Source organism: Mesoplodon densirostris, chromosome 3 (assembly GCF_025265405.1).
Source record: "Mesoplodon densirostris isolate mMesDen1 chromosome 3, mMesDen1 primary haplotype, whole genome shotgun sequence".
NCBI lineage: Eukaryota > Metazoa > Chordata > Mammalia > Artiodactyla > Ziphiidae > Mesoplodon > Mesoplodon densirostris.
In genome coordinates, this window is record NC_082663.1 from 4,086 (window position 1) to 75,819 (window position 71,734).

The window sequence follows — 71,734 nt, forward strand, 5'->3', positions numbered from 1 at the left end:
CTGATGGCTTTCAGCGTATCTTCTCTTCAGTCAAGAGAACTCATCTCTTGGTACTTTTCCCCTTTCTTTAAAGCTGAGGTTCATTCTCCCCTCCCTTGTGACCCTTTCCAGATTCTCATCCTGAACCCACTGCTTTCTTGGGTAGTTCACCTCCAACGGCTTTCCAGTCAGATACCTCAATTCCGTAAACAGCAGAGAGGAGGGTCCTGCTACAGGTTTGTGTCTTGTCTCACAAAGCCGCGGTCAGGCAGAATATTTTACTTTAATTCAGTGTTCAGGCTGCCAGAAAGCCTTACGCTACTGGTACTTATTGAACGGAACCCGAAAATGGGTGTCCGATCATTTCTGTAATTTCCAGGGCCTGGGGTAGGAGATAAGGTAAACGTGGATTAACCACCTGGGAGGTTCTTAACATCTGGAGAAAGAGTTTTACTTTCATCAGATACCGTTATAGAGATAAGTACTATTAAATTTCAAATAGCATTTTGATACCCGATAAACTTTCTGGAGAGTTACCTGTTAAGCCAGCGGAGGAGAGAGTTTTGAGTACTCAAGGGTGAACAGAGTCATTGGATAGAGCAGTGGCTCCTGAGTGAGGGTGATTTTGCCCTCACCCTTCCTCCAGGGCGTTTGACAATGGCTGGAGACAATTTTCTTTGTCACATCCGGGGTGTGGGGTTGGTGGTGCTGCAGGCATCTAGTGGGTAGAGGTCAGGATGCTACTACGTATCGTACAAGGCATAGGACAGCCGTCCCCACCACCCCAAAAGAATTATCTGGCCCCAAATGTCAATAGTGTGCTTCGGAGAAACCTTGGATAGAGGCTGAGGACTGAAGAGAGGCTGAGGTTGTCACGTGTACTCTCACCTCAGGTTGTCAGTCACATTTGCCAGACTCTTGTGTGGCCCTGCCCCTTTCGTAGAATCTGTAGCAGGCACACTGATGCCATTGCTTGTCATGGCCTTGGGATGAGAAAACCTTGGGGGCTCCTCAAAGTCATAAACACAGGAAGGAGTGATTTAGGAGGGTGACGTGGGAGAAGAGAGCTTTAGGCAGAACAAAATTGTCCTCATGTGTTTGGGAAATGTGCCAGATGGAAAAGAGATGAGGTGTGCCATGGGGTGTACCATTGCAGAAGGCAGACTGGGACTGATGCGTGACAGGGAGTCAGATTCTGAATTTGATATAGACTGCTGTAGCAACTAGAAGTGCCTAGACCTGTCTAGACAGTGCTGGGTTTTCTGTCACTGCAAAGTTCATGTATAGGCTGATGACCACTGATTGGTGATATGATAGAGGGGAGTTGATATAAAGGATGCTCTAAGATATTGTGATTCTACACTACTTTTACGATTCTTTCCCAGAACTCGGAGCTCCTCGTTCGTTAGCTGAAGTGCTCGTTGGATGTCTGCTCTGACGTGTTTCATCCATTTACGTGTGCCACTCATTTTTCAGGTACAAAACAAAGAATCGCTTTGCACAAAGCCAGAAGGGCTACACTGGAAGAATGATCAGAAAAGAATAATACATAGGTATGTATTTGCATTGACTTTCTCCACACATCTGAGACAGGGTAGCTGGTTAGTGGCTGCTTTCTCGTGCTCGAGCCCTTACAACGTGATCTCCTCAGAATGTCATAGGGATAGGAGCCTGTCTGAGCCTGTCTGTCTCTGCCCGTGGCCCCTAGTTTCTTCTTGTCTTTGCTTTAGGTACTGTGTAAGGCCCTTCTCTTTTCCTCCCGCTCACAGCAGACATTGAGTAACCTCTAGTTGTGACTGAGATGCATATTTCACAGTATAGTACTTTAGAAATGAGAAATGTTTACTTATTGTGGAAACAAATGTAGGCTCCTGGGAGTGTTCGTGTCACTTGGTAATGTTTTTCCCAGGGCGGCCGTGGTAACTGACGTTGCCTGGTTACTCCCTAAGTTTTGAAAAGAATGTCTCCTTGGATCTCAGGTGATAGTGGTACATCCCTTTCTTCATTTATTCATTCAGTATATATTTTCTGCGCACCATGTATGTGCCAGGTACTTTTCATATGGACAGTGAGCGAAACAGACAAAATTCCTGCCCTAGTGAAGTGTATATTCTGATTTAATTGGCTTGGGGTGAAGTCTGGCCATTGGTAGTTTTAAAAATCTCTCCAGATGAGTCTAATGCACAGTTGGGTTTGAGAGTCACAGTTATAAGTGAAGCACTTGGGGAATTGCAAAGGCATTGCAGAAATAAAAAGTGGCTATTGGTATTCCTTTGCTATTCCTGCCTTCTCCTGCCTGCATCCGGACTGTTGTACAAGTGCCGATCATTTTCTTTTCAGCCCTTTTCGCTGTTTGCCTAGACCCTTTATCCCTCTTTCTAACCTAACACCCTACCTCCTTCTGGTCTTTCAGCGTCCAGTCCATCATCTGTTTGGGATTTATCCTAAAGTTGGTGGGAAGCCATTGCAGGGTATAAACAGAGAAGTGGTGTTAGCAGAGATGCCTTTTTCAGACACCATACTGGCTATTGTAAGAGAATGGATAGGAGGGGGCAGGAGAAGATTTGGGGAGACTCATTAGGAGACTGGCTTTGTGCACAGTGGTGGCCTTGGAGATGGAGTAAAGCAGGCAGGTGAGAGTCATATTTGGAAGGTTAGTGATGGCTTGGAGGCGAATAGGAGTAAGTGATGAATTGGATGTGGGGAATGTGGGTTAAGGATGTGTAATTGGGTAAATGGAGGTGCTGCTTACTGAAATGGGAAAAATGTTCTCCCCACATATTGGCGTGATAAACACCTTCTCAGCCTTTAGAACTTGAATCAGAGATCCTTTCGTTGTTTTATTTTAATATATTTTATTTTATTTCATTTTTATTTGGGCTGCGGTGCCGGCTTTCAGGATCTCAGTTCCCCAACCAGGGATTGAACCCAGGCCCCCTGAACTGGAGGCACAGGGTCCTAACCAGAGGACCACCGGGGAATTCCCAGCAGAGATTTTTTCTTTGTTTATTTTAATATAAGTTTTAATTAATTTATTTATTAATTTTTGGTTGTGTTGGGTCTCCGTTGCCGCGCCAGGGCTTTCTGTCGTTGCAGCGAGGAGGGGCTACTCTTCGTTGCGGTGCACGGGCTTCTCACTGCAGGGGCTTCTCTTGTTGCGGAGCACGGGGTCTATGCGCGCGGGCTTCAGAAGTTGCGGCGCGTGGGCTGAGTAGTGGTGGCTCGTGGGCTTAGTTGCTCCGAGACGTGTGGGATCTTCCCTGACGAAGGAGCAAATCCGTATCCCCTGCATTGACAGGCGGATTGTTTTTTGTTTGTTTTGTTTTGTTTTAAACATATTTATTGGAGTATAATTGCTTTACAATGGTGTGTTAGTTTCTGCTGTATAACAAAGTGAATCAGCTCTATGCATACGTATATCCCCATATCCCCTCCCTCATGCATCTCGCTCCCACACTCCTGATCCCACCCCTCTAGGTGGTCGCAAGGCACTGAACTGATCTCCCTTTGCGACGCCGCTGCTTCCCACTACCTAGCTATTTTACATTTGGTATTGTATATATGTCAGTGCTACTCTATTACTTCATCGCAGCTTGCCCTTCCCCCTCCCCGTGTCCTCAAGTCCATTCTCTACGTCTGCGACTTTATTCCTTTCCTGCCCCTAGGTTCATCAGAACCATTTTATTTTTTTAGATTCCATACATATGTGTTAGCGTACGGTATTTGTGTTTCTTTCTGACTTACTTCACTCTGTATGACAGACTCTAGGTCTATCCGCCTCAGTACAAGCAACTCAATTTCGTTTCTTTTTAGGGCTGAGTAATATCCCATTGTATATATGTGCCACATCTTCTTATCTATTCGCCTGTCGATGGACACTTGGGTTGCTTCCATGTCCTGGCTATTGTAAATAGTGCTGGCTGGCGGATTCTGAGCCGCTGCGCCACCAGGGAAGTCCACAGAGATTATTTTTTGAGGGAGGCCCTCCTCAACCCCCATCAGTCTCTTCGCTGCTGAGCTGGACTCCCACAGCCTTACGTAAGTGCTCCGTCATAGCACCGTGCACACTTTTATTTTCACACATATTTGTAAGTTCCCTTTCTATAACCCTCTGTTCTATTGAACCTTACCCTCCTGCCTCATCTTTTTGTCTCTAGTGCCTAGCGGTGCCTGGCATATCTTAGGGGCTCAGTAAGTGTCCGTTGAATAAATAATTGGAGACACAGTACGAGGCTTAGGAAGGTTGATCAAGGCTTTGTCTTCTACACGTGGAGTAGGAGATGCCCTTAACACATCCGAGTGGGGATGTGTTTTGAGCAGTTGGTGGGAGGTTGGGATGCCTTTGGAGATGATCGTGGCCAATATTTTATACCATGGGAGTGAATACATTTGTGGGGCAGGATGTGTGAAATTAGCAGGGAAGAGGGCCCACGACTGAGGAGCAACCTCAACATGTGAGGGCAGGAGGTGAAACCAGGAAAAGAGACTGCAAAGCAGGGGTAGAGAGAAAAACTGGGACAGTGTGCGGTCGACGAACCCAGGGAGGAGAGAGATCAAGCAACAGGGGAGGCTCCACCATGCCATGTGCTGCTAGCAGAACAAGATTGAGGACTGGTCAGTGTCTCATAGATTGAGCCACTTCGAGGTAATTGGTGACTTTAATCAGAGCAGTTTGGGGAGAGTGGCAGAGGGGGAGGGCATGCCGGAGTGGGCTGAGTAGTACAAAGGTAGTACCTCTGAGAAGAGCATCCTTGGCAAGCTTGGTGGTTTTTAGAAGGGACCGGGTTTGCTTAGAATAAATAAATGAACAGTTATCTCTGGGCCACGGGATTTGGATTTTCTTCGTTTTACTCCTGTTGCTCTACCTTCAAAATATTTTTAGAATGTGACCACTTCTCGCCACCTCCCCTACTGTCTCTCCGCCCTGAGCCACCATCATCTCTGACATCGGTGACAGAAGAGCCTTCTGATGATCTGCCAGTGTCTACCGTGGCCCCCACAGCCTGTTTTTCATACAGCAGTCAGCGTGATCATGGGGAATGTGATCAGTCATGCCACTCCTCTCCTTAAAATCCTTCACTGGCTCCTATCGTGAAGTGCTAACACAGCCCGCAGAGCGTCCGACAAGGCCATTCGGGATCCGACCGCTGTGTCCTGCCTGCTCACTGCTCTCCATCCATTGTGTATCTGACTTCCGTTACCCTCTTCTCCTTTCTGTGCTGCAACCACAGTGGCCTCCTTCCTGTTCTTCCAACACACCAGACAAGCTCCTGCCCCAGGGTCTTTGCACCGGCCCTTTCCTCTCCTGTGCGCTTTTCCATTAGATACCAAGTTGGCTAACTCAAATCTCTGCTCAGATGTCACCTTCTCATTGAAGCTTATCTGGGCTTCTCTATTTAAAATTTTAACCTATGGGGATGAGGTCGGGGTGGGGTGGGGGAAATGGGTGAGGGTGGTCAGAGGATACAAACTCCCAGTTACAAGACAAATACGTTCTGGGATGTAATGTGCAGCATGGCAACTGTGGTTAACAATACTGTATTGTATCTTTTTTTCATTTTATTTATTTATTTATTAGTTTGTTTTGGCTGTGTTGGGTCTCCGTTGCTGCACGTGGGCTTTCTCTAGTTGCGGTGAGCGGGGGCTCCTCTTCGTTGCGGTGCACAGGCTTCTCATTGTGGTGGCTTCTCTTGTTGGGGGCCACCGGCTCTAGGCGCGTGGGCTTCAGTAGTTGCGGCACGTGAGCTCAGTCGTTGTGACAGCGGCCCAGGTCGCGCCAGCACCGGCCGCGGGGGGCCCCGCTGCCCACTCTGCCGCTCTTCCCGCCGCCGCTGTAGAGCCCGCAGGATGCGCACCACGGGCAGGGGCTCGTTGGGACCGCAGACCGTCAGGTCCCGGCGAGACGCCAGAAGCAACCGAGCCGGGAGCGACAACAGCCGCAGCCGCCGTGCGAGAGCCATACTCCCCTCGTTGCGGGAGAGGCGCACGACAGTGACGTCACAGGCGCGCCAAGGCCTCGCGGACGGTGGCCGGCGCGGCTCAGTAAGGCCCGCGGACTCGGCGAACTGTGTGGAAGGAGCGGGATGTGTAGAGCTCAGCAGCGGCGAGGTCTGTAGGTCCGAACCGGGGATGGTGACTCCAGACCCCCGCCAACCTTGGGGAAGGGTGCGCGGCGGCGGCAGGACCGGGGTCCGGCGATATGCGGCGATGGGGCCCTCGCATTACGAACCAGGAGGGCGGAGGGCTTCTGGCGATCCGATGTCCGATCCCTGCCGTGCTCTTTTGTCGCCCTCACAGCTCCTGTCATGGCTTGGCCAGTTCGGGTCTCCCCCTGCCACTTATGATGAGGGTGCGGCGATGTTCTCCCAGATGTGGTCCTCGTGTAAGGTCTTTGAATACAAGTATTTATTGAGAGTCTGAGTGAATGGTCAGGCCTGGGGGCCGAGACCAGGAGTCCGGAGTCGTAGGTCCAGGCTCACCCTTCCCTTAGAGCTCCCCAGAGAGCTGAGGGCCCCGAGGGCAAGCTGATGGCTTTCAGCGTATCTTCTCTTCAGTCAAGAGAACTCATCTCTTGGTACTTTTCCCCTTTCTTTAAAGCTGAGGTTCATTCTCCCCTCCCTTGTGACCCTTTCCAGATTCTCATCCTGAACCCACTGCTTTCTTGGGTAGTTCACCTCCAACGGCTTTCCAGTCAGATACCTCAATTCCGTAAACAGCAGAGAGGAGGGTCCTGCTACAGGTTTGTGTCTTGTCTCACAAAGCCGCGGTCAGGCAGAATATTTTACTTTAATTCAGTGTTCAGGCTGCCAGAAAGCCTTACGCTACTGGTACTTATTGAACGGAACCCGAAAATGGGTGTCCGATCATTTCTGTAATTTCCAGGGCCTGGGGTAGGAGATAAGGTAAACGTGGATTAACCACCTGGGAGGTTCTTAACATCTGGAGAAAGAGTTTTACTTTCATCAGATACCGTTATAGAGATAAGTACTATTAAATTTCAAATAGCATTTTGATACCCGATAAACTTTCTGGAGAGTTACCTGTTAAGCCAGCGGAGGAGAGAGTTTTGAGTACTCAAGGGTGAACAGAGTCATTGGATAGAGCAGTGGCTCCTGAGTGAGGGTGATTTTGCCCTCACCCTTCCTCCAGGGCGTTTGACAATGGCTGGAGACAATTTTCTTTGTCACATCCGGGGTGTGGGGTTGGTGGTGCTGCAGGCATCTAGTGGGTAGAGGTCAGGATGCTACTACGTATCGTACAAGGCATAGGACAGCCGTCCCCACCACCCCAAAAGAATTATCTGGCCCCAAATGTCAATAGTGTGCTTCGGAGAAACCTTGGATAGAGGCTGAGGACTGAAGAGAGGCTGAGGTTGTCACGTGTACTCTCACCTCAGGTTGTCAGTCACATTTGCCAGACTCTTGTGTGGCCCTGCCCCTTTCGTAGAATCTGTAGCAGGCACACTGATGCCATTGCTTGTCATGGCCTTGGGATGAGAAAACCTTGGGGGCTCCTCAAAGTCATAAACACAGGAAGGAGTGATTTAGGAGGGTGACGTGGGAGAAGAGAGCTTTAGGCAGAACAAAATTGTCCTCATGTGTTGGGGAAATGTGCCAGATGGAAAAGAGATGAGGTGTGCCATGGGGTGTACCATTGCAGAAGGCAGACTGGGACTGATGCGTGACAGGGAGTCAGATTCTGAATTTGATATAGACTGCTGTAGCAACTAGAAGTGCCTAGACCTGTCTAGACAGTGCTGGGTTTTCTGTCACTGCAAAGTTCATGTATAGGCTGATGACCACTGATTGGTGATATGATAGAGGGGAGTTGATATAAAGGATGCTCTAAGATATTGTGATTCTACACTACTTTTACGATTCTTTCCCAGAACTCGGAGCTCCTCGTTCGTTAGCTGAAGTGCTCGTTGGATGTCTGCTCTGACGTGTTTCATCCATTTACGTGTGCCACTCATTTTTCAGGTACAAAACAAAGAATCGCTTTGCACAAAGCCAGAAGGGCTACACTGGAAGAATGATCAGAAAAGAATAATACATAGGTATGTATTTGCATTGACTTTCTCCACACATCTGAGACAGGGTAGCTGGTTAGTGGCTGCTTTCTCGTGCTCGAGCCCTTACAACGTGATCTCCTCAGAATGTCATAGGGATAGGAGCCTGTCTGAGCCTGTCTGTCTCTGCCCGTGGCCCCTAGTTTCTTCTTGTCTTTGCTTTAGGTACTGTGTAAGGCCCTTCTCTTTTCCTCCCGCTCACAGCAGACATTGAGTAACCTCTAGTTGTGACTGAGATGCATATTTCACAGTATAGTACTTTAGAAATGAGAAATGTTTACTTATTGTGGAAACAAATGTAGGCTCCTGGGAGTGTTCGTGTCACTTGGTAATGTTTTTCCCAGGGCGGCCGTGGTAACTGACGTTGCCTGGTTACTCCCTAAGTTTTGAAAAGAATGTCTCCTTGGATCTCAGGTGATAGTGGTACATCCCTTTCTTCATTTATTCATTCAGTATATATTTTCTGCGCACCATGTATGTGCCAGGTACTTTTCATATGGACAGTGAGCGAAACAGACAAAATTCCTGCCCTAGTGAAGTGTATATTCTGATTTAATTGGCTTGGGGTGAGGTCTGGCCATTGGTAGTTTTAAAAATCTCTCCAGATGAGTCTAATGCACAGTTGGGTTTGAGAGTCACAGTTATAAGTGAAGCACTTGGGGAATTGCAAAGGCATTGCAGAAATAAAAAGTGGCTATTGGTATTCCTTTGCTATTCCTGCCTTCTCCTGCCTGCATCCGGACTGTTGTACAAGTGCCGATCATTTTCTTTTCAGCCCTTTTCGCTGTTTGCCTAGACCCTTTATCCCTCTTTCTAACCTAACACCCTACCTCCTTCTGGTCTTTCAGCGTCCAGTCCATCATCTGTTTGGGATTTATCCTAAAGTTGGTGGGAAGCCATTGCAGGGTATAAACAGAGAAGTGGTGTTAGCAGAGATGCCTTTTTCAGACACCATACTGGCTATTGTAAGAGAATGGATAGGAGGGGGCAGGAGAAGATTTGGGGAGACTCATTAGGAGACTGGCTTTGTGCACAGTGGTGGCCTTGGAGATGGAGTAAAGCAGGCAGGTGAGAGTCATATTTGGAAGGTTAGTGATGGCTTGGAGGCGAATAGGAGTAAGTGATGAATTGGATGTGGGGAATGTGGGTTAAGGATGTGTAATTGGGTAAATGGAGGTGCTGCTTACTGAAATGGGAAAAATGTTCTCCCCACATATTGGCGTGATAAACACCTTCTCAGCCTTTAGAACTTGAATCAGAGATCCTTTCGTTGTTTTATTTTAATATATTTTATTTTATTTCATTTTTATTTGGGCTGCGGTGCCGGCTTTCAGGATCTCAGTTCCCCAACCAGGGATTGAACCCAGGCCCCCTGAACTGGAGGCACAGGGTCCTAACCAGAGGACCACCGGGGAATTCCCAGCAGAGATTTTTTCTTTGTTTATTTTAATATAAGTTTTAATTAATTTATTTATTAATTTTTGGTTGTGTTGGGTCTCCGTTGCCGCGCCAGGGCTTTCTGTCGTTGCAGCGAGGAGGGGCTACTCTTCGTTGCGGTGCACGGGCTTCTCACTGCAGGGGCTTCTCTTGTTGCGGAGCACGGGGTCTATGCGCGCGGGCTTCAGAAGTTGCGGCGCGTGGGCTGAGTAGTGGTGGCTCGTGGGCTTAGTTGCTCCGAGACGTGTGGGATCTTCCCTGACGAAGGAGCAAATCCGTATCCCCTGCATTGACAGGCGGATTGTTTTTTGTTTGTTTTGTTTTGTTTTAAACATATTTATTGGAGTATAATTGCTTTACAATGGTGTGTTAGTTTCTGCTGTATAACAAAGTGAATCAGCTCTATGCATACGTATATCCCCATATCCCCTCCCTCATGCATCTCGCTCCCACACTCCTGATCCCACCCCTCTAGGTGGTCGCAAGGCACTGAACTGATCTCCCTTTGCGACGCCGCTGCTTCCCACTACCTAGCTATTTTACATTTGGTATTGTATATATGTCAGTGCTACTCTATTACTTCATCGCAGCTTGCCCTTCCCCCTCCCCGTGTCCTCAAGTCCATTCTCTACGTCTGCGACTTTATTCCTTTCCTGCCCCTAGGTTCATCAGAACCATTTTATTTTTTTAGATTCCATACATATGTGTTAGCGTACGGTATTTGTGTTTCTTTCTGACTTACTTCACTCTGTATGACAGACTCTAGGTCTATCCGCCTCAGTACAAGCAACTCAATTTCGTTTCTTTTTAGGGCTGAGTAATATCCCATTGTATATATGTGCCACATCTTCTTATCTATTCGCCTGTCGATGGACACTTGGGTTGCTTCCATGTCCTGGCTATTGTAAATAGTGCTGGCTGGCGGATTCTGAGCCGCTGCGCCACCAGGGAAGTCCACAGAGATTATTTTTTGAGGGAGGCCCTCCTCAACCCCCATCAGTCTCTTCGCTGCTGAGCTGGACTCCCACAGCCTTACGTAAGTGCTCCGTCATAGCACCGTGCACACTTTTATTTTCACACATATTTGTAAGTTCCCTTTCTATAACCCTCTGTTCTATTGAACCTTACCCTCCTGCCTCATCTTTTTGTCTCTAGTGCCTAGCGGTGCCTGGCATATCTTAGGGGCTCAGTAAGTGTCCGTTGAATAAATAATTGGAGACACAGTACGAGGCTTAGGAAGGTTGATCAAGGCTTTGTCTTCTACACGTGGAGTAGGAGATGCCCTTAACACATCCGAGTGGGGATGTGTTTTGAGCAGTTGGTGGGAGGTTGGGATGCCTTTGGAGATGATCGTGGCCAATATTTTATACCATGGGAGTGAATACATTTGTGGGGCAGGATGTGTGAAATTAGCAGGGAAGAGGGCCCACGACTGAGGAGCAACCTCAACATGTGAGGGCAGGAGGTGAAACCAGGAAAAGAGACTGCAAAGCAGGGGTAGAGAGAAAAACTGGGACAGTGTGCGGTCGACGAACCCAGGGAGGAGAGAGATCAAGCAACAGGGGAGGCTCCACCATGCCATGTGCTGCTAGCAGAACAAGATTGAGGACTGGTCAGTGTCTCATAGATTGAGCCACTTCGAGGTAATTGGTGACTTTAATCAGAGCAGTTTGGGGAGAGTGGCAGAGGGGGAGGGCATGCCGGAGTGGGCTGAGTAGTACAAAGGTAGTACCTCTGAGAAGAGCATCCTTGGCAAGCTTGGTGGTTTTTAGAAGGGACCGGGTTTGCTTAGAATAAATAAATGAACAGTTATCTCTGGGCCACGGGATTTGGATTTTCTTCGTTTTACTCCTGTTGCTCTACCTTCAAAATATTTTTAGAATGTGACCACTTCTCGCCACCTCCCCTACTGTCTCTCCGCCCTGAGCCACCATCATCTCTGACATCGGTGACAGAAGAGCCTTCTGATGATCTGCCAGTGTCTACCGTGGCCCCCACAGCCTGTTTTTCATACAGCAGTCAGCGTGATCATGGGGAATGTGATCAGTCATGCCACTCCTCTCCTTAAAATCCTTCACTGGCTCCTATCGTGAAGTGCTAACACAGCCCGCAGAGCGTCCGACAAGGCCATTCGGGATCCGACCGCTGTGTCCTGCCTGCTCACTGCTCTCCATCCATTGTGTATCTGACTTCCGTTACCCTCTTCTCCTTTCTGTGCTGCAACCACAGTGGCCTCCTTCCTGTTCTTCCAACACACCAGACAAGCTCCTGCCCCAGGGTCTTTGCACCGGCCCTTTCCTCTCCTGTGCGCTTTTCCATTAGATACCAAGTTGGCTAACTCAAATCTCTGCTCAGATGTCACCTTCTCATTGAAGCTTATCTGGGCTTCTCTATTTAAAATTTTAACCTATGGGGATGAGGTCGGGGTGGGGTGGGGGAAATGGGTGAGGGTGGTCAGAGGATACAAACTCCCAGTTACAAGACAAATACGTTCTGGGATGTAATGTGCAGCATGGCAACTGTGGTTAACAATACTGTATTGTATCTTTTTTTCATTTTATTTATTTATTTATTAGTTTGTTTTGGCTGTGTTGGGTCTCCGTTGCTGCACGTGGGCTTTCTCTAGTTGCGGTGAGCGGGGGCTCCTCTTCGTTGCGGTGCACAGGCTTCTCATTGTGGTGGCTTCTCTTGTTGGGGGCCACCGGCTCTAGGCGCGTGGGCTTCAGTAGTTGCGGCACGTGAGCTCAGTCGTTGTGACAGCGGCCCAGGTCGCGCCAGCACCGGCCGCGGGGGGCCCCGCTGCCCACTCTGCCGCTCTTCCCGCCGCCGCTGTAGAGCCCGCAGGATGCGCACCACGGGCAGGGGCTCGTTGGGACCGCAGACCGTCAGGTCCCGGCGAGACGCCAGAAGCAACCGAGCCGGGAGCGACAACAGCCGCAGCCGCCGTGCGAGAGCCATACTCCCCTCGTTGCGGGAGAGGCGCACGACAGTGACGTCACAGGCGCGCCAAGGCCTCGCGGACGGTGGCCGGCGCGGCTCAGTAAGGCCCGCGGACTCGGCGAACTGTGTGGAAGGAGCGGGATGTGTAGAGCTCAGCAGCGGCGAGGTCTGTAGGTCCGAACCGGGGATGGTGACTCCAGACCCCCGCCAACCTTGGGGAAGGGTGCGCGGCGGCGGCAGGACCGGGGTCCGGCGATATGCGGCGATGGGGCCCTCGCATTACGAACCAGGAGGGCGGAGGGCTTCTGGCGATCCGATGTCCGATCCCTGCCGTGCTCTTTTGTCGCCCTCACAGCTCCTGTCATGGCTTGGCCAGTTCGGGTCTCCCCCTGCCACTTATGATGAGGGTGCGGCGATGTTCTCCCAGATGTGGTCCTCGTGTAAGGTCTTTGAATACAAGTATTTATTGAGAGTCTGAGTGAATGGTCAGGCCTGGGGGCCGAGACCAGGAGTCCGGAGTCGTAGGTCCAGGCTCACCCTTCCCTTAGAGCTCCCCAGAGAGCTGAGGGCCCCGAGGGCAAGCTGATGGCTTTCAGCGTATCTTCTCTTCAGTCAAGAGAACTCATCTCTTGGTACTTTTCCCCTTTCTTTAAAGCTGAGGTTCATTCTCCCCTCCCTTGTGACCCTTTCCAGATTCTCATCCTGAACCCACTGCTTTCTTGGGTAGTTCACCTCCAACGGCTTTCCAGTCAGATACCTCAATTCCGTAAACAGCAGAGAGGAGGGTCCTGCTACAGGTTTGTGTCTTGTCTCACAAAGCCGCGGTCAGGCAGAATATTTTACTTTAATTCAGTGTTCAGGCTGCCAGAAAGCCTTACGCTACTGGTACTTATTGAACGGAACCCGAAAATGGGTGTCCGATCATTTCTGTAATTTCCAGGGCCTGGGGTAGGAGATAAGGTAAACGTGGATTAACCACCTGGGAGGTTCTTAACATCTGGAGAAAGAGTTTTACTTTCATCAGATACCGTTATAGAGATAAGTACTATTAAATTTCAAATAGCATTTTGATACCCGATAAACTTTCTGGAGAGTTACCTGTTAAGCCAGCGGAGGAGAGAGTTTTGAGTACTCAAGGGTGAACAGAGTCATTGGATAGAGCAGTGGCTCCTGAGTGAGGGTGATTTTGCCCTCACCCTTCCTCCAGGGCGTTTGACAATGGCTGGAGACAATTTTCTTTGTCACATCCGGGGTGTGGGGTTGGTGGTGCTGCAGGCATCTAGTGGGTAGAGGTCAGGATGCTACTACGTATCGTACAAGGCATAGGACAGCCGTCCCCACCACCCCAAAAGAATTATCTGGCCCCAAATGTCAATAGTGTGCTTCGGAGAAACCTTGGATAGAGGCTGAGGACTGAAGAGAGGCTGAGGTTGTCACGTGTACTCTCACCTCAGGTTGTCAGTCACATTTGCCAGACTCTTGTGTGGCCCTGCCCCTTTCGTAGAATCTGTAGCAGGCACACTGATGCCATTGCTTGTCATGGCCTTGGGATGAGAAAACCTTGGGGGCTCCTCAAAGTCATAAACACAGGAAGGAGTGATTTAGGAGGGTGACGTGGGAGAAGAGAGCTTTAGGCAGAACAAAATTGTCCTCATGTGTTGGGGAAATGTGCCAGATGGAAAAGAGATGAGGTGTGCCATGGGGTGTACCATTGCAGAAGGCAGACTGGGACTGATGCGTGACAGGGAGTCAGATTCTGAATTTGATATAGACTGCTGTAGCAACTAGAAGTGCCTAGACCTGTCTAGACAGTGCTGGGTTTTCTGTCACTGCAAAGTTCATGTATAGGCTGATGACCACTGATTGGTGATATGATAGAGGGGAGTTGATATAAAGGATGCTCTAAGATATTGTGATTCTACACTACTTTTACGATTCTTTCCCAGAACTCGGAGCTCCTCGTTCGTTAGCTGAAGAGCTCCTTGGATGTCTGCTCTGACGTGTTTCATCCATTTACGTGTGCCACTCATTTTTCAGGTACAAAACAAAGAATCGCTTTGCACAAAGCCAGAAGGGCTACACTGGAAGAATGATCAGAAAAGAATAATACATAGGTATGTATTTGCATTGACTTTCTCCACATATCTGAGACAGGGTAGCTGGTTAGTGGCTTCTTTCTCGTGCTCGAGCCCTTACAACGTGATCTCCTCAGAATGTCATAGGGATAGGAGCCTGTCTGAGCCTGTCTGTCTCTGCCCGTGGCCCTAGTTTCTTCTTGTCTTTGCTTTAGGTACTGCGTAAGGCCCTTCTCTTTTCCTCCCGCTCACAGCAGACATTGAGTAACCTCTAGTTGTGACTGAGATGCATATTTCACAGTATAGTACTTTAGAAATGAGAAATGTTTACTTATTGTGGAAACACATGTAGGCTCCTGGGAGTGTTCGTGTCACTTGGTAATGTTTTTCCCAGGTCGGCCGTGGTAACTGACGTTGCCTGGTTACTCCCTACGTTTTCCTTTCGATGCAGCAGGCCCACCGCTAGGCCTCTCACCGGAGAAGTCCAGAATCGGGAAGACACAGGCTGTATCAGTTGCACTGCGGCCTTATTCACAATAGCCAAGATGGTGAAGCAACCAAAATGTCTATCAACAGGTGAATGGATAAAGAAGAAGAGGTCCATGTACACAATGGAATATTCACCATGGAGAACAATGAATTACTGCTCTTTGAGGCACCACAGATGAGCCTAGAGATAATCATGGAACATGAGGTAAGTTGGAAATCAAAAGACCTATATCCTATGATATTACTTACAGGCGTTATCTAATAACTGACCCACAGGAAAATATTTCCACAGAGAAAGACACTCACAGATGTAGGAAAAAACTATACTTATCTAAAAGGAAAGGTGGGAGGAACGGATAAATTAAGATCAGTGTTACATATACCAATACATATTATATACATGTGTCACAAAGACCGATCATATAGCAAGGGAGGTCTACAGAACACTGTGTAATATTTTGCATGGGAAGAGGATATGTATATGAATAGACATATATAATGTACAAATGAGCCAGATTGTGTACAGCTAGGGCAAACAATATTTTAATCATTACCCCGATTACAAAAATTAAGACAACCAACAAGAAGTAATGAAACACCAACGTATGGGGGTTTCTCCTGGCACATTCCATTCTAATTTCCAATTTAGGAACACGACTTCCAGAAAGGCTCTCCTTCCCTACTACCCAGATTGGGGAATGGAGAAATGCTGCCTTCTTGTGGCCGTTTCACACAACAGCAGCTTTAAACCCACTGCTAATGGTCACTAACTATTCACCAAACGTGCAGTTCTGTAATGGCACCTGTCCACCAAAAAATTCCTGGGGTCGAAAACCGAATAAGAAATTCAAAAGAGGGCAACCTTCCAAGAAGACAATTTCAAGAGGTATATTGTATGCACACTTTTTTCTCCTTTTTTTTAAACAGAAACAAAAACGGCTTGGAAAAATGATGAATGTTAGGTATTTGTAAAGACACGCAAACCCAAATTACAAAAACCTATCAGCTCACAGCAGTCAGAATGGCCATTAACAAAATGCTGCAAGCAATAAATGCTGAAGCAATTGTGGAGAAGTGCGTACCCTCTGTTCTAAGGGGGACGTGGTAAGGGCCACTAATGAAAACACAATGGAGGTGCTTTGAAAAGGGAAACATTGCGCTACCAGGCAATCAGTCATACCCACTGCTGGACCTGTCACCTGAGAAAATGAGAATCAAAACCATAGACTGGCAGTTCTGCACTCCAGCAATACTTACCATAGCCAACACTTGGAAGCAACGAAAATGTCCATCAACAGTGGAGTGCACCAAGAAGCAGTGGTCCATGTACACAGTGGAATATTACTCCAATAAAAAGTATAAATTAAATTTAAAAACAAACATAAGTAAGGAGACGTAAGCATTTGGGGGTTTATCTGGGCACATTCCTCTCTAATTTATAACCGAGGAACACCAGTGGCAGGAAGGTCTGTTTCCCTAGTACCAGCGTGGGCAACTTAGAAAGGCTGCCACCCTCTGGCTGTTACCTGCAAAAGCAGCTTTAAAGCCTGTGCTAATGGTCACTTCATGTGAACAAGTACTGCAGGGCTGTAAATGAAACCTGCCCTCAAAATGTCTTGAGGGAGGTAATGGCCAAAAAATTTCAAAATGTGACACATACTTTAAGAAAACACTTTGAGGGCCTCCCTGGTGGCGCAGTGGTTGAGAGTCCGCCTGCCGATGCAGGGGATACGGGTTCGTGCCCTAGTCTGGGAGTATCCCATATGCCGCGGAGCGGCTGGGCCCGTGAGCCATGGCCTCTGGGCCTGCGCATCCGGAGCCTGTGCTCCGCAACGGGAGAGGCCACAACAGTGAGAGACCCGCATACCGCAAAAAAAATAAATAAATAAAAATAAATAAAAAGAAAACACTTTGAAGAGCTAAGCTGTAATCACAGTTTGAAAAATAAGAAGGACATGCCTTAAAGCTTAATGTCAAGGGATTATGAGAAACACGGAAATTCAACCACAAAGAGGTATCAGTTCACACTCCTCAGAATAACCTTCAGCACGAAACCCATAATCAATAAATGCTGGGGCTTCCCTGGTGGCGCAGTGGTTGAGAGTCCACCTACAATGCAGGGGACGCGGGTTCGTACTCCGTTCTGGGAAGATCCCACATGCCGCGGGTGCCTGTGCTCCGCAACGGGAGAGGCCACAACAGTGAGAGGCCCGTGTACCGCAAAACAAACAAACGAAAATAAATGAATGAATGAATGAATGAATGAATGAATGCATGCTGAAGGTGTTGTGGAGAAATGCATACCCTCAACTTTCAGTGGGATGTACCCTGGAAAGAGCCACTAATGAGAACAGAATGGAGATGCCTTTAAAAGGTAAACATTGAGCTACAATATAAACCAGCAGGCCCATTCCTGGACCTACAACCAAAGAAGACAGAATTGGAAAGGCACAGGAAGGCAAATGTGCACTGCACATATTACAATAGCCAAGATATGGAAGTAACCAAAAAGTCCAGCAACAGATGGGTGGACAAAGAAGAACTGCTACATGTAGAGATGGAATATTAGCTGGGGAAAAAATGAAACAATGCCATTTGCAGCACCATCGATGAGTCTAGAAGTAATCACCCGAGTTGTGGTAAGTGAGAAAGCGAAAGACACATATCCTATCATATCACTTATAGGTGTGAGCTAAAAGTTGATAACAATGAAGATATTTCCACAGAGAAAGGCAATTACAGATTCATTAAACCAACTTAGGGTCCACCATAAGGAAAGGTGTGAGGATTGGATACATTACATTATTGGGGTTAACAGATATACAAACGCATGTGAAATATATAATCACCAAAGACCTACGGCATACCAAGAGAAGACTACTCAACATTGTGTCATAACCTACATGGGAAAAGGATCTGAAGAAGACTAGATATATGTATATGTGTAAAACATCCCCATCTTGCACACCTAGAACAAAGAAAACATTGTAATCAAATTGGCTGTGATCAAAAATAATAATTAAGTTAAAAAACGAACAGGATGGAATGAGACGTAATCTTAAGGGGATTTTCCTGGCACTTTCCGTTCTAATTTACAACCTACAGCACAACTTCCATTATGGCTGTCTTGCCCTAGTAACCAGATTTGGTAAGGAGAAATGCTTCTGTCTTCTGGCCGTTTCACACAACAGCAGCTTTGAACCCAGCGCTAGTGGTCACTTAATTTTCAAAATAATTGCAGGCCTGTAATAGACACCTACCATCAAAGAAAAAAATCCTGGGGTCGTAAATCGACCAGAAAATTCAAAAGACGTCAACATTTCAAAAACAGAATCAAGAGGCATATTTTAAGCACATTTTGTGTTTTCTTCTTTTTTTTTCTTTAAAAAAGGAATGGGAATGCTCAATGTCAGCAATTAATAAAGATTGCAAATCCAATCTACAGAAACCTTTACCACACAGCCATCAGAATGATCACCAGGAGGATAGTGTACAAAGGTATAAATGCTGAAAAGGTTTTAGAGAACTATGTACCCTCTAGCCGCTGCGGGTGGATAAACTGGTAAGAGACAGTAGGGAGAAGAGAGTGGCGGTGCCTTTAAAGGTAAAAATTGAGCTGCCATGTGATCTGGTAGGTCCTCATGCGCCTACCACCTGAGCAGACCAGAATGAAAAAGGTACCGGCTGGCAATCCTGCACTGCAGGAACATTAACCATAGCCAAGACTTGGAAGAACCCAAAATGTCCATCAACAGAAAAATGTACAAGGAAGAAGTGGTCCATGTACACAATGGAATATTAGCCATGGAATAGAATAAAAGGGTGCCGTGTGCACCACCATAGAAGGACCTAATAAAGATCATCACCCAACTTGAAGTATGAAAAAAATGGAAAGACAGACATCCTATGACATCACTTATAGGTGTTAGCTAAAAATTGATACCCACGAACTTATTTCCAAGAGAAGGAAAAGCATGGATTAAGAAAATAAAGTACGTTTAACCTGATGGAAAGTTGTAAGGAATGGATGAATTAGGATATGGGGGTTAAGAGACATGTACTAATACATATGAAATGTTTAATCACAAAATACCTATGGAATACCAAGAAAGGTCTACTCAACACTCTGTAATAACCTACACAGGAAGGGCTCCAAAGATGAGTAGACAGATACATTGATATAATGAACCAGATTCTGTACACCTAGGAGAAACAAAATATTTTTTTATCGAATTTGCTCTGATAATTAATAAAAACTAAATTTAAAAACAATCAAGAAGAAAGGAGATATAAGCTCTTGGGGGTTTTCCCTGGCACATTCTACTCTAATTTGCAGCCTACTAACACGATTTCCTGGAAGGCTGTACTGCCCAAAAACGGAGTGGGAAATGTACAAATGCTGCCGGCTTGTGGACGTTTCCCACAAGCGCGGCTTTAAGCCCACAGCTAATGGTCGCTTAACATTCACAAGGACTCAGCGCTGTAAAGGACACCTGCCCTAAAAAAATTGTGCTGCGGAAGGGAATGGACAAAAAATTTCAGAACAGGCAAATGTTTCAAGAATATATTATGAAGACGTAAGTTTGACTCTCTTTAAAAAAAAAAAGGAAAATGAATAAACGCTCAACCTCAGGAATTATTAGATTCATGCAACTCTAATCTACAAAAAGTTTACAAGCCACACCTGTCCACTGATGATCAGCAAAAAGTCTACACACAGTAAACACTGAAGGAGTTTTAGAGAACCGTGTACCCTCTAGCTGCTGGTGAGATGTAAAGTGGTAACAGCCAATAATGAGAACAGAAAGGAGCTGCGTTAGCAAAGTAAAAATTGAGGTACCATTCGACGCAGCAGGCCCACCGCTAGGCCTCTCACCTGAGAAGTTCAGAATCGGGAAGACACAGGCTGCAACAGCTGCACTGTGTGGCCTTATTCACAATAGCCAAGATGGTGAAGCAACCAAAATGTCTATCAACAGGTGAATGGATAATGAAGTAGAGGTCCATGTACACAATGGATCGTTCCCCATTTAAAACAATGAAACACTGCTCTTTGAGGCACCACAAATGAGCTTAGAGATAATCATGGAACATGAGGTAATTTGCAAAGCAAAAGACCTATATCCTATGATATTACTTATAGGCGTTATCTAATAGCTGACCCAAATATACGTATTTCCACAGAGAAAGACAATAACAAATGTAGGAAAAAATATACTTATCTAAAAGGAAAGGTGGGGGGAATGGATAAATGAAGATCAGTGTTATGTATACCAATACATATTATATACATGTGTCAAAAAGACCGACCATATAGCAAGGGAGGTCTACGGAACACTGTGTAATATTTTGCATGGGAAGAGGATCTGTATATGAATAGACATATGAAATGTACAAATGAACCAGATTGTGTACACCTAGGACAAACAATATTCTAATCATTACACCGATTACAAAAATTAAGACAACCAACAAGAAGTAATGAGACATAAACGTATGGGGGTTTCTCCTGGCACATTCCATTCTAATTTACAACCTAGGAACACGACTTCCAGAAAGGCTCTGCTGCCCTACGACCCAGATTGGGGAATGGAGAAATGCTGCCTCCTAGTGGCCGTTTCACACAACTGCAGCTTTAAACCCACTGCTAATGGTCACTAACTAGTCACCAATCTTGCAGTTCTGTAATGACACCTGTCCACCAAAATAATCCTGGGGTTGAAAATTGAATAAGAAATTGAAAAGAGGGCAACCTTCCAAGAGGACAATTTGAAAAGGTTTATTGTATGCATACTTTTTTCTCCTTTTTTAAAAAACACAAAAAAAGCTTGGAAAAATGATGAGTTTTAGGAATTTATAAAGACATGCAAACCCAAATTACAAAAACCTATCAGCTCACAGCAGTCAGAATGGCCATTAACAAAATGCTGCAAGCAATAAATGCTGAAGCAATTGTGGAGAAGTGCGTACCCTCCGTTCTAAGGGGGACATGGTAAGAGCCACTAATGAAAACACAATGGAGGTGCTTTGAAAAGGGAAACATTGCGCTACCAGGCAATCAGTCATACCCACTGCTGGACCTGTCACCTGAGAAAATGAGAATCAAAACCTCACAGACTGGCAGTTCTGCACTCCAGCAATACTTACCATAGCCAACACTTGGAAGCAACGAAAATGTCCATCAACAGAGGAGTGCACCAAGAAGCAGTGGTCCATGTACACAGTGGAATATTACTCCAATAAAAAGTATAAATTTAAAAACAAAGGTAAGTAAGGAGACAGAAGCAATTGGGGGTTTATCCGGGTACATTCCTCTCTAATTTATAACCGAGGAACACCAGTGGCAGGAAGGTCTGTTTCCTTAGTACCAGCATGGGGAACGTAGAAAGGCTGCCACACTCTGTCCGTTACCTGCAAAAGCAGCTTAAAACCTGTGCTAATGGTCACTTAATGTGAACAAGTACTGCATGGCTGTAAATGAGACCTGCCCACAAAATGCCTTGAGGGAGGTAATGGCCAATAAATTTCAAAATGTGACACATACTTTAAGAAAACACTTTGTAGAGCTAAGCTGTAATCACAGTTTGAAAAATAAAATGGACATGCCTTAAAGCTTAATTTCAACGGATTATGAGACACACGCAAATTCAGCTACAAAGAGGTTTCAGCTGGTACACCTCAGAATAACCATCAGCAAGAAACCTATAAACAATAAATGCTGAAGTGTTTGTGGAGAAATGCATAACCTCAACTTTCAGTTGGCCATACCCTTGAAAGATCCACTAATGAGAACAGAATGGAGATGCCTTTAAAAGGTACACATTGAGCTACAATATCATTCAGCAGGCCCATTCCTGGACCTATAACCAAAGAAGACAGAATTGGAAAGGCACAGGAAGGCAAATGTGCACTGCACAGTATTACAATAGCCAAGATATGGAAGTAACCAAAAAGTCCAGCAACAGATGAGTGGACAAAGAAGAACTGGTACAAGTACAGACAAAATATTAGCCAAGGAAAAAAAGGACCCATTGCCCTGTGCAGCACTGTAGATGATTCTAGATGTAATCACACAACCTGGAGTAAGTCAGAAAGAGAAAGACACGTATCGTATGATATCACTTATAGGTGTTACCTAAAAATTGATACCAGTGAAGATATTCCCACAGAGAAGGGCTATCAGAGATTCATTAAACAAATTTATGGTTCACCAATGGAAAGGTGTGAGGATTGGATACATTAGGATATTGGGGTTAACAGACGTATACACACACAGGTGAAATATATAATCACCAAAGACCTACGGAATACCAAGAGAAGACTATTCAACATTCTGTCATAACGTACATGGGATAAGGATCCCAGGAAGAATAGACATATGTTTATGTGTAAAAGAACCACATCTTGCACACCTAGAACAAGCCAAACCCTGTAATCAAACTTGCTGTGATAAAAAATAAAAATTAAATAAAAACAACGAACAAGAAGTAGTGAGACATAAACTTAAGGGGCTTTTTCCTGCCACATTGCATTCTAAGTTATAACCTAGAACACGACTTCCATTGAGGCTCTGTTGCCCTAGTAACCAGATTTGGTAAGGGAGAACTGCTGCCACCTTGTGGCCGTTTCACACAACAGCAGCTTTAATCCCAGCGCTAATGGTCAGTTGATATTCAAAATAATTTCAGGCCTGTAAATGACACCTGCCCTGAAAACAAATCCTGGGGTCATATATCGAACAAAAAATTCAAAAGACGTCCATATTTCAAACAGACAGTTTCAAGAGGCATAATTTATGCACATTTGGCTTCTGTTTCTTTTCCTTTCTTTGTTTCTTAAAAGATTGGGAACGGAAAAGGGCTGAACATCAGGAATTAATAAAGCCATGCAAGTCCAGTGTACGAAAACGTTCACCTCACAGCCGTCAGGATGATTATCAGCAAAAAAAGTCTAAAAGAATAAATGCTGAAGGGGTTTTAGAGAACTGTGTACCCTTTAGCTGCTGGTGGGATGAAACCTGGTAACAGCCAGTAGTGAGACCAGATTGGAGGTGCGTTTAAGGGTAAAAATAGAGCTACCATGTGATCTGGTAGGCCCACTCATGGGGTTATCACCTGAGTAGACCAGAATCAAAAAGACACAGGCTGGCAATCCTGCACTGCAGCAAGCATGTACCATAGCCAAGACCTGGAAGAAACCAAAATGTCCATCAACAGAAAAATGCACCAAGAAGATGTCGTCCATGTACACAGTGGAATATTAGCCATGAAAAAGCATGGAACAGTGCCGTTGGCACCACCATAGAAGGATCTACAGATAATCACCCAACTTGAAGTAAGAAAGAAACCGAAAGACAGACATCCTATGACATCACTTATAGGTGTTACCTAAAAATTGATACCCATGAAATAATTTCCAAGAGAAGGACACACATAGATTCAGAAAACCAAATTATGTTCAACCAAATGGAAAGGTGTAAGGAATGTATGAATTAGGATATGGGGGTTAACAGACATGTACTAATACATATGAAATATATAATCACACAATACCTATGGAATATGAAGAGAGGTCTACTCAACACTCTATAACATACACGGGAAAGGATCCAAAGAGGAATAGACAGATACATTGATAGGATGAACCAGAGACTGTACACCTAGGAGAATCTACATTTTTATCAAATTTGCTCTGATAATTAATAAAAGTTAAATTTAAAAAACAAACAATAATTTAGGAGATATAAACTCCTGGGGCTTTTCGCTGGCACATTCCACTCTAATTTGCTGCTTACTAACACAATTTCCAGGAAAGCTCTGTTGCCCAAAAACCCAGAGTTGGAAATGTAGAAATGCTGCCGCCTTGTGGCCGTTTCCCACAAGAGCGGCTTTAAACCCACAGCTAATGGTCACTTAACATTCCCAAGGACTCAGGGCTGTAAAGGACACCTGCCCTAAACAATTGTGCGGAGGTAGGGAATGGCCAAAAAAATTCAAAACTGGCAAATTTTCAAGGAGATAGTATGGAGGGGTAAGTTTTACTCACTTATTTTCAAAAAAGAGGAAAATGGGTAAAAGCTCAACATCAGGAATTATTAGACTCATGCAAGTCTAACCTCCAAAAATTTTCAACTCACACATGTCAACTACCATCAGCAAAAAGTCTACAAGCAATAAATGCTGAAGGGGTTTTAGAGAACTCTGTACCCTCTAGCTTCTGGTGAGATGTAAAGTGGTAACAGCAAATAATGAGAACAGAAAGGAGCTGCGTTTAAACGTAAAAATTGAGCTACCATTCCATTCAGCAGGCCCACTGCTGAGCCTCTCACCTGAGAAGTCCAGAGTCGAGAAGGCACAGGCTTCAACAGCTGCACTACAGGAATTTTCACAATAACCAAGACATGGAAGTAACCAAAATGTCCATCACCAGATGAGTGGAAAAAGAAGGAGTGGTCCATGTACAAATTGGAATATTCGCCGTGGAAAACAATGAAACACTGCTCTTTGAGGCACCATAGTTGATCCTGGAGATAATCACAGAACGTGAGGTAAGTCGGAAAGCAAAAGACATATCCTATGATATCACTTATAGGCGTTATCTAACAACTGACACAAATGAACATATTTCCACAGAGAAAGACACTCACAGACTTAGAAAACAAACTATGCTTATCTAAAAGGAATGGTGGGGTGAATGGAAAAATTAAGATTAGGGTTACCGGGGCCTCCCTGGTGGCGCAAGTGGTTGAGAGTCCGCCTGCCGATGCAGGGGACACGGGTTCGTGCCCCGGTCTGGGAGGATCCCATATGCCGCGGAGCGGCTGGGCCCGTGAGCCATGGCCGCTGAGCCTGCGCGTCCGGAGCCTGCGCGTCCGGAGCCTGTGCTCCGCAACGGGGGAGGCCACAACAGTGAGAGGCCCGCATACCGCAAAAAAAAAAAAAAAAAAAAAAGATTAGGGTTACCATACGTGTACAAATACCTATTAAACACATATATTAAAAAGACCGACCATATAGCAAGGGAGGTCTATGGAACACTCTGCAATAATTTACATGGGAATTGGCTCTGTACAGGAATATATTATATATATATATATATATATATATATATATATATATATATATATATATATATATATATATATATAATGCACAAATGAACCAGATTGTGTACACCTAGGACAAGCAATATTCTAATCATTACCCTGATTAAAAAACTAAAACAATGAACAAGAATTAATGTAAGATAAACTTATGGGGGTTTCTCCTGGCACATTCCATTTTAATTTACAACCTAGGCACAGGACTTCCAGAAAGGCTCTGCTGCCCTAGTAACCAGATTTGGGAATGGAAAAATGCTGCCGCCTTGTGGCCGTTTCCCACAACAGCAGCTTTAATCCCAGCGCTAATGGTCAGTTGATATTCAAAATAAGTGCAGGCCTGTAAATCACACCTCCCCTGAAAACAAATCCTGGGGTCGTATATCGAACAAAAAATTCAAAAGACGTCCACATTTCAAAACGACAGTTTCAAGAGACATATTTTACGCACATTTGTGTTCTGTTTCTTTTTCTTTTTTTGTTAAAAAAACAGGAATGGAAAAAGGCTGAACATCAGGAATTAATAAAGCCATGCAAATCCAGTGTACAAAAACTTTCACCTCACAGCCTTCAGGATGATCATCAGCAAAAAAAAAAAAGTCTACAAAGAATAAATGCTGAAGGGGTTTTAGAGAACTGTGTACCCTTTAGCTGCTGGTGGGATGTAACCTGGAAACAGCCAGTAGTGAGAACAGAATAGAGGTGCGTTTAAAGGTAAAAATGGAGCTACTATGTGATCTGGTAGGCCCACTAATGGGCCTGTCACATGAGTAGACCAGAATCAAAAAGACACAGGCTGGCAATCCTGCACTGCAGCAAGCATGTACCATAGCCAAGACCTGGAAGAAACCAAAATGTCCATCAACAGAAAAATGCACCAAGAAGATGTCGTCCATGTACACAGTGGAATATTAGCCATGAAAAAGCATGGAACAGTGCCGTTGGCACCACCATAGAAGGATCTACAGATAATCACCCAACTTGAAGTAAGAAAGAAACCGAAAGACAGACATCCTATGACATCACTTATAGGTGTTACCTAAAAATTGATACCCATGAAATAATTTCCAAGAGAAGGACACACATAGATTCAGAAAACCAAATTATGTTCAACCAAATGGAAAGGTGTAAGGAATGTATGAATTAGGATATGGGGGTTAACAGACATGTACTAATACATATGAAATATATAATCACACAATACCTATGGAATATGAAGAGAGGTCTACTCAACACTCTATAACATACACGGGAAAGGATCCAAAGAGGAATAGACAGATACATTGATAGGATGAACCAGAGACTGTACACCTAGGAGAATCTACATTTTTATCAAATTTGCTCTGATAATTAATAAAAGTTAAATTTAAAAAACAAACAATAATTTAGGAGATATAAACTCCTGGGGCTTTTCGCTGGCACATTCCACTCTAATTTGCTGCTTACTAACACAATTTCCAGGAAAGCTCTGTTGCCCAAAAACCCAGAGTTGGAAATGTAGAAATGCTGCCGCCTTGTGGCCGTTTCCCACAAGAGCGGCTTTAAACCCACAGCTAATGGTCACTTAACATTCCCAAGGACTCAGGGCTGTAAAGGACACCTGCCCTAAACAATTGTGCGGAGGTAGGGAATGGCCAAAAAAATTCAAAACTGGCAAATTTTCAAGGAGATAGTATGGAGGGGTAAGTTTTACTCACTTATTTTCAAAAAAGAGGAAAATGGGTAAAAGCTCAACATCAGGAATTATTAGACTCATGCAAGTCTAACCTCCAAAAATTTTCAACTCACACATGTCAACTACCATCAGCAAAAAGTCTACAAGCAATAAATGCTGAAGGGGTTTTAGAGAACTCTGTACCCTCTAGCTTCTGGTGAGATGTAAAGTGGTAACAGCAAATAATGAGAACAGAAAGGAGCTGCGTTTAAACGTAAAAATTGAGCTACCATTCCATTCAGCAGGCCCACTGCTGAGCCTCTCACCTGAGAAGTCCAGAGTCGAGAAGGCACAGGCTTCAACAGCTGCACTACAGGAATTTTCACAATAACCAAGACATGGAAGTAACCAAAATGTCCATCACCAGATGAGTGGAAAAAGAAGGAGTGGTCCATGTACAAATTGGAATATTCGCCGTGGAAAACAATGAAACACTGCTCTTTGAGGCACCATAGTTGATCCTGGAGATAATCACAGAACGTGAGGTAAGTCGGAAAGCAAAAGACATATCCTATGATATCACTTATAGGCGTTATCTAACAACTGACACAAATGAACATATTTCCACAGAGAAAGACACTCACAGACTTAGAAAACAAACTATGCTTATCTAAAAGGAATGGTGGGGTGAATGGAAAAATTAAGATTAGGGTTACCGGGGCCTCCCTGGTGGCGCAAGTGGTTGAGAGTCCGCCTGCCGATGCAGGGGACACGGGTTCGTGCCCCGGTCTGGGAGGATCCCATATGCCGCGGAGCGGCTGGGCCCGTGAGCCATGGCCGCTGAGCCTGCGCGTCCGGAGCCTGCGCGTCCGGAGCCTGTGCTCCGCAACGGGGGAGGCCACAACAGTGAGAGGCCCGCATACCGCAAAAAAAAAAAAAAAAAAAAAAAAGATTAGGGTTACCATACGTGTACAAATACCTATTAAACACATATATTAAAAAGACCGACCATATAGCAAGGGAGGTCTATGGAACACTCTGCAATAATTTACATGGGAATTGGCTCTGTACAGGAATATATTATATATATATATATAATGCACAAATGAACCAGATTGTGTACACCTAGGACAAGCAATATTCTAATCATTACCCTGATTAAAAAACTAAAACAACGAACAAGAATTAATGTAAGATAAACTTATGGGGGTTTCTCCTGGCACATTCCATTTTAATTTACAACCTAGGCACAGGACTTCCAGAAAGGCTCTGCTGCCCTAGTAACCAGATTTGGGAATGGAAAAATGCTGCCGCCTTGTGGCCGTTTCCCACAACAGCAGCTTTAATCCCAGCGCTAATGGTCAGTTGATATTCAAAATAAGTGCAGGCCTGTAAATCACACCTCCCCTGAAAACAAATCCTGGGGTCGTATATCGAACAAAAAATTCAAAAGACGTCCACATTTCAAAACGACAGTTTCAAGAGACATATTTTACGCACATTTGTGTTCTGTTTCTTTTTCTTTTTTTGTTAAAAAAACAGGAATGGAAAAAGGCTGAACATCAGGAATTAATAAAGCCATGCAAATCCAGTGTACAAAAACTTTCACCTCACAGCCTTCAGGATGATCATCAGCAAAAAAAAAAAAGTCTACAAAGAATAAATGCTGAAGGGGTTTTAGAGAACTGTGTACCCTTTAGCTGCTGGTGGGATGTAACCTGGAAACAGCCAGTAGTGAGAACAGAATAGAGGTGCGTTTAAAGGTAAAAATGGAGCTACTATGTGATCTGGTAGGCCCACTAATGGGCCTGTCACATGAGTAGACCAGAATCAAAAAGACACAGGCTGGCAATCCTGCACTGCAGCAAGCATGTACCATAGCCAAGACCTGGAAGAAACCAAAATGTCCATCAACAGAAAAATGCACCAAGAAGATGTCGTCCATGTACACAGTGGAATATTAGCCATGAAAAAGCATGGAACAGTGCCGTTGGCACCACCATAGAAGGATCTACAGATAATCACCCAACTTGAAGTAAGAAAGAAACCGAAAGACAGACATCCTATGACATCACTTATAGGTGTTACCTAAAAATTGATACCCATGAAATAATTTCCAAGAGAAGGACACACATAGATTCAGAAAACCAAATTATGTTCAACCAAATGGAAAGGTGTAAGGAATGTATGAATTAGGATATGGGGGTTAACAGACATGTACTAATACATATGAAATATATAATCACACAATACCTATGGAATATGAAGAGAGGTCTACTCAACACTCTATAACATACACGGGAAAGGATCCAGAGAGGAATAGACAGATACATTGATAGGATGAACCAGAGACTGTACACCTAGGAGAATCTACATTTTTATCAAATTTGCTCTGATAATTAATAAAAGTTAAATTTAAAAAACAAACAATAATTTAGGAGATATAAACTCCTGGGGCTTTTCGCTGGCACATTCCACTCTAATTTGCTGCTTACTAACACAATTTCCAGGAAAGCTCTGTTGCCCAAAAACCCAGAGTTGGAAATGTAGAAATGCTGCCGCCTTGTGGCCGTTTCCCACAAGAGCGGCTTTAAACCCACAGCTAATGGTCACTTAACATTCCCAAGGACTCAGGGCTGTAAAGGACACCTGCCCTAAACAATTGTGCGGAGGTAGGGAATGGCCAAAAAAATTCAAAACTGGCAAATTTTCAAGGAGATAGTATGGAGGGGTAAGTTTTACTCACTTATTTTCAAAAAAGAGGAAAATGGGTAAAAGCTCAACATCAGGAATTATTAGACTCATGCAAGTCTAACCTCCAAAAATTTTCAACTCACACATGTCAACTACCATCAGCAAAAAGTCTACAAGCAATAAATGCTGAAGGGGTTTTAGAGAACTCTGTACCCTCTAGCTTCTGGTGAGATGTAAAGTGGTAACAGCAAATAATGAGAACAGAAAGGAGCTGCGTTTAAACGTAAAAATTGAGCTACCATTCCATTCAGCAGGCCCACTGCTGAGCCTCTCACCTGAGAAGTCCAGAGTCGAGAAGGCACAGGCTTCAACAGCTGCACTACAGGAATTTTCACAATAACCAAGACATGGAAGTAACCAAAATGTCCATCACCAGATGAGTGGAAAAAGAAGGAGTGGTCCATGTACAAATTGGAATATTCGCCGTGGAAAACAATGAAACACTGCTCTTTGAGGCACCATAGTTGATCCTGGAGATAATCACAGAACGTGAGGTAAGTCGGAAAGCAAAAGACATATCCTATGATATCACTTATAGGCGTTATCTAACAACTGACACAAATGAACATATTTCCACAGAGAAAGACACTCACAGACTTAGAAAACAAACTATGCTTATCTAAAAGGAATGGTGGGGTGAATGGAAAAATTAAGATTAGGGTTACCGGGGCCTCCCTGGTGGCGCAAGTGGTTGAGAGTCCGCCTGCCGATGCAGGGGATACGGGTTCGTGCCCCGGTCTGGGAGGATCCCATATGCCGCGGAGCGGCTGGGCCCGTGAGCCATGGCCGCTGAGCCTGCGCGTCCGGAGCCTGCGCGTCCGGAGCCTGTGCTCCGCAACGGGGGAGGCCACAACAGTGAGAGGCCCGCATACCGCAAAAAAAAAAAAAAAAAAAAAAAAAAAAAGATTAGGGTTACCATACGTGTACAAATACCTATTAAACACATATATTAAAAAGACCGACCATATAGCAAGGGAGGTCTATGGAACACTCTGCAATAATTTACATGGGAATTGGCTCTGTACAGGAATATATTATATATATATATATATATATATATATATATATATATATATATATATAATGCACAAATGAACCAGATTGTGTACACCTAGGACAAGCAATATTCTAATCATTACCCTGATTAAAAAACTAAAACAACGAACAAGAATTAATGTAAGATAAACTTATGGGGGTTTCTCCTGGCACATTCCATTTTAATTTACAACCTAGGCACAGGACTTCCAGAAAGGCTCTGCTGCCCTAGTAACCAGATTTGGGAATGGAAAAATGCTGCCGCCTTGTGGCCGTTTCCCACAACAGCAGCTTTAATCCCAGCGCTAATGGTCAGTTGATATTCAAAATAAGTGCAGGCCTGTAAATCACACCTCCCCTGAAAACAAATCCTGGGGTCGTATATCGAACAAAAAATTCAAAAGACGTCCACATTTCAAAACGACAGTTTCAAGAGACATATTTTACGCACATTTGTGTTCTGTTTCTTTTTCTTTTTTTGTTAAAAAAACAGGAATGGAAAAAGGCTGAACATCAGGAATTAATAAAGCCATGCAAATCCAGTGTACAAAAACTTTCACCTCACAGCCTTCAGGATGATCATCAGCAAAAAAAAAGTCTACAAAGAATAAATGCTGAAGGGGTTTTAGAGAACTGTGTACCCTTTAGCTGCTGGTGGGATGTAACCTGGAAACAGCCAGTAGTGAGAACAGAATAGAGGTGCGTTTAAAGGTAAAAATGGAGCTACTATGTGATCTGGTAGGCCCACTAATGGGCCTGTCACATGAGTAGACCAGAATCAAAAAGACACAGGCTGGCAATCCTGCACTGCAGCAAGCATGTACCATAGCCAAGACCTGGAAGAAACCAAAATGTCCATCAACAGAAAAATGCACCAAGACGTCGTCCATGTACACAATGGAATATTAGCCATGAAAAAGCATGGAACAGTGCCGTTGGCACCACCATAGAAGGATCTACAGATAATCACCCAACTTGAAGTAAGAAAGAAACCGAAAGACAGACATCCTATGACATCACTTATAGGTGTTACCTAAAAATTGATACCCATGAAATAATTTCCAAGAGAAGGACACACATAGATTCAGAAAACCAAATTATGTTCAACCAAATGGAAAGGTGTAAGGAATGTATGAATTAGGATATGGGGGTTAACAGACATGTACTAATACATATGAAATATATAATCACACAATACCTATGGAATACGAAGAGAGGTCTACTCAACACTCTATAATATACACGGGAAAGGATCCAAAGAGGAATAGACAGATACATAGATAGGATGAATCAGAAACTGTACACCTAGGAGAATCTACATTTTTATCAAATTTGCTCTGATAATTAATAAAAATTAAATTTAAAAAGCAAACAATTTAGGATATATATGCTCTTGGGGCTTTGCGCTGGCACATTCCACTCTAATTTGCTGCTTACTAACACAGTTTCCAGGAAAGCTCTGTTGCCCAAAAACCCAGAGTTGGAAATGTAGAAATGCTGCCGCCTTGTGGCCGTTTCCCACAAGAGCGGCTTTAAACCCACAGCTAATGGTCACTTAACATTCAGAAGGACTCAGGGCTGTAAAGGACACCTGCCCTAAACAACTGTGTGGAGGTAGGGAATGGCCAAAAAAATTCAAAACTGCAAATTTTTCAAGAAAATAATATGAAGAGGTTAATTTGGCTCGCTCTTTTAAAAAAAGGAAAATGGATAAAAGCTCAACCTCAGTAATTATTAGACTCATGCAAATCTAATCTACAAAAAGGTTTCAACTCACACCAGTCAACTGGCCATCAGCAAAAAGACTACAAACAATAAATATTGAAGGGGTTTTAGAGAACACTGTACCCTCTAGCTTCTGGTGAGATGTAAAGTGGTAACAGCCAATAATGAGAACAGAAGGGAGCTGCAATTAAAATAAAAATTGAGGTACCATTCAATCCAGCAGTCACACCACTGGGCCTCTCACCTGAGATCTGAATCGAGAAGACCCGGGCTGCAAAATCTGCACTGCAGCCTTATTCACAATAGCCAAGACAGTGAAGCAACCAAAATGTCCATCAACAGATGAACAGATAAAGAAGAAGTGGTCTATTTATACAACAGAATATTAGCCATGGAAAACAATGAAACACTGCTATTTGAGGCACCATAGATGAGCTTGGAGATAATCACAGAACATGAGATAAGTCAGAAAGCAAAAACCTATATCCTATGATATCACTTATAGGTGTTAACTAATAACTAACACAAATGAACATATTTCCACAGAGAAAGACACTCACAGACTTAGAAGTATGCTTATCTAAAAGGATAGGTGGGGTGAATGGAAAAATTAAGATTAGGGTTACCATACGTGTACAAATACCTATTAAATACATATATCAAAAGACCGACTATATAGCAAGTGAGGTCTATGGAACTGTGGAGACGTCCCAATCACCTGACTGCCCTCCGACCTGCCGTGAACTGGAGACTGAGACCAGGCACGCCTCTCTCCTTCTCCATTCACTCAGGGACAGACTGGGGGTCATGGGAACCTCAGAATCGAAACCAGATTCTAAGACACCCCTGGGGTGTCTCCTAGCCAATTTTACAGCCCTCGGTTTCTCCCAAGTTCTCCGTTGCCGATGGCTTATTTTCTATTCCACTGTGGCCAGGCCACAATATCCTCTAGACAATCAATCCAAATGGACTCCTGAAGGGACATTCAGTTTTAACATCCTCCGTGATCTAGATAATTACTGCCGCAGGATGGGCAAATGATCCGAGGTCCCCTATGTTCAGGCCTTCTGGTATTTACGCTCCCGCCCCTCCCTCTACGTCGATTGTTCCACTTCCCAGATCTTTCTTGACAGACAGACATCTCCTACATCCAAGCCCCTAATTTCCTTTGATGATGACTCCTCTCCACTAGGCGACCCACCCGAATCTCTCGCCTCTCCCCCCTCCAGAGCTCCTCTCCAGCCTCCACCCAACCCTGAAGCGGTCCCCTCCTCATCCCGCAGCCGCTCCGGCCCATCCAACCGCTCCCCCGCCTCCCTCAACGGTTTCTCCTCCCTCTCCCCTTGCTTCGCCAATTAGTGCACATACACACTCTCACGACTCCCAAGATCCAAATCTCCTCTGCCCTCTGAGGGAGGTAGAAGGAGCGGAAGGATTAGTTAGAGTTCATGTTCCCTGTTCCCTCCAAGTTCTCTCTCAAATAGAAACGCGATTAGGCTCCTTTTCGGCCGACTCTTCCCGCTACATCAAATAATTTCGCTACCTCTCTCAAGCTTACGATCTAACCTGGTATGATATCTCTGTGATCCTATCTTCTACTCTGACCCCTGATGAGAGGGAAAGAATTCAAACTGCTGCCCAAAACCATGCAGATTAGGTTCACCTTACAACTCCATGCCTGTCGGAGTGACTGCTGTACCTGGTACCAATCCAGGCTGGACTTATCAGGATGGCCAAGATGGCCGTCATAAACACGACCTCATGATTCAGTGCCTCCTGGCTGGCATGCAGGCTGTTGCTCATAAGGTAGTCAATTTTGAAAAACTAAAAGAGATAATCCAAGAACCTAACGAAAATCCAGCTATCTTTCTCAATCGCCTTACAGCGGCCTTAACTCTCTACACCCAGCTGGATCCCGACACCCCGGCAGGGGCAGCGGTCCTAGCCACCCATTTTATCACCCAATCAGCCCCGGACATGCGAAAGAAATTAAAACGGGCAGAAGATGGCCCTCAAACCCCTATTCGAGATCTGGTAAAGATGGCCTTTAAAGTCTACAATGGCCGTGAGGATTTGGCAGGATCCAGCTGACAGGCTCGGATGCACCAGAAGGTGGCCCTCCAAACCCAACCTCTTGTAGCCGCCCTAAGCCCGGCCATCTCCCATGTATCACAGCATCCATGGGGTCCGCAAAAGGCAACCCCGCCGGTGGCCTGCTTCAAATGCAGAAAAGAAGGCCACTGGGCTCGCCAATGTCCCAATCCCCGACCCCCTTCTAAACCCTGTCCCAGCTGCGGGTTAACGGGCCACTGGAAGAGTGACTGCCTTACGACTGGCCCTCCCTCAGCGTCTCCACGTGGGGGGCAGGCCGACCCAATGGCATTACCACTCGAACTGCTGGGATTGGCTGACGACTGACGGCACCCGGACTCGAAGACCCCCATCACCCTCACCGAGCCCAGGGTAACGCTACAGGTAGCGGATAAGTCCATTTCATTTCTGGTGGACACGGGGGCTGCCTATTCGGTCCTGCCTACTTATTCCGAGCCAGTTTCTCCTTCCCAGATCTCGGTCATGGGTATTGATGGCAAAACATCCTTCCCACTCCAGACCGGTCCACTCCCATGTCATATCGAAGGACTCCCTTTTACTCATTCCTTCTTAGTCATACCATCCTGCCCAGTTCCCTTGCTAGGTCGAGATACCCTTTTCCACTTAGGGGCCTCCCTCCAGCTGGACAGACTTGACCCTAAGGTCCCCTCCTCCCAACTCCTGCTTCCTCTTCTCGGCCTGTCTCTAGAACCCTCCCGCTCCTATCCCCCTCTTCCAATCACACCGAACCCAATCAATCCCCATGTCTGGGATGCTTCTAAGCCCATAATAGCAACACACCATTCCCCCGTCCTCATCCGCCTAAAGAACCCCTCCAAATTTCCATCAAGGCCCCAATTTCCCATCTCTGAGACGAACCTTAGGGGCCTACGACCTATTATCACCAGACTCCTAAGCCAGGGACTCCTTATCCCCATTGACTGTCCCTGCAACACCCCCATCCTGCCTGTCCGCAAGGCCTCTGTGGATTATCGCCTGGTCCAGGACCTCCGACTAATCAATGAGGCCATAATTCCTCTCCACCCAGTAGTACCAAACCCATACACCTTGCTCTCCCATATCCCCCCATCCACAACCCAACTTTACGGTTCTGGATCTCAAAGATGCCTTTTTCACGATTCCCCTACATCCCGACTCCTATTTCCTCTTCGCCTTTACCTAGACGGATCCGGATACTCATACTTCCAGTCAGCTCACCTGGACAGTTCTTCCCCAGGGCTTCCACAAGAGTCCTCACCTCTTCGGTCAGGCGCTGGCACGGGACCTCACTTCCTGCTCCCTTACCCCCAGCAATCTCTTTCAATATGTACATGACCTCCTCCTTTGTAGCCCATCTCTCAGCCTCTCAAGACAACATACTGCAGATCTCCTCAATTACCTTGGCTCTCGCGGTTATCGGGTCTCCCCAGCCAAGGCTCAGTTATCTGTATCTTCTGTAACCTACCTGGGGCTCCACCTTACCCCTACCACAAAAGGTCTAACAGCCGATCGCACCCGGATTATCCGTGAACTCCAGCCTCCGGAAACAGCGGAACAAATTCTCTCCTTTTTGGGCCTTATAGGATTTTTCCGACACTGGATCCCTAACTTTGCTCTCCTCGCTAAACCCTTATATCTAGCCGCTAAGGAAACCCCTCAAGGACCCCTCACCTCTCCTTCCGCCGTTCAACAGGCCTTTCTCACCCTCCGTAACGCTCTGATATCTTCTCCTCCCCTTTCTCTGCCCAACCCAAACCGACCTTTTCTCCTTTTTGTGGATGAACGGGCCGGAATAGCCACTAGACTCCTTGCCCAGCCTGTAGGGCCTTCCTACCGCCCCGTGGCTTACCTCTCCAAACAGCTACACCCAACCATTCGGGGATGGCAACCATGCCTTCGGGCCCTAGCAGCAGCAGCCGAACTGACCAAACAAACACTACAGATACTCAACCACACAGGAATAGGTAACATCTCCGACTGCTTTCTATGTGCCTCGCTTGGCCGGCCGCCCTTCGCTGCTGTCCCACTCGACCAGCCCTTCAATTCTACTTCCTACACATCCCCAAACCCACCTTCTTCCCCGTTAAAAGTCCCCATATTCCTTGATTCAAAAATATCTCACCATCTGTTACGGCAGCCGCACAAATCTAGCTGATACTGGGTTTCTTTGCAACACATCCCTCACGGTAAACACATCAATTGAAGCACCACCAGGCATGTTTTTGTGGTGCAATGGTTCCCTCACAAAAGAGATCAATTCTGGGCTTCCCTGGTGGCGCAGTGGTTGAGAGTCCGCCTGCCGATGCAGGGGACACGGGTTCGTGCCCCGGTCTGGGAGGATCCCACATGCCGCGGAGCGGCTTGGCCCATGAGCCATGGCCGTTGAGCCTGCGTGTCCGGAGCCTGTGCTCCGCAACGGGAGAGGCCACAACAGTGAGAGGCCCACATACCGCAAAAAAAAAAAAAAAAAAAAAAGATCAATTCTTCCTCCCCCTTCCCATGTACCCCCGTTACTCTCGTCCCACAACTCACACTGTATAGCCAAGACGAATTTTCCTCGCTAATCACGCCGCCCTTTACCCGACAAAAAAGAGCTATCTTTCTTCCTCTGGTCGCAGGCATCTCTCTCGCCTCCTCCCTGGTCGCTGCAGGCCTCGGGGGGCGGGGGGAGCTCTAACACATAGTGTTTCAACATCCCGCGACTTAGAACATAAACTCCAGCTAGCCATTGAAGGCTCCGCCGCCTCCATCTCCTCTCTCCAGTGCCAAATCACCTCCATAGCCCGAGTCGCTCTCCAGAATCGACGAGCCCTGGATTTCCTGACGGGCGACAAAGGAGGTACCTGCCTCTTCCTACAGGAGGAATGCTGCTGTAAACGCCCTCCATCGCTTAAGAGAAGAACTCCAACGCAAACACCAACAGTCCGCCTCCCCAATTCCCGATTGGTGGCGATCCACCCTCTATACTTGGCTAACACCAACCCGAGGCCCCTTAATTCTCATCTGTATCTTGCTCATGTTTGCCCCGTTTTCTTAGGTTCCTTCGCCAGCGCATGGAGGAAGTCTCTCGGGTGGCCACAAACCAAATGTTCCTCGGTCCTTACACCTTGCTTCCTACAGAAACCCCCACTGGTCTCCCCTAAGCCTCGGACCTCTGGTCGCCCGACTCCCCTTTCGATGCCCCCATTCAGCATGAAGTAGCCAGAGATCGGAACGCCGCCCCATTACACCAAAGATGTCGGGATGTAAGGCCAACTGGCCCGAGGCAGGGGAACGCAATCAGATTCACAGGTTGCATCAGACCGAAACTCTCCGGACCACCCAATTCCAGAAACTGACCTGGAGACATTCCGGACCACCCAGTTCCAGGAACTGACCTGGGGGCTTTCCACCCGGCCCAGCCTTCCCGCCTTTCGAGAGACGGGACTAGCGGTCCCAAGACTGATGGAACCGGCACCAGATAGTGCCACGACACCCGAAGAGACCACCAGATAAGGAATTCCCTGCGCCCTCCCAGATTCACCACACCCCTTTCCCTTCTTCCCCTATAAAATCTTGCCCAGCCCTCGCCCGGGGGCGACTTCTCTGGCCCCTTTCTCTCGGACCAGTGAACCTCGCCCGGGAGCGCCCCCTATTAAAGCTCACTTGAAGCTTTCCTCTGTTTCGCGATGCCGTTTGTTAAGATCCGACCTTACACTTACACATCAAGTATGGCTATGAGCTGAATTTCTGCAAAACAAGACTATCCCGTGCAAAGAACAACCCAGTAGAGCTTTGTATCCCATCAGCTACAGAAGAGAATGGCTGCAGGCTACTGAAAGCCAGCAGCATTTACAACTTAACTCCCATGGCCTCTGCAGTGGTATGTCTGAGTTTTCTGTTTCTGCCCCTGTACCAAACAGCTCTGGTGTAATTCGTCGTTCCTTCCTCCACCCACCCCCACCAACCCCTGTCCCCTTACCTGCGGTCCACAGCCCTCCGCTCCGCGCTCGGATGCCGCTGGGGTGCCAGGGACCCACGGGACGGGTCGTTCCCAGCCGCCGGGCGCTGGCTCCCTAGACTCCCTCCGCTCCGCGCTCGGATGCCGCTGGGGTGCCTGGGACCCACGGGACGGGTCATTCCCAGCCGCCGGGCGCTGGCTCCCTAGACCCCCGCCAGCTCGCGTGGCGCCGACGGCGAGGAGCCCCGAGGACGCCCCGCGCCAGGTGCGCTCTGGTCAGAACGCCCACTTCCAGGACACTCTTCCGTGAGAGGCGCGCAGAACGCCGCCGCGCTCAGGTGACCCGCAGCCAATGCCGAGCAAGACCCGCCCACGCCGGCGCCGCGTCCGCGCGGCGCAGCACGATCTCGGCGCTCCAGGCACGGGCGCCGGGGGGCGGGCGTCTCCTCTCCTGAGAGGCAGCTAGCGATGCCCCGCTGCGGCGCGGAGACCGCTCCAGGCTGGACTCACCAACACCAACGCCGCCAGGAGGAGAGCTTGGCGGGACTCGGCAAACAACCCAATGTTTTAAATGGAAAAAGGACTTCAAAAGACCCTTCTCCAAATAAGACATACAAATGCTCAGCAAGCACATGAAGAGATGTTAATCGTCATTAGTCGTGATGAAATGCAAGTTAACACCACAACGCCGACCCCTCCACACACTAGAACGCCTACAATCAAGAAAGCTAAAAATAACAAATGTTGGCAAAAACTTAAGAGAAACTGATACACAATTTTCCATAGGGAAAATGAATAAGTTCTGGAGGTGGATGCTGAGACTATTTGTACAACAACGTGAATGTAGTTAATGCCATAGAACTGTATGCTCAAAATGATTTAAATGGTAAATGTTATGTTATGTGGGGGGGTTAACATAATTTAGCCCCTGCTTTATACCAGACTCCAGAGTCAAAGCTTCTCATCTATTTTGTTTTACTTAACCTCCTACGATCTTCACACTCCCATTTAACAGACGAAGCTGAGCCTGAGAGGTTAAACTAAGTGACTTGCCCAAGACTCACTCGGCCAAGTCTACACTGTTCAATGTTGCTGTATTTACTGAGCACCTACTGAGCAATACCTCCAGCACCTGCCAGAGACATTGTGGGAAGACCAGGATGAACGGGGGCTGAAAGCAGATTACAAAACATGGGTAGATCCTGGGGCCCTGCTCTCAAACACTGAAGTTTCTTGGAGTGGAGGGGATGGCCTTTGTCACCCTCGTGGAGCCTTTTATTCCACCCCACCGCACCCCCACAGAGGAGGGAAGCAGCTGGCCTGATACTGAATATTAGCTCAGTTGGGAGGAGTCCTGGGGCTTTGAAGAAGGAATCTCCTGCCCCACTCCCCACATTGCCCCCTAGAGTCCAGTATGAGGGCACAAGCATCCCTATGGCGGGGCAGGAGGCACGTCTCATGGCACCCCTCTCCTCCCGCCCTGCAGTAATGACACTGTACCCATACACCCGCCAGAAGGACAATGAACTTTCCTTCTCTGAGGGCACCATTATCTGCATCACCCGCCGCTACTCCAATGGCTGGTGTGAGGGCATTGGCTCAGAGGGGTCTGGATTCTTCCCCGGGAACTATGTGCAGCCCAGCTGCTGACAGCCTGGGATCTCTGGGATGCTGACTCAAGCACCGCCTTGAGTGAGCCTCTTGAGTCCCACACCAAAGCCTGCTCCAGTCAAGACTGGACCAGACCGGCACGCCTCCTGGGCTGTGAGCTGTGTCTGTTCCTTCCCCCCATTGCAGTGGGAAGGCGTCCTGGTAAAGACAGAGGAGGTACCCAGAGGCCTGCTGGAGACAGGAAAAACTGGAAGCCAAGGAGTTTGGTGACCTTACCCACAGGGGACCCTTACGCCATGCAAGACAGGGTCTCCAGCTGCAAGTGCCAACTTTGAATAAAATTCTGATGACCTCCTGATGATTGCCCTGCAGGGCTAGCAGGCCGAGGGACTGAAAGGCAACCCACCTGTAAGGCTCCCGCTCATTGAGCCTCCTCTGCCTGCCCTAAGCAGCAGTATCTCCCATCTCCTCGGTGCTCACTGAGCCCTCCACACTAGACCCCTGTGCCCCTCTGCGAAGCTGGGCCGCACCCTGCTCTTCTGCCTGTTGCCTGCTGTGTTATGTATTCAGTCTTGGTTCCCCGGGCTGGGCACTCCTCCAAGAGTGGGGACCAGCTCCCTCACTTAGGTGGGGCTCTCTGAGAGCAGAGCTCACTTCGCCCTCAACCCCCAGACGGCAACGTGAGACACCTCGCTCACCTCTGCCCCTTCACCTCCTTCACAGCTCTGAAACCCCAGAAGAGGGAGGTGGGCCTTGGGTTTCCACTGGCTCTGCTTTACAGCATCATGGCTTTCTGTTTCATACGGGAGGAGGGGGGCTCAAAATGGCCCAGTCAGTGGGGCGACTTTGGTTAAGTCCCTGCTTTCTTGCTGCATAGACGAGGCTGTGGTGCAAGGAGACATCTTCGGGCTCTGTGAGGTCCCTGGCTGGCCAGACCCGAGCCCCGGGACAGTGTGCTACCTCTTTCCACCAACAGGAGGTGACTGTTCCCTCGAGCTTTTTATCCTGTGGGGATGCTAACAGGGTGGGTGGGGCGGGGGTGAGGCAAGGAGTGTAGTGTACAGTCACAGTAGGTAAAGCACGATCTAGGCCTGGGACCATCAGCAAGGAGCGCCACCTCTCCCCACGGGGAGTCCGGTGCGGGGGAGGTCGGCAGGGTACATTTCGGGGCCTGGGTCCCCTGGACAGAAGACTGAAGGAGGGAGGCCACGCAGCCCAAAGCAACAGTTAACCACAACGCGGCGGGACATGTTCCTTCTCGACCCTGACAGGGAACCCCGTCCTCCCAACTGAGAGGACAAGGTTTGTGGAAACACTGCCGCCTGCTCAGATATGCGTGCCACGCTGCTGCGGCCGGACTCCAGAATTCGCTTGCAGTGGAACTGGGGGAGGCAGCTGAGCTCGGTGAACTGCACAGATGGGGACAGCTCCCAACTCCCTCCTCCAGTCCCCAAATGGACCAACCTGGGATTCTGGGAAATCCTGGAGGGATATACCAAAACGCAAGGGAAAGGGAGTAATAAAACTAGCTTTCTCTTTCCCGACCCCCACCGCCCCACCCCCTCCCCGCCCGGGTGGCCCCTGCAGGCCACGTCCTCAGCACCTGATGCAGGTGTAGGCGCACTTCGGTGGAGGTTTCCCAGGGCACCACCCTGGCGCGGAAGGAGCTGGGCTCGGCCTTCTGCGCCTCCTGCCTAAGGCGGTGCATGGGGTAGTGGTGGAGCGGGAAGGCCATGTCGCCGCCTGCCAGCAGCCCCATAGGGCAGAAGTCGTTGGCGCCGTCGCTCACGTAAAAAAGGTGCTCGAAGGGCAAGAGGTCGTGGGCCTGCTCGCACAGATAGTCGCTGAGCACCTTGTGCTGGCACATGTTGGCGGGGCAGCGAGCACAGCTGTGCGCGTGGAAGGGCCGCAGCGCCAGCAGCCCCCAAGGGTCGGGCCCCGACGGGTTGCTGAAGATGCGTCAGAACAGGCCGTGGTGGCCGGCGGCGCGCAGCGCACTCTCCACGCCAAAGGTGTTGGCGTCTGAGATGAGAATAACCTCAAAGCAGGCGCCCTGCTTGGCCACAAACTACAGCAGCTCACCCGTGCCGGGCGACAGGGGGATGGCCTCGTAGATGGCGCGCAGGTCCCGCGGCCGCACGCCCTGCTCGCCCAGGTACTGGAAGACGTGCTGCATGTACTCGTTGTAGAAGCCCTCGTGCTAGGTGGCACGCAGGCTCTCAGGCAGCCGCTGGCCCGCCGCGGCACGTGCACAACAGAGTCGTCGTTGTTTTCATCCACGATACTCTTGTCCAAGTCGAAGGTCAGGAGGAAGCGTGGCGCGCCGGGCGCAGCCATCCCGCTATCCTCTACCAGCTTTGTCCGGAGCGACCAAATCCTTTTGTGGTCACCAAAAAGAGTCCCTCAGAAGAAAGGGGGACAGGACCTCTGAGCTTCTCCTGCAGGGTGGGGAGCGGCGGCAGCGGAGGTCTGTCCCGGCTGAGTCTGGAGTGTCAAGAGTGGGGAGAGGGCCTAGCTGAGGTATTTGGGCGCAGGATGGAGCAAGGGGTGCTCACGGGAATTGGAGGGGACGCTGCGTCTTATCCATCCCCGGATTTCTGGGCTCCGGCTCTCACGAGTGCTTCCAGTCCAGAGGGTCCGTGAATGCTGTGCATCTGGGCCGTTCCCTCCACTTGCCCCCCATCCCCATGTTATGTATTTTTAACCACAATAAAAAAAAATGAATGAAGCACTGATAATCCATGTTACAACATGGATAAACATTGAAAACATTCTAAGTCAAAGAAGTCATACTGAAAAGGCCACTTATATCACAACCATCTTGTGTGCTTTAAATCCATAGCAGTTTTGAAAGTGAGGGGAAGGGACTTTCCTGGTGGCCCAGTGGTTAAGACTCTGCGCTCCCAATGTAGGGGGCACAGGTTCGATCCTTGGTCGGGGAACTAAAATCTCGCGTGCACAGCATTGCCAAAAATTAAAATAAAATAAACGTCATTGGCCTGGTTTTGGGTCATAGCATCGTCCTTGAACCCATCAGAGCACCCATAGGATGGAACATGGGATTGGCTAAATGTGGATCATATGCCCATCTTCAAGGTGGGTGGAACGTAGCATCAGCCCTCTGGAACTGTTTGGACTGGAAACAGGTAAGAAGTTCCCAAAGGAAAGCTGAGGCTCTGGACTTTGGCCTGAGAACAGACGCTGGATAGGGGAAAGCGGCAGATTCCACATCACTGACGGCCCACTGCACAGCTGTGGGATCTGAAGGCCAAGGAAGGAAGGGGCTGATTTCGGGTCAGGGGCTGCAGCCACCCATCCAGTGCTCCTGCTGTCCGTCCACAACAGCAAGAACCTCTTCCTCTTGCAAAAGGAACAGCCCTCCTTGATGTCTCTGGTGGTGGGAGCCCAGGAGTCACACCTGCCCCATGGCCACGTGACTCACCCATCCCCCAAGAACAATACTGCTCATTTATCCAGTCTCCTCCCTCCTTTACAAAGAGCAGAGACTAAATGCTATGGTGGTTAGGAAATTCTTGCTCAGTGAAGCAGTGGGAGGCTCAAGGATTATGCCGTATCATGGAACCCATCATTGGCAGCTTTCAGAGACCACATGGGTGCACGTGGCTCTCCAAGACCATGCAGCCTCAGTGTGAAACTGTCCATTGGGTGGCCCAGTTGCTCCCGTATCTTTGACTGTTAATGAGTATGAATATCAAAAGTTTGTTACAGCTGGAAGCCCAAAGGATTGCAAGGCCATGGTCTGCTGTATGGTTGTTGTGTCAGGGACACACTCAAATGTTTACACAGTTATTACCTCGCTTGGCAGGCTATGGGCCTGTGAGGGGGAGGCCCTTTTCTCAACCACAAGGATGTTAGTAACTGAAACATCCCAAAGGGCTGTCTGTGCTGCCCAGGTAGCTGTTCAATTGCCAGCAGCAAGGTCAGCTCAGTAATTGGCCACAGGGGCTTGACAGGGACCAGACTGGCCTGAGCTGGAGGACCACAGATGACTGCCTGGATGGTCAGAGGTCAAGGGCTGTCCTGAGACTTGATGTCTACTGATGCCCACTCAGATGGGACAAAGGATGCCTGCAGTCCCAGGAGGGCCCCAGCAGCCCTCAGGAGGCAGCACCTGGGGACTGGTAGGTCGCTGCACCAAGTTCTGTATAAATTCATAACATGACCATGGAGTGAGCTCAGTCAGGCCTCTGCTGGACCCGGGCTGCCCAGGCCAAGTGGGGCCAGCACTACTCTCTCCAGTTCAGATGGTAGGAGGAAACCCTGTGGGCTTCTGAGGCCCTAACAGCCATTGACTGAGGTTGAGTTGGATTTGAAACAGTCAGTGACCCGAGCAGACATTTCATTCTTCTGCCATCAGGTTCCAGGACGGGGGTAGATAACCAGCGGTCCAGGTGAACCCCCGCTCGTGAGTGACCCCGGGCAAGTCCTGTCCATCCTACAGGCCTCAGAGGTGTGGGGTTAGGGGGGCCGTGGGCCAGTTGTGCTTAACACTAACCCACTAACCCTAACGCCCAAATCTCTACTGTTCACTCCCTAACCCTAACCTCCTCATCTCTAATCCTAAACCCTAAGGCTCCTAACCCCTAGCCCCTAGATACTCGACCTTGACCTGTAAACTCCTAACCCTTACCCTGACCCTGACTCAGACCATCTAACCTGACCCTCTAGCCTGCATCCTTTAACTGTAACTCCTCAAAACCTGGGCTCAGCTGAGTGGCTCCATCCAGAGGTGAAGCAGGACCTGTCTTTGGGCCCCCACTGCCTCTGCCCTCTCCTCCTCCCAGGAACCAGAAAGCCCTGGGTTGTTGGACTCTCCTGACCAGAGGGGCAGCTGCTCCTGGTCTACCTGCGCCCACACCCCCCTCCTCTGGGGCCCTTGGCCTCTGGACTGTCTGACCTTCAGTCCACCTTCAAGAGCCCGGAGACAAATCCAGGTGAGACGCCTGCTTCATTGGCACAGGTGGGACCTGGTCCCCATCCTCACAGCCCGGCCAGAAACCTTTGTGCACACTGTCTCATGAGGCTGCCTGTCCCCAACCAGCTGGAGGGGTCGGGAGTCAGATGCGGAACCGAAGTGTCCTTGAGGTTGGAGTGCGGGCAGGAGACGGCAGGAGAGGTGAGAGGTGAGGTGTCATCATTCCCAAACCAGGCAGGGAGTGTGTGCTGTGTTTGCATTTCGGACAGGGAAGAGTATGTCAGATGGAGGCTCTGAAGTAGCACACCTTGCAGGCCAACCTACTAGGGCAGTTCTTCCCTAAGCCAACGGGTGGCGCAAGGCAACGCAAGAAACTACATATATACTTAAAATGAATCTGGCAACTGGAAAGGAAACGTCACAGGTCATGGCAACCGAGGCACGGGGAGCCCGTCCCGCCCGCCCAGGCTTGCGCAGTCTGGAGGGGGAGCCAGGGTAGGCTGGACAGGCAGCTCTCGGCTGGGGCCTGGGCCGGAGAGCCCCAGAAGGCGTGGCAACCCGCAGACGATTTCCAGAGCCCACTGCAGCCAGGAGACGTTCCCTACAGAAGAGCCTCTGGCCCTGTGTGTCCACCCTGCACACAGCATGACCGTTGGTCCGTCGACCCCTGGGTCTAGTTCACGGCTGTCTGGCCGCCCCTCCCCTCACTTCCTGAGTGTCTGAGCCCCCAGGGCCCCCTTGGCCAAGCCTTCTCTGCACACCTGGCTTTCCTGACTATTCCTGCCTCTCTGAGCACACCGTGTCCTTCCCCGGGGTGTGCGGGTCTGGCTAAGGGTCCCCCTTGTCCCCGGGTGGGCACCCCAGCCAACGCTGATGCTTGCCTTTCCTGAAAGATGGCCCCCTCAGTCTCACCAACTCCAAACTGTGTTGCGTTTACTTCTGGGAAAGAGGGAATGAAGAGGAAGCCCCATTCCGGCCTCATGCAAGGTGTGTGCTAACCTTGTGGACCGAAGGGACCACCACAAAGAGGCTGGAAGCCTGGCAGAGGCACAGCCCCTACCGTCACCCCTGTTCCTTGGCCCAGCTTCTCTCTTCTACCATCAAACCCCTCAGCCGCCACCAGAGGAAAAATGTGGGCCTAATCCTGTCTCTGGTTCCAAAACTGTTCTGTCTATAAAACGAAGTCAAAGCTAGCTGTCTGGCCACCCTTGCAGCCCCTCTGCGATGCGTCCTCCCCGCGAGCCAGACACCCAGCCTCTTCCCCTGCCCCCTGCCCCCACCCTCCTCTAGAGCGAGCTCCGTCCATCCCGCTCCTTCAGTTCAGCTCAGCTGCCACCTCCGCTGACCCACCAGCCAGAGGTAACCTCTCCCTCCACAGACACACCTGGCCTGCAGCTTCTCTGCCCCGCGCCCGGCTGGGCTGAGCAGAGCTGAGAGCATGCTCCTGCTTCACTGTGGACCCCAGGCCCCAGCACATGGCACAGGCTCAGGGATGTTTACTGGACAGATGGATGACCATGAGGATGAGCAGGCAGATCACTGACGGTAGCGGGTAGTGGTCCTCCTTTTGAGTCTCTACACTTCACCACAAAGTGCTGAGGCAACAGCAAAAGGGAGGGTGGGGGAAGGCGGCACCAGAAAGCAACAATTCCGTGCCTTCCTCATCCCCCCACAGCACGCATGTGTACACACATGTGCACGTACATACCCAAGCATACCGGCATTCACACACATGTACACACACACATGAAAAGATGGACTGCAGTCACACACAGGCACACAATCACACGTGCTGCACATGCAAAAACACGTGCATACACACATGTGCCTGCCTGCACATAAACACACTCACATGCACTCGGATGTACACAGACCTGTGCACAGACAGCACACACATGCACATGCTTGTGCACACTCACGTAATACACACACATACACACAAAAGCTCAGGAAATTTCACAAAGTTTGTTTTTGTTTCAGCCTCCCCAAGAACGAGGAGACACCAGATGGTCCCTGGGAAACAAAGTTGGTCACGGCCCTGCATCTGTCACAGAGGCTCGTTGGAGGCTCAAGCACGCTCTGCCCTGCCCAGTCGTGGGGTACAGACCCAGCCTTCTCAGCTGCCTCAGCCGAGCCTTCCGCTACCCCAGCCGCTCGTGGGAGAAGCAAGTCTGAGTGTCAGTTGCAGGTCATGTCGGTGCTACTTCCTGACAGGAGGTCTTGTGTTATCTTGCATGGTATCTTGCTCTGGGCTGAGGCTTACATTTTGCTATCTACTCTTCCATAAGCACTTCACCGTATTCCTGAATGCCTATGCCCTCCAGAGGCCCCAGTTCTAGAACACTGGAGTTGGGAAACAGTCAGCCGTCTCTGTGCACAATCACAAAGCTGCAGTCTGACCCAAGTCCACTTCTTCTATGTCTTAATGCTGCTCCACCTGGGGCTCATTGCGGAGGTGCTGGGTCTACAGTCCATGAAGATCTGAGAGACATGATCCCCCTCTCGCAGGCCTGCATGGACTTGCCTTTGCCTGTTAGTCCAAGTCATGCTCTATACGACATCTCTGTTTTTCTCCTCTAGAAAAAAATATTCCCAGAAGCAGCAGCATCTCTTTAGACCACAGTCAGGATGACCCTCCTGGAATGAGCCTCAATCCTACCTCAACTGGACTATCCCCTGCCCTCTGCCTGACAAGGACCAGGCCTTGGGTGTGGTCAGTCTCTCCTCCAGTCTGACTGGGCCTTCCTGACCAGAGAACCCAGGAATACCCCGAGCCTGTGGACTCAAGCACGTGCTGTAGGAAAATGTGCTGATGCATAAAAAAAAATGATAGGACTCTCCAAGACCATGAAAAAGCACACAACACGAACCATAAATAACAGCCAGGCTTGTTCTACACTGTGTGAAGACTGTCAGTTTTTCACTACACTGGAACACACTCAGAGATGCTCTGGGCCTGGAAGAGCCCCAGGGCCCTGGTGCTGCCCAGACTGGAAAGGGCCTCACATAGCACCTTCTGGATCCTCACTGTGGTGGGATGGGGGATCCAGGGAGACTGCGTAAGAAGTGGGTATGGGAGCCCAGCCAAGCTCCCAGGCTTTTGGGGCCTGGAAGGTCAGAAAGTTCCAGAGTATTCCCCTGGCTGAACTTGGATTCAGAGTCCCAGGTGCACTGTGGGCAGCAGGATCCTCCCATGAGGACACTGACCATCTCCTCCAGGCCTCTACCACACAAAGGGTGACCAAACACAGAGCTGTGCCACAGGGACGCGGGCAGGCCAGGGAGCCTGAGGGAGAGGAGGCGGGAAGCGGCAGCACCCCAGTTGCATGGTCTTCTCGTCCCCCTGGAGACCCTGCCCTGGTGCAAAGTTCACTCCCGGGCTCACCGTGAGTGACGCGCTGAGCAGGCCTTAGTCTTACCGATGGCCAGATCTCTCAGGCCCTCTGCGTCCAGTGTTTTGCTGCAGACAGTACACCCATAGTAACTGCTCAAGTCACGGATCGAGAGAGTGAATGAATGAATGAGCAAGGGAATGAGTGAGCGATGAAGGAACAGAAAAATGGGCAGATGGTGGATCCGCTCTGCCGTGCTGACCCCGAGAACGAAATGTCACAGGTGTGCAAGACTGTCCCACGAAACACAGTCTCCACCGCCTCCTGAGCCCAAGCCACTCCCTTCAGGACACCCTTGCTCCACACCCTAAACTGTACCCTAACCCTAACCCATACCCTAACCTGTACCCTAACCCATACCCTAACCCTAACCCATACCCGAATCCTAAAACTAAGGCATACCATTCCCTGACCCATACCCTAACCCTAACCCGTACACTACCACTAAACCGTAACCTAACCCATACCCTAACCCGTACGCTACCACTAAACCGTAACCTTCCCCATACCCTAACCGATAACCTAACCCTAACCCTAACCCTAACCTAACCCTAACCCTGAACCTGACCCTGACCCTGACCCTAACCCCTAACCCTAAACCTAACCCTACCCCAACACTAACACTAACCCTAACCCTAACCTTAACCCTAACCCATAACCCTAACACTAAACCTTACCCTAACCCTAAACCTAACCTTAATGCTACCCTAACCCTAACCCTAACACTAACCCTCACCTGTACCCTAAACCTAACCTACCCCTAAACCCTAAACCTTAATCCCTAACCCTAAACCTAACCCTACCCCAACCCTAACCCTAACTAACCCTACCCATATCTAACACTAACGCTAACCCTAACCCTAACCCCTAACCCTAAACCTCTAACCCAAAACCTCTATCCATAACTCTAACCCTAACCTAACAAAAGCACCGATGCTACTCCTATCTCAGGCCCTGACTCTGTCCCTATATAAAGACCTGCTGCTGTCAATATCTATATCCTGACACAATCCTAAGCTTATATCCTGACCCATCTCTTACTGAAGTCCTGAAACTCTCCCTAAGTGAACCTTGACGCTGTCCCTAAGTGAGGCCCCGAGGCTGTCCGTAACAGACACCCCAATAATATCTTTAACCCACACCCTGATGCTGATCCCACAGAGGCATTTGTGGTGCGACTAAGCCTTTCCCGGACACTGTCCCTCGATAAGGCCCTGACGCTGCTTCTAAATAAGGCCCTGATGCTCTGAGTAACTAAAGCCCTCAAACCATCCCTTGCTCATTTACTGACATTATCCCTAGCCCTTAACCTGACTCAATCCATAGCTAATGTCCTGCCTCTGATCCTACCTGAAGCCCTAATGCTGTCCCTAACTAAGGCCCTGACTAGTCCTAACTCAGGACCTGACACGATACCTAACAAAGGCTCTGATGCTACTCCTAACTAAGGCCCTGACACTCTCCGTAACTAAGGCCCTGAACCTGCTCCTAACTCAGGACCTGAATAAGTCTTTAACTAAGACCCTAATACTGATCCTACAGAGGCCCTGATGCTGCTCTGAAGTCATGACCTGACAGTGTCCCCAGCTAAGGGCCTGACGCTAGGCCTCACTCAGGCCCTGTCACTCTCCCGAAGTCAGGCTCTCACGCTGTCCCTACCTGAAGCCCTGACATTGGTTCTAAAAATGGCCCTGGTACTCTCAGTAACTAACGTTGTGACACGATCCCTAGATGTTAACCTGACCCTGTCACTAGCTAATGTCCTCCCTCTGATGATAACTAAAGCCCTGATGCTGCGCCTAACTCAGGCCCTGAATTTAGTCCCAAGTCCGTGACACTGTCCTTAATTAAGGCCTAGATGCTTCTCCTAGGTCAGGGCTTGATACTGTTCCTAACTAAGGCCCTAACACTATTCCTGACTCAGGTTCTGACACTGTACGTAACAGAAGGCCCTGACGCTAGTCCTAAGGCCCTGACACTACTCCTAACTCAGGCTCTGATGCTAGTCCTAACTAAGGCCCTGATGCTGTCCCTAACTAACGCCCTGACACTACACCTAACTCAGGCCCTGACACTGGCCCTAACTAAAGCACTGACACTACTCCTAACACAGGCCCTCACACGAGTCCTTTGAAGGCTCTGATGCTAGTCCTAAGGCCCTGACACTGACCCTAACTAAGGCCCTGCTGCCGTCAATATCTAAAGTCCTGACACTATCCTGAGAATATATTCTAACAAATGTCTTAATAACGTCCTAGAACTCTCCTGATGTAAGCCTTGACGCTGTCCCTAAGTGAGGCCCTGAGGCTGTCCCTAACACAGGCCCTGAGAATGTCTTTAACAAAGACCCTGATGCTCATCCTACAGAGGCAATTGTGCTGCTCCTAAGCCTGGCCTGACGCTTTCCCTAGATAAGGCCCTGACGCTGGTCCTAAATAAGGCCCTGATGCTCTGAATAACTAAGGCCTTCAAACTATCCCTCGCTCATTTCCTAACATTTTCCCTAGCCCATAACCTGACTCGATCTATAGATAATGTCCTGCCTCTTATCCTACCTGAAGCCCTAATGCTGTCCCTAACTAAGTCACTGACTACTCCTAACTCAGGCCCTGACACTGGCCCTAACTAAAGCCTTCACACTACTCCTATCTCAGGTCAGACACTGTCCCTAACAAAGACCCTGGCACTACACATAACACAGGCCCTGACACGATACCTAACAAAGGCTCTGATGCTAGTCTTAACTAAGGCCCTGACACTCTCCCTACCTAAGGCCCTGAACCTACTCCTAACTCAGGCCCTGATCATGTCTTTAACAAAGACCCTAATGCTCATCCTACAAAGGCCCTAATGCTGCTCCTAAGTCATGCCCTGAGAGGGTCCCTAGCTAAGGGCCTGATGCTAGGCCTCACTCAGGCCGTCTCTCTCCTTACGTCAGGCTCTGATGCTGTCCCTACCTGAAGCCCTAACACTGGTTCTAAACAAGGCCCCTGGTACTCTCAGTAACTATGGTATTGACACTATCCCCAGGTCATTTCCTGACACTACACCTAGATATTAACCTAACTCTATCTTTAGCTAAAGTCGAGCCTCTTATGCCGACTAAAGCCCTGATGCTGTGCCTAAATCAGGCCCTGAATTTAGCCCCAAGGCCATGACACTGTCCCTAACTAAGGCCTAGATGCCGGTCCAACGTCAGGGCCTGATACTGTCCCTAACAAAGGCCCTAACACTATTCCTAACTCAGGCCCTGACACTGTACCTAACAGAAGGCTCTGATGCTACTCCTAACCAAGGCCCTGACACTGTCCCAAACTAAGGCCTAGATGCTGGTCCAAAGTCAGGACCTGATACTGTCCCTATCTAAGGACCTAGCACTATGGCTAACTCAGTCCCTGACAGTACCTAACAGAAGGTCCTGACGTTAGTCCTAACTAAGACCCTGACACTGTCCCTAACAAAGGCTCAGATGCTAGTCCTAACCAAGGCCCTCACACTGTCCCTAACTAAGACCCTGACAGTACTCCTAACTTAGGCCCTGACCCGATACCTAACAAGGCTTACTTATTAAGTAAGTAATAATTAGCCTACCTGAAGCCCTAACTCTGTCCCTTACTAAGGACCTGAATAGTCCTAACTCAGCCCCTGACACTGTACCTAAGGCCCTGACAGTACTCCTAACTTAGGCCCTGACACGATACCTAACAAAGGTTCTCATGCTATTCCTAACTAAGGTGCTGAAACAGGACCTAACTAAGGCCCCTGACTTAGGAGTAGTGTCAAGGCTTTAGTTAGGGACAGTGTTTGGCCTTAGTTCGGACTAGCATCACAGTCTTTGTTAGGTATCATGTCAAGGCCTGAGTTAGGGGTAGTGTCAGGGCCTTAGTTGGGGACAGTGTCAGGTCCTTAGTTAGGACTAGCAACAGAGCCTTTGTTAGTAATCGTGTGAGGGCCTGAGTTAGGAGCAATGTCAAGGCCTTAGATAGGGACAGTGTGTGTCAGGGCCTTGGTTAGGAATAGCATCAGAGTCTTTGTTAGGTATCATATCAGGGCCTGAGTTAAGAGTAGTATCAGAGCCTTAGTTAGGAACAATGTCATGGCCTGAGTTAGGAGTAGTATCAGGGCGTTATTTAGGGACACTGTCAGGGCCTGAGTTAGCAGTAGTGTCAAGGACTTTGTTACGGATTGTGTCAGGGCCTCAGTTAGGAATAGTGTCAGGGCCCTAGGTAGGGACAGTATGAGGCCCTGACTTAGGATGAGCATCTAGGCCTTAGTTAGGGACAGTGTCACGGCCTTGGGACTAAAGTCAGGGCCTCAGTTAGGCACAGCATCAGGGCTTTAGTTGGCATAAGAAGCTCAACTTTAGCTAAAGAAACGGTTAAGTTAAGGTCTAGGTATAGTATCAGGAAATAACCGATGGATAGTGTCAAACTTTAGTTGCTGAGAGGATCAGGGCCTTGTTCAGAACGAGTGTCAGGGCTTCAGGTAGGGACAGCGTCAGAGTCTGACAGAGAGATGGTCAGAGCATGACTGAGGCCTAGCGTCAGGCCCTTAGCTAGGGACACTGTCAGGGCATGACTCAGGAGCAGCATCAGGGCCTCTGTAGAATCAGCATTACGGTCTTAAGACATGATCAGAGCCTGAGTTAGGGAGAGCGTCAGGGCCTCAGTTATGGGTAGCTTCAGGGCCTATGTTAGCGACAACCTCACAGCTTTATTTGGGGACAGCGTCAGGGCTGACTTAGGAATAGTGTCAGGACCTTGGTTAGACATGGGTCAGTATATTAGCTCAGTATAGTGTCAGGCCTTTAGTTATTACTATCAGCAGAGCCTACATTAGGGACAGCTTCCGGGCCTTACTTACAGACAGTGTCAGGGCCTTAACAGGACTATTCAGGGCCTTAGTTAGGGACGGCATTAGGGCTTTACGTAGGATGAGAGGCAGGATATTAACTATGGACTGAGTCAGGTTACGGGCTAGGGATAAGGTCAGGAAAGGACCGAGGGACAGTTTGAAGGCCTTAGTTACTGAGAGAACCTGGGCCTTCTTTATGACCAGCATCATGGCCTTTGGTAGGGACAGTGCCAGGGCAAGGCCTAGGAGGAGCATAAGGGCCTCTGTAGGATCAGCATCAGGGTCTTGGTTAAAGACATGCTCAAGGCCTCACTTAGGGACAGCGTCATGGCTCATGTAGGGACAGTTTCAGGACCTTAGTAAGAGATGTGACAGGATATATGCTCAGGATAGTGTCCAAACTTTAGATATTGATGGCAGCAGGGCCATTGTTAGGGACAGTGTCAGGGCCTTAGTTATGGACAGTGTCAGGGCCTGAGGAAGGTGTAGTGTCAGGGACTTAGTTCGGACAGTGTCAGGACCTTAGTTAGGACTAGCATCAGAGCCTTTGTTAGGTATCGTGGCAGGGCCTATATTAGGAGTACAACAAGGGCCTTAGTTGGGGACACATTCACGGGTTGAGCTAGGAGTAATGTCAGGGCGTTATTTAGGGAGAGTGTCAGGGCGTGAGTTAGGAGTAGTATCAGGGCCTTAGTTGGAGTAGCACCAGAGCCTTTCTTAGGAATAGTGTGAGGGCCTGAATTAGGACCAGCATCAGAACCTCTGTTCGGTATCATGTCATGGCCTGAGTTAGCCGTAGTCTCAGGCTCTACTTAGGGACAGTGTCCGGGCATTGGTTAGGAGCAACAGAGCCTTTGTTACGCACACTGTCAGGACCTTGGTTAGGACTAGTGTCAGAGGCTTCTGTTAGGTAAACTGTCAGGACTTGAGTTAGGAATAGTATTAGGGCCTTAGTTAAGGACAGTATCAGGAGCTGACTTAGTTAGAGCATCAAGGCCTTAGTTAGGGACAGTGTCACCTTGGGGCTAAATTCAGGGCCTGAGTTAGGCACAGCATCAGTGCTTTACTTGCCATAACAGGGCTGATTTTACCTAAAGACAGGGTTAAATTATGATCTAGGTATAGTGTCAGGAAATGACCCAGGTATAGTGTCAACACCTTAGTTACTGAGAATATCAGGGCCTTGTTTAGAACCACTGTCAGGGCTTCAGGTAGGGACAGCGTCAGAGCCTGACGTAGGGAGAGCGACAGGGCCTGAGTGAGGCCTAGCATCAGGCCCTTAGCTGGGGACACTGTCAGGTCATGACTCAGGAGAAGCATCAGGGCCTCTGTAGGATCAGCATTACGGTCTTAGTTAAAGACATGGGGGCTTCCCTGGTGGTGCAGTGGTTGAGAGTCCGCCTCCCGATGCAGGGGACACGGGTTCGTGCCCCGGTCCGGGAAGATTCCACATGCCGTGGAGCGGCTGGGCCCGTGAGCCATGGCCGCTGAGCCTGCGCATCCGGAGCCTGTGCTCCACAACGGGAGAGGCCACAACAGTGAGAGGCCGGTGTACCGCAAAAAAAAAAACCAAGACATGGTCAAGGCCTGAGTTAGGAGGAGTGTCAAGGCCTCAGTTAGGGATAGCTTCAGGGCCTGTCTTAGGGACAGCCTCAGGGGTTTAGCGCCAGCATCAGGGCTGACTTAGGGATAGTGTCAGGACCTTGGTTCGAGATGGGTCAGTATATTAGCTCAGGATAGGGTCAGGCCTTTAGTTATTGCCAGCAGCAGGGCCTGCATTAGAGACAGCTTCCGGGCCTTACTTACAAACAGTGTCAGGGCCTTACTGATGACTAGTCAGGAACTTGGTTAGGGACAGCATTAGGGCTTCAGGTAGGGTAAGAGGCAGGACATAAACTACGGACTGAGTCAGATTATGGGCTAGGGATAAAGTCAGGAACGTAGCGAGGGACAGTTTGAAGGCCTTAGTTACTGAGAGCACCTGGGCCTTCTTTAGGACCAGCGTCACAGCCTTCAGTAGGGACAGTGTCAGGGCAAGGCCTAGGAGGAGTATGAGGGCCTCTGTAGGATCAGCATCAGGGTCTTGGTTAAAGACATTGTCAGGGCCTCACTTAAGGACAGGCTCAGGGTCTCACTTAGGGACAGCGTCAAGGCTCACTTAGGAACAGTTTCAGGACCTTAGTAAGAGATGGGACAGGATATATGCTAAGGATACTGTCAAAACTTTAGATATTGACAGCAGCAGGGCCTTTGTTACAGACACTGTCAGGGCCTGAGTTAGGACTAGCATCAGTGCCTCTGTTAGGAACAGTGTCAGGGCCTCTTGTAGGTGTAGCATCAGGGCCTTATTTAGGGACAGTGTCAGCCTGAGTTAAGTGTAGCATCAGGGCCTTAGTTAGGAATAGTGTCAAGGCCTTAGTCAGGGTCACTGTCACGGTCTTAGTTAGGGTTAGCATCAGAGCCTTCATTGGGTGTAATGTCAGGGCCTGAGTTAGGGACAGTCTAAGGTCCTTGGAGAGGACTAGCATCAGAGCGTTTGTTACATATAATGTCAGGGCCAGAGTTAGGAAGAGAGTCAGGCCCTTAGTTAGGGACACTGTCAGGGACTTACTTAGGGACAGTATCACAGCCTGAGTTAGTAGTGGTGTAAAGGCCTTAGCTAAGTACAGTGTCAGGGCAAGGCCTAGGAGGAGCATAAGGGCCTCTGTGGGAGCTGGGGCCAGAGCTGAGGCTTGGGCTGGGGCTGGGGATGGGGCAGGAGGTGGGGCTAGGGCTAGAGCCTTACTTAGGAAGAGTGTCAAGGCCTTAGTTAGGGTCACTGTCAGGGCCTTAGTTAGGGTTAGCATCAGATCCTTCATTAGGTATAAACTCAGGGCATGAGTTAGAAGTTGTATCAAAGCCTTAGTAAAGGACAGTGTCAGGGCCTTGGATAGGACGAGCGTCAGAGCCTTTATTATGTATAATTGCAGGGCCAGAGCTAGGAGGAGAGAAAGATCCTTACATAGGGACACTGTCAGGGCCTTAGTTAGGGACAGTATCACGGCCTGAGTTAGTAGTAGTGTCAAGGCCTTAGTTAAGGACAGTGTCAGGGCAAGGCCTAGGAGGAGCATAAGGGCCTCTCTAGGATCAGCATCAGGGGAAGAGGCAGGGGCAGGGGCAGGGGGCGGAGCTAGGGCTAAGATTAGGGCTAGGGCCTCAGTTACGAATAGTGTCAAGGCCTTAGTTAGGGTCACTGTCAGGGCCTTAGTTAGGGTTAGCATCAGATCCTTCGTTAGGTATAATGTCAGGTCCTGAGGTAGAAGTTCTGTCAGGGCCTTAGTGAGGGACAGTGTCAGGGCCTTGGTTAGGATGAGCGTCAGCGCCTTTGTTCTGTATAATGGCAGAGCCAGAGTTAGGAGGAGAGTCAGGCCCTTCGTTAGGGACACTGTGAGGGCCTTAGTTAGGGACACTACCACGACCTGAGTCAGTATTAGTGTTAAGGCCTTAGTTAAGGAGAGTGTCAAGGCAAGGCCTAGGAGGAGCATAAGGGCCTCTGTAGGATCAGGGGGTGGGGCTTGGGCTACGGCTGGGGCTAGGGCTGCGGCTAGGGCTAGGGCCTTAGTTACGAATAGTGTCAAGGCCTTAGTTAGGGTCACTGTCAGGGCCTTAGTTAGGGTTAGCATCAGAGCCTTCGTTAGGTATAATGTCAGGGCCTGAGATAGAAGTCGTGTCAGGGCCTTAGTGAGGGACCGTGTCAGGGCCTTGGTTAGGACGAGCGTCAGAGCATTTGTTATGTATACTGGCAGGGCCAGAGTTAGGAGGAAAGTCAGGCTCTTAGTTAAGGACACTCTCAGGGACTTAGTTAGGGACAGTATCACGGCCTGAGTTAGTAGTAGTGTCAAGGCCTTAGTTAGGGTCAGTGTAAAGGGATTAGTTAGCAGTACTGTCAAGACCTTACTTAGGATTACTGTCAGAGACTTAGGATTAGGATCAGAGCCTTCATTAGGTATCGTGTCAGGGCCCGAGCTAGGAGTAGTGTCAGGGCCTTAGTTAGGGACAGTGTCAGGGCCTGAGTTAGGAGTGGAATCAGTGCCTCTCTTAGGAACAGGGTCAGGGTCTGCGTTAGGTGTAGTGTCAGGGCATAAGTTAGGACAGTGTCAGGGCCTTAGGTAGGACCAGCATCAGAGCCTTTGTTCAGGACAGTGTCAGGGTCTTGGTTACGACTGGCGTCAGGGCCTTCTGTTAGGTACACTGTCAGGGCCTGACTCAGGCATAGTGCTAGGGACTTTGTTAGGGACAGTATCACGCCCTGATGTTGGAACAGCATCTAGGCCTTAGTTAGGGACAGTGGCACGGACTTGCGGCTAAATTCAGGGCATGAGGTAAGCACAGCATCAGGGCTTTAGTTGCCATAAGAGGCTCGACTTTAGCTAAAGAAAGGGTTAAATTATGATCTAGGTATACTGTCAGGAAAGGACCCAGGTATAGTGTCAACACCTTAGTTACTGAGAGTATCGGGGCCTTGTTTAGAACCAGTGTCAGGGCTTCAGGTAGGGACAGCGTCAGAGCCTGACGTAGGGAGAGGGACAGGGCCCGAGTGAGGCCTAGTATCAGGTCCTTAGCTGGGGACACTGTCAGGTCATGACTCAGGAGCAGCATCAGGGCCTCCATAGGATGAGCATTACGGTCTTAGTTAAAGACATGATCAGGGCCTGAGTTAGGCGGAGCGTCAACGCCTCACTTAGGGATACCTTCAGGACCTGTGTTAGGGACAACATCAGAGCTTTATTTAGGGCCAGAATAAGGGCTGACTTAGGGATAGTGTCAGGAACTTGGTTAGAGATGGGTCAGTATATTAGCTCAGGATAGTGTCAGGCCTTTAGTTATTGCCGGCAGCAGGGCCTTCATTAGGGACAGCTTCCGGGCCTTACTTACAAACAGAGTCAGGGCCTTAGTGATGACTAGTCAGGGCCTTAGTTAGGTACAACATTAGGGCTTCAGGTAGGGTAAGAGGCAGGACATTAACTACGGACTAGGGATAAAGTCAGGAACGGAGCGAGGGACACTTTGAAGGTCGTAGTTATCGAGAGCACCTGGGCCTTCTTTAGGACCAGTGTCAAGGCCTTCGGAAGGGACAGTGTGAGGGCAAGGCCTAGGAGGAGCATAAGGGCCTCTGTAGGATCAGGGGCTGGGGCTACTGTCAAGCACTTAGTTAGGGTCACTGTTAAGGCATTAGTTAGGGACAGTATCATGGCCTGAGTTAGTAGTAGTCTCAAGGCGTTAGTTACGGTCACCGTCAGGGCTTTAGTTAGGGTTAGCATCAGAGCCTTCGTTAGGTATAATTTCAGGGCCTGAGGTAGAAGTCGTGTCAGGGCCTTGGTTAGGACGAGCGTCACAGGACGAGCGTCACAGCCTTTGTTCTGTATAATGGCAGGGCGAGAGTTAGGAGGAGATTCAGGCCCTTAATCAAGGACACTGTCAGGGCCTTAGTTAGGGTTAGCCATCACAGCCTTCGTTAGGTATAATGTCAGGGCCTGAGGTAGAAATAGTGTCCGGGCCTCAGTGAGGAACAGTGCCAGGGCCTTGGATAGGATGAGCATCAGAGCCTTTTTTATGTATAATGGCAGGGCCAGAGTTGGGAGGATACTCAGGCCCTTAGTTAGGGACACTGTCACGGCCTTAGTTAGGGACAGTATCACGGCCTGAGCTAGTGGAAGTGTCAAGGCCTTAGTTTAAAACAGTGTCAGGTCCTTACGTACAACTAGCATCAGAGCCTTTGTTCGTTATCGTGTCACGGCCTGAATTAGCCATAGTCTCTGCCCTACTTAGGGACAGTGTCAGGGCCTTAGGTAGGACTACCATCAGAGCCTTTGTTAGGGCCAGTGTCAGGGTCTTGGTTAGGACTGGCGTCAGGGCCTTCTGTTAGGTACACTGTCACGGCTTGAGTCAGGCATAGTGTTAGGGACTTTGTTAGGGACAGTATCAGGCCCTGACATTGGACCAGCATCTAGGCCTTAGTTAGGGACAGTGGCACTGCCTTGGGGCTAAATTCAGGGCCTGAGTTAAGCACAGCATCAGGGCTTTAGTTGCCATAAGAGGCTCGACTTTAGCTAAAGACAGGGATGAGTTATGATCTAGGTATACTGTCAGGACATGACCCAGGTATAGTGTCAACACCTTAGTTACTAAGAATATCGGGGCCTTGTTTAGAACCACTGTCAGGGCTTCAGGTAGGGACAGTGTCAGAGCCTGACGTAGGGAGAGCGACAGGGCCCGAGTGAGGCCTAGCATCAGGCGCTTAGCTGGGGACACTGCCAGGGCATGACTCGGGAGCAGCATCAGGGCCTCTGTAGGATCAGAATTACGGTCTTAGTTAAAGACACGACCAGGGCCTGAGTTAGGCGGAGCGTCAAGGCCTCAGTTAGGGATAGCTTCAGGGCCTGTGTTAGGGACAGCCTCAGGGCTTTATTTAGGGCCAGCATCAGGGCTGACTTAGGGATAGTGTCTGGACCATGGTTGGAGATGGGTCAGTATATTAGCTCAGGAGAGTGTCAGGCCTTTAGTTATTGCCGGCAGCAGGGCCTGCATTAGCGACAGCTTGCAGGCCTTACTTACAAACTGTGTCAGGGCCTTAGTGATGACTAGTCAGGGCCTTAGTTAGGGACAGCATTAGGGCTTCAGGTAGGGTAAGAGGCAGGACATTAACTATGGACTAGGGATAAAGTCAGGAACGGAGCGAGGGACACTTTGAAGGCCTTAGTTATCGAGAGCACCTGGGCCTTTTTTAGGACCAGTATAACGGCCTTCGGTAGGGACAGTGTCTGGGCAAGGCCTAGGAGGAGCATAAAGGGCTCTGTAAGATCAGGGGCAGGGATGGCGCTGGGGATGGGGATAGGGATAGGGGAGGGCTCGGGCTAGGGTTAGGGATAGGGCTAGGGATACGGCTAGGGCCTTAGTAAGGAATAGTGTCAAGGCCTTAGTTAGTGTCACTGTCAAGGCCTTAGTTAGGGTTAGCATTAGAGCTTTCGTTAGGTATAATGTCAGAGCCTGAGTTAGAAGTAGTGTCAGGGCCTTAGTGAGGAACAGTGTCAGGGCCTTGGTTAGGATGCGCGTCAGAGCCTTTGTTATGTATAATGGCAGGGCCAGAGTTAGGCGGAGATTCAGGCCCTTAGATACGGACACTGTCAGGGCCTTAGATAGGGAAAGTATCGCGGCCTGAGTTACTAGTGGTGCCAAGGCCTTAGTTAAGGACACTGTCAGGGCAAGGCCTAGGATGAGCATAAGGGCCTCTGTAGGATCAGGGGCTGGGTCTGGGGCTGGGGCTGGGTCTGGGTATGGGGCTTAGGCTGTGGCTGGGGCTGGGGGGGTGCTAGGGCCTTAGTTAGGAATAGTCTCAAGGCCTTAGTTAGGGACACTGTCAGGGCTTTAGTTAGGGACAGTATCACGGCCTGAGTTAGTAGTAGTGTCAAGGCCTGAGTTAAGGACAGTGTCAGGGCAAGGCCTAGGAGGAGCATAAGGGCCTCTGTAGGATCAGCATCAGGGGCTGGGGTTGGGCCTGGGGCTGGGGCTGGGGCTAGGGCTAGGGCTATGGCTAGGTCTGTGGCTGGGGCTGGGCCTAGGGATGGGGCTGGGGCTGCATCTGGGGCTGAGGCTAAGGCTAGGACTGGGTCTGGGGCTAGGGCTAGGGCTGGGGATGGGGCTGGGACTGGGTCTTGGGCTGGGGCTAGGGCTGGCACTGGGGCTGGGGCTTTGTTTAGGGCTAGGCCCTCAGTTAGGAATAGGGTCAAGGCCTTACTTAAGGACAGTATCAGGGCAAGGCCTAGGAGGAGCATAAAGGCCTCTATAGGATCAGCATCAGGGGCTGGGGCTGCGGCTGGGCCTGGACCTGAGGCCGTAGTTATAAATAGTGTCAAGGCCTTAGTTACCAATTGTCAGAGAAAGGCCTAGGAGGATCATGAGGGCCTCTATAGGATCAGCATCAGGGGCTGGGCCTGGGACTGGGGCTGGGGCTGGGGTTGGGGTTGGGGCTACGACTGGGACTGTGGCTGTGGCTAGGGCTGGGGCTGGGGCTTGGGCTAGGGCTGGAGCTGGGGCTATGGGTCGGGCTAGGGCTGGGGCCTTAGTTAGGAATAGTGTCAAGGCCTTAGTTAGTGTCACTGTCAGGGCCTTAGTTAGGTTTAGCATCAGAGCTTTCGTTATGTATAATGACAGGGCCTGAGTTAGTAGTGTCAAAGCCTGAGTTAAGGACAGTGTCAGGGCAAGGCCTAGGAGGAGCATAAGGGCCTCTGTAGGATCAGCATCAGGGGCTGGGGTTGGGCCTGGGGCTGGGGATAGGGCTAGGTCTGTGGCTGGGGCTGGGCCTAGGGATGGGGCTAGGGCTGCATCTGGGGCTGAGGCTAAGGCTAGGGCTGGGTCTGGGGCTAGGGCTAGGGCTGGGGATGGGGCTGTTGCTGGGGCTGGGACTGGGGCTTCGGCTGGGGCTAGGGCTGGCACTGGGGCTGGGGATAGGTTTAGGGCTAGGCCCTTAGTTAGGGATAGGGTCAAGGCCTTACTTAAGGACAGTGTCAAGGCAAGGCCTAGGAGGAGCATAAAGGCCTCTATAGGATCAGCATCAGGGGCTGGGGCTGCGGCTGGGGCTGGACCTGGGGCCTTAGTTAGAAATAGTGTCAAGGCCTTATTTACCACAATGTCAGGGGAAGGCCTAGGAGGATCATAAGGGCCTCTATAGGATCAGCATGAGGGGCTAGGGTTGGGGCTGGGGCTGGGGCTGGGGCTGAGGCTAAGGCTGGGGCTGGGGCTAGGGCTAGGGCTGAGGCTGGGGCTGGGTCTTGGGCTGGGGCAGGGGCTGGGACTGGGGCTAGTGGTCGTCCTAGGGCTGGGGCCTTAGTTAGTAATAGTGTCAAGGCCTTAGTTAGTGTCACTGTCAGGGCCTTAGTTAGGTTTAGCATTAGAGCTTTCGTTAGGTATAATGACAGGGCCTGAGGTAGAAGTAGTGTCAAGGCCTTAGTGAGGGACAGTATCAGGGCAAGGCCTAGGAGGATCATAAGGGCCTCTGTAGGATCAGCATCAGGGGCTGGGGTTGGGCCTGGGGCTGTGGCTAGGACTGGGGCTGTGGCTGGGGCTAGGGCTAGGGCTGGGCTTGGGCCTGGGGCTGGGGCTGGGGCTGGAGCTGGGGCTGGGACTGGGGCTAGGGCTGGGGCTAGGGCTGGCACTGGGGCTGGGGCTAGGTTTAGGGCTAGGCCCTTAGTTAGGAATAGGGTCAAGGCCTTACTTAAGGACAGGGTCAGGGCAAGGCCTAGGAGGAGCATAAGGGCCTCTATAGGATCAGCATCAGGGGCTGGGGCTGGGGCTGGGGCTGGGGTTGGGGTTGGGGCTAGGACTGGGACTGCAGCTGCGGCTGGGGCTAGGGCTGGGGCTGGGGCTTGGGCTACGGCTGGAGGTGGGGCTAGGGGTTGGGCTAGGGCTGGGGCCTTAGTTAGGAATAGTCTCAAGGCCTTAGTTAGTGTCACTGTCAGGGCCTTAGTTACGTTTAGCATCAGAGCTTTCGTTAGGTATAATGACAGGGCCTGAGTTAGTAGTAGTGTCAAGGCCTGAGATAAGGACAGTATCAGGGCAAGGCCTAGGAGGAGCATAAGGGCCTCTGCAGGATCAGCATCAAGGGCTGGGTTTGGGCCTGGGGCTGGGGGTAGGACTGGGGCTGTGGCTGGGGCTAGGGCTAGGGCTGGGCCTGCAGTTGGGGCTGGGGCTGGGGCTAGGGCTAGAGCTAGGGCTAGGGCTCGGCCCTTAGTTAGGAATAGTGTCAAGGCCTTAGTTAGGGTCACTGTCAGGGCCATAGTTAGGGTTAGCATCAGAGCCTTCGTTAGGTATTATGTGGCCCTGAGTTAGAAGTCGTGTCAGGGCCTTAGTGAGGGACAGTGTCAGGCCCTCGATTAGGACGAGCGTCCGAGCCTTTTTTATGTATAATGGCAGGGCCAGAGTTTGGAGGATAGTCAGGCCCTTAGTTAGTGACACTCTCAGGGCCTTAGTTAGGGACAATATCACGGCCTAAGTTAGTAGTACTGTCAAGGCCTTAGTTAAAGACACTGTCAGGGCAAGGCCTAGGAGGAGCATAAGGGTCTCTGTAGGATCAGCATCAGGGGCTGGGGCTGTGGCTGGGGTTACTAGGGCTGGGGCTGGGGCTGGTGAAAGGGCTGGGGCTGGGGCTGCGACTAGGCCATTAGTTAGGAATAGTGTCAAGGCCTTAGTTAGGGTCACTGTCAGGGCCTTAGTTAGGGTTAGCATCAGAGCCTTCGTTAGGTATAATGTGGGCCTGAGATAGAAGTAGTGTCAGGGCCTTAGTGAGGGACAGTCTCAGGGCCTCGCTTAGGACGAGTGTCAGAGCTTTTTTTATGTATAATGGAAGGGCCAGAGTTAGGAGGACATTCAGTCCCTTAGACAGGGACACTGTCAGGGCCTTAGTTAGGGACAGTATCACGGCCTGAGTTAGTAGTAGTGTCAAGGCCTGAGATAAGGACAGTGTCATGGCAAGACCTAGGAGGAGCATAAGGGCCTCTGTAGGATCAGCATCCGGGGCTGGGGCTCGGGCTGGGGCTGGGGATAGTGATGGGGGTAGGGCTGGGGATAGTGATGGGGATAGGGCTACGGCTGGGGCTCAGGTTGGGGCTGCGGCTGGATTTGGGGCTAGGGCTAGGGATGCAGCTGGGGCTGGGGCTAGGGCTAGGGCCATAATTCGGAATCGTGTCAAGGCCTTAGTTAGCCTCACTGTCAGGGCCTAAGTTAGGGTAGGTATCAGAGCCTTCATTAGGTATCATGTCCGGGCCTGAGTTAGAAGTAGTGACAGGGACTTAGTGAGGGACAGCATGAGGGCCTTGTTAGGAGGAGTGTCAGCGCCTTTTTTATGTAAAATGGCAGAGCCTGAGTTAGGAGGAGAGTCAGGCCCTTAGTTAGGGACACTGTCAGGGCTTTAGTTTTGGACATTATCACAGCCTGAGTTAGTAGTAGTGTCAAGGCCTTAGTTAAGGACAGTGTCAGGGCAAGGCCTAGGAGGAGCATAAGGGCCTCTGTAGGATCAGGGGCTGGGGCTGGGGCTGGGGATAAGGCTGGGGCAAGGACTAGGGCTAGGGAAACGGCTAGGGCTAGGGATACGGCTAGGGCTACGGCCTTAGTTAGGAATAGTGTCAATGCCTTAGTTAGGGTCACTGTCAGGGTCATAGTTATGGTTAGCATCAGAGCCTTCGTTAGGTATAATGTAGCCCTGGGTTAGAAGTAGTGTCAGGGCCTTAGTGAGGAACAGTGTCAGGCCCTTCATTAGGACGAGCATCAGAGCCTTTTTTATGTATAATGGCAGGGCCAGAGTTAGGAGGAGAGTCAGGCCCTTAGTTAGGGACACTGTCAGGGCCGTACTTAGGGACAGTATCACGGCCTGAGTTAGTAGTAGTGTCAAGGCCTGAGTTAAGGACAGTGTCAGGGCAAGGCCTAGGAGGAGCATAAGGGCCTCTGTAGGATCAGCATCAGGCGCTGGGGTTCCGGCTGGGGCTGGGGCTGGGGCTGGGGCTAGGGCTAGGGCTAGGGCTAGGTCTGTGGCTGGGGCTGGAGCTGGGTCTGGGGCTAGGGCTAGGCCCTTAGTTAGGAATAGTGTCAAGGCCTTAGTTAGGGTCACTGTCAGGGGCATAGTTAGGGTTACCATCAGAGCCTTCGTTAGGTATAATGTGGCCCTGAGTTAGAAGTCGTGTCAGGGCCTTAGTGAGGGACAGTGCCAGGCCCTCGATTAGGACGAGCGTCAGAGCCTTTTTTATGTATAATGGCAGGGCCAGAGTTAGGAGAAGTGTCAGGCCCTTAGTTAGGGACACTGTCAGGGCCGTACTTAGGGACAGTATCACGGCCTGAGTTAGTAGTAGTGTCAAGGCCTGAGTTAAGGACAGTGTCAGGGCAAGGCCTAGGAGGAGCATAAGGGCCTTTGTAGGATAAGCATCAGAGGCTGGGGCTCGGGCTGGTGTTGGGACTGGGACTGGGACTGGGACTGGGGCTGGGGCTGGGGCTGGGGCTGGGGCTAGGGCTAGGGTTGGGCCTGCGTCTTGGGCTGGGGCTGGGGCTGGGGCTGGGGCTGGGGCTAGAGCTAGGCCCTTAGTTAGGAATAGTGTCAAGGCCTTAGTTAGTGTCACTGTCAAGGCCTTAGTTAGGGTTAGCATTAGAGTTTTCGTTAGGTATAATGACAGGCCCTGAGGTAGAAGTAGTGTCAGGGCCTTAGTGAGGGACAGTCTCAGGGCCTCGCTTAGGACGAGTGTCAGAGCTTTTTTTATGTATAATGGAAGGGCCAGAGTTAGGAGGACATTCAGTCCCTTAGACAGGGACACTGTCAGGGCCTTAGTTAGGGACAGTATCACGACCTGAGTTAGTAGTAGTGTCAAGGCCTGAGATAAGGACATTGGCAGGGCCAGCCCTAGGAGGAGCTTAAGGGCCTCTGTAGGATCAGCATCAGGGGCTGGGGTTGGGCCTGGGGCTGAGGCTAGGGCTGGGGCTGGGGTTGGGGCTGGGGCTGGAGCTGTGGCTGAGGCTAAGGCTAGGGCTGGGTCTGGGACTAGGGCTAGGGCTGGGGCTGGGGCTGGGGCTGGAGCTGGGGCTGGGGCTGGGGCTAGGGCTAGGCCCTTAGTTAGGAATACGGTCTAGGCCTTAGTTAAGGACAGTGTCAGGGCAAGGCCTAGGAGGAGCATAAAGGCCTCTATAGGATCAGCATCAGGGGCTCGGGCTGCGGCTGGGGCTGGACCTGGGGCCTTAGTTAAAAATAGTGTCAAGGCCTTAGCTACCACATTGCCAGAGGAAGGCCTAGGAGGATCATAAGGGCCTCTATAGGATCAGAATCAGGGGCAGGGGCTGGGGCTGGGGCAGGGGTTGGGGATGGAGTTCGGGCTAGGACTTGGACTGCGCCTGCGGCTGGGGCTAGGGCTGGGGCTGGGGCTAGGGGTCGGGCTAGGGCTGGGGCCTTACTTAGGAATAGTGTCAAGGCCTTAATTAGTGTCACTGTCAGGGCCTTAGTTAGGTTTAGCATCAGAGCTTTCGTTAGGTATAATGACAGGGCCTGAGTTAGTAGTAGTGTCAAGGCCTGAGATAAGGACAGTGTCAGGGCAAGGCCTAGGAGGAGCATAAGGGCCTCTGTAGGATCAGCATCAGGGGCTGTGGGTGGGGCTGAGGCTGGGGCTAGGGCTGGGGCTGGGGCTCTGTCTAGGGCTAGGGCTGTGGCTGGGGCTGGGGCTGTGGCTGGAGCTGGGGCTGAGGCTAAGGCTAGGGCTGGGGCTGGGGCTGGGGGTGGGGGTGGGGCTGGGGCTGGGACTGGGGCTAGGCCCTTAGTTAGGAATAGTGTCAAGGCCTTATTTAGGGTCACTGTCAGGGCCATAGTTAGGGTTAGCATCAGAGCCTTCGTTAGGTATAATGTGGCCCTGAGTTAGAAGTCGTGTCAGGGCCTTAGTGAGGGACAGTGCCAGGCCCTCGATTAGGACGAGCATCAGAGCCTTTTTTATGTATAATGGCAGGGCCAGAGTTAGGAGGAGAGTCAGGCCCTTAGTTAGGGACACTGTCAGGGCCGTACTTAGGGACAGTATCACGGCCTGAGTTAGTAGTAGTGTCAAGGCCTGAGTTAAGGACAGTGTCAAGGCAAGGACTAGGAGGAGCATAAGGGCCTCTGTAGGATGAACATCAGGTGCTGGGGTTGGGCCTGGGGCTGGGGCTAGGACGGGGCTGGGCATGGGACTAGGGCTAGGGCTGGGGATGGGGCTGGGGCTGGGGCTGGGGCTGGGGCTGGGGCTGGGGCTAGGGCTACGCCCTTAGTTAGGAATAGTGTCAAGGCCTTAGTTAGGGTCACTGTCAGGGCCATAGTTAAGGGTTAGCATCAGAGCCTTCGTTAGGTATAATGTGGGCCTGAGTTAGAATTCGTGTCAGGGCCGTAGTGAGGGACAGTGCCAGGCCCTCGATTAGGACGAGCGTCAGAGCCTTTTTTATGTATAATGGCAGGGCCAGAGTTAGGAGGACATTCAGTCCCTTAGACAGGGACACTGTCGGGGCCTTAGTTAGGGACAGTATCACGGCCTGAGTTAGTAGTAGTGTCAAGGCCTGAGTAAAGGACAGTGTCAGGGCAAGGCCTAGGAGGAGCATAAGGGCCTCTGTAGGATCAGCATCAAGGGCTGGGGCTGCGGCTGGTGCTAGAACTGGGGCCTTAGTTAGAAATAGTTTCAAGGCCTTAGTTACCACATTGTCAGAGGAAGGCCTAGGAGGATCATAAGGGCCTCTATAGGATCAGCATCAGGGGCTGGGGCTTGGGCTTGGGCTACGGCTGGAGCTGGGGCTAGGGGTCGGGTTAGGGCTGGGGCCTTAGTTAGGAATAGTGTCAAGGCCTTGGTTAGTGTCACTCTCAGGGCCTTAGTTAGGTTTAGCATCAGAGCTTTCGTTAGGTATAATGACAGGGCCTGAGTTAGTAGTAGTGTCAAGGCCTGAGATAAGGACAGTGTCAGGGCCAGGCCTAGAAGGAGCATAAGGGCCTCTGCAGGATCAGCATCAGGGGCTGGGGTTGGGCCTGGGGCTGCGGCTAGGACTGGGGCTGGGGCTGGGGCTAGGGCTAGGGCTGGGCCTGCGTCTTAGGCTGGGGCTGGGGCTGGGGCTCGGCCCTTAGTTAGGAATAGTCTCAAGGCCTTAGTTAGGGTCACTGTCAGGGCCATTGTTAGGGTTAGCATCAGAGCCTTCGTTAGGTATAACGTGGCCCTGAGTTAGAAGTCGTGTCAGGGCCTTAGTGAGGGACACTGTCAGGCCCTCGATTAGGACGAGCGTCAGAGCCTTTTTTATGTATAATGGCAGTGCCAGAGTTAGGAGGAGAGTCAGGCCCTTAGTTAGGGACACTGTCAGGGCCGTACTTAGGGACAGTATCACGGCCTGAGTTAGTAGTAGTGTCAAGGCCTGAGTTAAGGACAGTGTCAGGGCAAGGCCTAGGAGGAGCATAACGGCCTCTGCAGGATCAGCATCAGGGGCTGGGGTTGGGCCTAGGGCTAGGGCTAGGGCTGGGGCTGGGGCTGGGGCTGGGGCTGGGGCTGGAGCTGGGGCTGAGGCTGAGGCTAATGCTAGGGCTGGCGCTGGGGCTGGGGTTTGGGCTGGGTTTAGGACTGGGGCTAGGACTGGGGCTGGGGCTGGGGCTAGGTTTAGGGCTAGGCCCTTAGTTAGGAATAGGGTCAAGGCAAGGCCTAGGAGGAGCATAACGGCCTCTGTAGGATCAGCATCAGGGGCTGGGGTTGGGCCTAGGGCTGTGGCTGTGGCTGTGGCTGTGGCTGTGGCTGTGGCTGTGGCTGGGGCTGGGGCTGGGGCTGGGACTGGGACTGGGGCTGGGGCTGAGGCTAAGGCTAGGGCTGGGGCTGGGGCTGGGACTGGGGCTGGGGCTGGGGCTGGGACTGGGGCTGAGGTTGAGGCTGGTGCTGGGGCTGGGGCTAGGACTGGGACTGGGGCTGGGGCTAGGGCTAGGGCTGGGGCTGTGGCTGTGGCTGTGGCTAGGGCTGGCACTGGGGCTGGAGCTGGGGCTGAGGCTAAGGCTAGGGCTGGGGCTGGGGCTGCGGCTAGGGCTGGGGCTGGGGTTGGGGCTAGGGCTGGGACTGCGGCTGCGGCTGGGCCTAGGGCTGGCGTTGGGGCTGGGGCTAGGTTTAGGGTTAGGCCCTTAGTTAGGAATAGGGTCAGGGCCTTACTTAAGGACAGTGTCAGGGCAAGGCCTAGGAGGAGCATAAAGGCCTCTATAGGATCAGCATCAGGGGCTGGGGCTGGGGCTGGGGCTAGGGCTAGGGCTGGGCCTGGGGCTAGGGGTGGGGCTTGGGCTGGGGCTAGGGCTACGGCTAGGGCTCGGCCCTTAGTTAGGAATAGTGTGAAGGCCTTAGTTAGGGTCACTATCAGGGCCTTAGTTAGGGTTAGCTTCAGAGCCTACATTAGGTATAATGTCAGGGCATGAGTTAGAAATAGTGTCAGGGCCTTAGTTAGGGACAGTGTCGGGGCCTAGGTTAAGACGAGCGTCAGAGCTCTTTTTATGTGTAATGTCAGGGCCAGAGTTAGGAGGACAGTCAGGCCCTTAGTTAGGGACACCGTCAGGTCATTAGTTACAGACAGTGTCAGGGACAGAGTTAGTAGTAGTGTCAAGGCCTGAGTTAAGGACAGTGTCAGGGCAAGGCCTAGGAGGAGCATAAAGGCCTCTGTAAGGTCAGGAGCAGGGCCTGGGGCTGGGGCTGGGGCTGGGGCTGGGGCTGGAGCCTCAGTTATAAATAGTATCAAAGCCTTAGTTACAGACATTGTCAGGGCAAGGCCTAGGAGGATCATTAACGGCTTCTGTAGGATCACCTTCAGGGGCAGGGGCTAGGGCTGGGGCTGTTGGTAGGGCTGGGGCTGGGGCTCAGACTGGAGCTAGGCCTGGGGCTGGGGCTGGGGCTATGGTTAGGGCTAGGCCCTTAGTTACGAATAGTGTCAAGGCCTTAGTTAAGGACAGTGTCAGGGCAAGGCCTATGAGGAGCACAAGGGCCTCTGCAGGATCCGCATTATGGGCTGGGGCTGGCGCTGGGGCTTTGGCTGGAGCTGGAGCTGGGGCTAGCGCTGTGGCTGGGGCTGGGGTTAGGGCTAGGGCTACGGCCTTAGTTAGGAATAGTGTCAAGGCCTTAGTTAGGGTCACTGTCAGGGCCTTAGTTACGGTTAGCATCAGAGCCTTCGTTATGTAAAATGTCAGGGCATGAGCTAGAAGTAGTGCCAGGGCCGTAGTGAGGGACAGTGTCAGGGCCTTGGTTAGGATGAGCATCAGAGTCTTTGTTATGTATAATGGCAAGGACACAGTTATGAGGAGGGTCAGGCCCTTAGTTACAGACAGTATCAAAGCCTGAGTTACGAGTAGTGTCAACGCCTTAGTTAACCAGTGTCAGGGCAAGGCCTAGGAGGAGCATCAAGGCCTCAGTAGGATCGGGGGCTGGGGCTGGGGCTGGGGTTGGGGCTAGGGATAGGGCTAGGGCTACGGCTATGGCCTTAGATAGGAATAGTGTCAAGGCATTACTAAGGAACACTGTCAAGGCCTTAGTTAGGGTTAGCATCAGAGACTTCATTAGGATTAATTTAACGGCCTGAGTTAGAAATAGTGTCAGCGCCTTAGTGAGGGACAGTGTCAAGGCCTCAGCTAGTACGAGAGTCAGAGCCTTTCTTATGTATAATTGCAGGGACAGAGCTGGGACGAGAGTCAGGCCCTTAGTTAGGGACACTGTCACACCCTTACTTAGGACTAGCATCAGAGCCTCGGTTAGGTATCGTGTCACGGCCTGAGTTAGCCGTAGCCTCAGGCCCTACTTAGGGACAGTGTCAGGGCCTTGGTTAAGACTGGCATCAGGGCCTTCTGTTAGGTACACTTTCAGGGCCTGAGTCACGAATAGTGTTAGGGACTGTGTTACGGACAGTATCAGGCCCTGATGCTGTCCCCTATAGTCTCAGCTGTCACTAAATAATGCCCTGATCCTGTCCACAACTAAGGCCCTGAAGATGTCCCTAAGTGCACCCCTGACGATGTCCTTAACAGCCTGAACGCTCTTCAGGTTATCTCTGAGGATCTGACACTGGCCCTTCCTAAGGCCTCACCCCGGGGTTGTCCCAGGCTGCTGGGCAGTTCTCTCTTGTCCGCATCTCTGGCCAGCTGCCTGCCATTGGCCACTCTTGAGATTCTGCGATGCAGTGGTCCCACGTGGGATGTGCCTGTGTAGGCTCACCTGTGGGAGGAGAGTCATGGCCACTCCGCCCTCCAGGGGACTGCGGCTCAGGGTAGGAATCTCTCAGCCAGTGTCTGGAGAACGGGTTCTGTGTCCTTGTTTGTTGTAAATCCCTTGGCGTTACCTCTAACATTTTTTAATGGATATCCCACTCAACATATTTATAATTTAAATTATTTACCACATAAAAATTCAGGAATGACATTATTAGAATGAGCAGGAAAACACTGGATGCCCCCCACCCCCAATGATCTATTACTTGGAGGATTTAAAATTCTAATGAGAAAACACTCACTCTCCTCACCCTCCTGTGGATCACCTGGGGGGCAGTAGAAACGGTGAGATTTTAGTATTGCAATTTTTCACATTACTTCAAAAAATATGTTAAAAAATAAATTCAGTAAAGTTGCAAACTATGCACTCAATATACACAAATCAGTTTCGTTTCTATACACTAATAATGAACCACCAGCAAGAAACATTAAGAAAACAATCCCATTTACAATTCCATCCAAAAGAACGAACTATTTAGCAATAAATTTAACCAAGGACACGAAAGACCTATACTCAGAAAACCATAAAGCATTGGTAAAGAAACTGAAGACACAATAGGAAACAATATTCCATGCTCATGCGTCAGAAAAATTACTATTATTAAAATGTTTGGGAGAGGGGGAAGATGGCGGAAGAGTAAGACACGCAGATCACCTTCCTCTCCACAGGTACATCACAAATACAGCTACACGGGGAACCACCCCTACAGAACACCTACTGAACGCTGGCAGAAGACCTCAGACCTCCCAAAAGGCAAGAAACTCCCCACGGGGCTTTCCTGGTGGCGCAGTGGTTCAGAGTCCGCCTGCCGATGCAGGGGACACGGGTTCGTGCCCCGGGCCGGGAAGATCCCACATGCCGCAGAGCGGCTA

At 49.8% G+C, this 71,734-nt stretch overlaps 1 long non-coding RNA gene and 1 pseudogene across 1 annotated transcript; one reads left to right on the top strand and one right to left on the bottom strand.

The window, feature by feature from the left end:
- The first annotated feature begins 20,061 nt into the window (after window positions 1-20,061).
- On the top strand, window positions 20,062-33,204 carry LOC132486027 (uncharacterized). The gene is made up of 5 exons (XR_009531433.1): window positions 20,062-20,085; window positions 24,293-24,535; window positions 25,581-27,286; window positions 28,284-29,989; window positions 31,024-33,204. It is a non-coding gene; the product is annotated as an uncharacterized LOC132486027 (long non-coding RNA).
- Window positions 33,205-38,620: 5,416 nt separating this feature from the next.
- LOC132485884 (phosphoethanolamine/phosphocholine phosphatase-like) lies at window positions 38,621-42,234 on the bottom strand (annotated as a pseudogene).
- Between the last annotated feature and the right edge of the window lie 29,500 nt (window positions 42,235-71,734).